Raw genomic sequence first — 67,893 nt, 5'->3', positions numbered from 1 at the left:
ATTGCTTATTTATTATTTGAGATATATCTCTAGAACTCTCTCTAGTCTCATTTACTGATTGTTAAAAGCACTTAAGTCAATCAGGGAATTTCTAATTGGAAATCTATCTTTAGATGATAACAGACAATTTCGAAACTCTTCAATTAAAAAGTGTAATATAATACCCAACAGTCTTATTAATATCATTTGTTGACAGACTGTGGTTCAGTTGGCTAGAACATTAGAATCTTCGGGTTGGCTTGAATATGTCAGAAGAATGGTGGTCATGAGTTTTTATCTTAGCCAGCAGCATGCAAAAAAAAGATCTTGCTCTTCCCTTTTTTATTCTAGTCAAACTAGTTGAAAATTTACTGAGCCAATCTTAATAATTTCATTATGGACTGATAGTTTCAACTAACCGCATCACTTTTCAAAATCAAATCAGGTGCCTGGTCCTTAACAATTAAGTGGAAAAAGGTACGGTGGATGTGAAGATAGCTCTAAACTTCCAGGATGTTTACAACCAATTTATATGACAGCATCAGTCAGAACTGCACTTTGATTATGATGACGTTCTGGACACCATGACAGCATGAATTGTATGAGTACATTTTTCTTATATTGCAGGAGAATCGTGATGTTTACATCCCATAATTCAGAAAATAATAAATTCCTTAAACAGTCACTTTAACCTGAACATGCTGCCATAAACAACATGTATTTCAAAAACAACTCTCTTAGTCATGACCTAGGCTATATAATTATTGTAAGGTAGAAAGTTGAATACAATCACATGTAGTTTAAGAAAACAATAGTTGAAGCATTTATCTAAAACACAGTGATTCTATGAATCTAAAAATGCTATCTGCTTGAAAAGATTATGTTCTATAGTTCTATTGAACCAAGTTAACAATCTTATTTGATTTTGAATGAAACTACTTTAAACATTAATCAAGTGAAACATAATAATTGCAACGTTGTTTAGCTACTTCTAGACCTATTATTGATTTCAGAAAGTATAATGGCGGCAATTGCATGTTACATAGAATAACTGCCTTCTTGACCATATGATTTATTATCATAATGGCCTAGGTGACAATTATTTAGACCTCATTATACCAGCTTTTCTTAAAAACATGACTTGTTTTCAGTCATATATAATGGTATACACATTTACATGTTTAAAGGGATTGTCAAGAGGTTTTTTGTTTTATGTGTATTGAGGACACTGACAGCAACAATTCCAATTTTCGATCAGCTGTCTATGGTTCCTGCAATTCCACTAAAAATATGATTTCTGTGGCATCACTAATTGCAAAAATGCTTTATCATATAAGGCCCATCAAGATTAGTAACATCATCAAATATCCAATTAAGAGTGAAATTGCAGGAACCAAAGATGTCTGTTTGAAAATTGGAATGGTGAAAAATTGTCCCCCCGGACACACAAAAAAGAAAAAAAACCTCTGTTACAATCTCTTTAAACTTTTATGTAACTTGTTTGTTATTTATAACTTCAAACATCAAATAAATCTTATGTAATGAATGACATTGTGTCATTTTATACAAAAAATTGACACAAAAGAAGATGTGTTTATGGTGCAAAATTTAATGCCGTAGGTAGGCACATTCAATCATAGAATCAACTAAATGATATGTAGTGATATATGAAGCAATTAAGTCCTAAGTAATTCATCTACATCTTGGAATCTTTTTTTTTTTAATAATTTTTAAGATTATTGATAAAAAAATCCTAAACTTCAAATTATAGAACTTCAAGCGTATGATGTTAAAGGGGCATTGTGTTTTTTTTTTTGGTAGCTCAGAAATTTTATTTGATCAAATTTATGAAAACTATACACAAAAATCTAGAGAAATGTGTCCCGGAACTTATCTCATAGTTTCATTCATCAAAATTTGATCAAATAGATACATAGATGTATAGCATATTTCAAAAATATTTCTAGGTAAAATTTATGGTTTTTTTTAATAAAAATTTTGCATACTGCCTGTTTTAACATTATATGACTTTAATACGTGTCACAAAATTATGAGGCCAGTAGACAGACAACAAATACAAGAAATGAAATGAAATGAATAGAGTTTTAAGTCTTACTTTTCTGCATCATATGGGCTAATGAAGACTGGCAAAGCCATGCAGGGTACAATGAGGAAAATTTTGCCAGGACAACTGCCAAGGGTCAAGGGATCTTAACATGCACAGCCTGTAGCACACGGGGCCTCGGTTTATTGTCCCATCCAGATGACTATCTAGACGCTATATTCCAATCATACTTGAATATTTCAATTATTCAATGAAACAGTTTTTGACAAAAGGTTTGTTTTTTTTCCTGTCTCACAACATTGTAACAGCAAGATTTTTTCGTGATCCGAAGTCCGAATTGATAAATGAAATAAATGGATTGAAACTTACCAAAGTAGCTGTTAAAGATGGTGCTGACTGGCCTAATATTGTATTTTTCATCCGTAATAAATTAGTTGGTTCTAAACTCAATGCACCAACAGCTGAAAATATATAACAATTGATTTTAGATAAAGTGAATAAAAAAATTGTTCTATGAATGAACTGGATTATGGTTCTAACAGATTATCAAAGATTAATTCTCCCAATAAACTTAACACTGATCCATTTATTTCTCGTTAAATACAATCTGTCAAGTCACGGTTGAATCAGTACAACATAGCTTTAAGATTATTCTTCTTTTTTTTTTGCGATTTCTATATGTCCAGGAACCTTTCGTGCGGACAACCTGTAAGACATGTGGTATTAGGCTTTGAAAAAAAAAAAACCACAATTTTGTCTGTGTCAATCCTGAGTTCAGGGAGAAAACTGGGCAAAAAATCTAATGTTACTTATATAGGACTATCTGTATCTGGGTACAACTTGTCAAACCCAAGACGGCAAAAAATTCAGATTCTATTGCAATGTTTCAGAGTTTAAGAGATCTTTCCTCTATACAAAATTATCATCATAAATTGCAGATTGAAAGAATTGTTTGTTTGCTATACATTGAAGCTGTTATTGCCAGCTCGTGGCGGTTTAATATTACAAACACTCAATTAAACTCTTGACATTTAAGAGAAAATACATGTTGATTGTTGAATTGTAGTAGTCTTTAACATGAAGATAAACTCCTATCTGACAAAGCAGGAAAAGGATGAACACTAATCTTAAAGTCTACACACACCACGGTAAATTTAGGTAAGAAAGGAAAAGAAAGATCTTTTCTACCAGTTAGTCCATGGTCAAACCCTGTGGTACTGATATTTCCTTGATTATCTGTTCTGTACCCATTTTCTAGTTCTATTGGAATTATGAGTGAAGATGACTTAATCACGGTCATCAGACTATCACACGCAGATCGGATTAGAACCCACCAACGCAACAAAGCAAATAACGCCATGTTGAAATTACGCTCTAACAGTCTGTGCTAAAGAACTCCAAATTACTCCTGATTTTTTGGGTTGATAGTATTTATCATCTATTGAAATGAAATTAAATGGAGTATTACCTCCTACTTTCTGCACCATATAGGCTAATGAAGACGGGCAACACCATGCAGGGTGCAATGCGGGAAATTTCGCAAGGACAGAGGCATTGGCCTGCTCTTTTTTATCATCTATTGAGAGATTGTAAACAACCTTACGTCACAATTGCAATTCAATGGTATATTTCAAATCTACATGTTAAGTCATAGACTTTTACGTCCTACTTCTTTGACCTCATTGGGCTAATGAATCTAGATGAAAACTAAGCAAATAGCTTTTATGCGATAATAAGACACTAAATATATTCCAATTAAGCCATTATCAAAGTCAGAATCAGTAACGTGTTATGACTGGGAGTGCATCTGACATATAAATCTATACAAGTAGGGTATAAATTATCCAGGGAATAAAATGATAATGGTGTTAGTGAAGGATAATCATGTAATCAATATTGAAGCTGGAGGCTAGTATTGTCAGCTCACTACTAGACAATCAAATTGTCCTTTCTCAATTACTATATGCAGCTTATCTAAAACATATTTTTTTGTTCAGTTGATGGTCCCTATTACTAGTGTTGGCACGATACATCGATGAATTGATGTATTGCGATACTACATGCCACTATACGTCATGAGGTCGTGTGTGGATACATAAAGATACTCTCTCATTCCATAAAGTCAGTTTTCTGGTTTCCTTTTGCGGTTCAGATTGTTAGCACTTGATTTATTTATTTGCACATAAACATAAACCAATGCAAATCAGATAATAAATTGGATGCAGAGATCTCAATGTGTAATTCAACTTACTGCTTTGTCCAGAATTAATGGAAGCTGGTTGTACAATAGCAGCTGGTGCTGGTCCAGTTGGTGTAGATGGCATACTCTCTCTACGACGTTGTTTAGCATCTTCAGATAGTGTTCTCTGTAGTCTTCGTAAACTGCTTGGTAAACCAAAGGGCAGATCATTTCCTTTTTTAATTAATGGAGATGGTAGAGGTGATATTGGTGCGAAATCACTCTGAAAAACATTAAATAAGACAAAAATTAACATCTAGATGTAAATCTGAGCCATGGATTCTTAAACATTCAAACGTAACGTAAAACCAAAACCATATTTATGTTTTGTCTGAATTGGCAAAGCAGCTGAATTTGTAATTAGGTAATAAGAAAATATTCCAGACAATAACATTTTCAATTCTAAATTATATAAAGATTATTACCATACTTAAATCTCAATCAAGAACAGGGCCAATAACACAAAGTGACATCATTATTTTCAAAGTCTAAAACCATAAAGAACTTTGAGAGATGTCACTTTTAAAACAGGCTGCATATTTTAAGAGAGTTCCAATTGAAAACCAGAGATCCAAGGAATAAAAAAAAATATAGGAAATGGAAAATATCAGCTGAGGGTCAAGGGGGCCACAGGCTCTTATGTGGAGGTTCCACTGAGAGATTTTAAGATGATTTGAAAGTCACTTTTTATATCGAAAACTTTTCATTCCTCAAACCCAATTTTAGTGGTTTTATTCAAAAAAAAAAAAAAAAAAACACTGGCCTTAAAAGTAGAGAAATCGTCTAAATGGAAGAAGTGTTGGATCCCTTGAAAGCACTATTTCAATTCAAAAATTAATTTTCTAAATTTTGTAAATCTATATCTTTTTTTTTCAAGATTATTGTGTAATTGAATTCAAAACTTAAGTTTGAACAATTATAAAGTGTAAGTTAAACAAGTAAGTTAAGAGTTGTTAATACCATTTTCAAAAAAAAAATATGAGACTGACTAATGAACATACATTCCACATAACTGTCAATAAGTAACTTTGGCAAATTTTGAATTAAGGCCAAAAAAATTGGAATGGTTTGTACTGAGAAATAAATGAATATAATATTGTACATAGTAGTTGGTATTCAAAATATTCATCAGCTGAAAGCACAGAGAAATTATTCTAAAAAAAAAGACCACCTAAGAGCAGCTAAATACTTGAAATAATTTGATAATTTAAATATGGAATGTTTCTTAAGGACTTCTTGTAAAATAGGCAATAATGGCACATATTCATTTCATTATACCATTTATTATAAAAAAACATTAGATAATTTGAAGAATGTGCATGTGGTATGTATATGGCATTTTCAAATATAATATACAGTAATTAACCCATGATTTATATACTTGTACCTACATTAACCTTGGCATAATTCTAATTCATCATGGAAAAATGTAGCTGACATGCAATATTGCAATCCATTTTATCTGTTTAAGTCAAGAAAAAAGTAAGGTAGTAATCACAAGGCAAAATTCCCGACACGAAGTTTTTATTACATGCGCTAGTGACATCTAATGGTCCTCGCATTCAGAATCTAAAGCTTAAAGATACATGTATGCAAATGTAGAAATAGGATATTTAGAAGATAAGGGAATATCAAAAGCATTTTTTGAGACAATATTTTCAGATTTTATTATAAATCTAGCGTGAGGTTTTCTATCGAAATCCAGGAAACATAATCTTCCATTTGCACTATATTTCAATTTCCTGTCTAAAACCTCTAATCTCTTGTAATTCCAGAAAAACTTGACCAGATAACAGAAAAAACTTTCAACGAAGATTGATTATGACATTCTAATCTGGTCATATTTTCTTCAGTTATGAACAGGAACTAAAAATTTATAACCATCAATAACATAAAAAAAAAAGTTGAAATTGATGAGTGGTTAATATTCCAGCTTGTACAAATTCTTATTTATACCTTACTTAGGTGCCTCCAGGAAAGCTATCAATGTCAGTATGAAAGAGTAAGCCCATACAGAGATCATCATGTAATGAGTATGAAAGAGTAGGCCTGTATACAGAGATCATTATGTATGAGTATATAAGAGTAGGCCTGTATACAGGGATCATGCATGAGTATGAAAAAGTAGGCCTATATACAGAGATCATCATGCATGAGTATGAAAGAGTAGGCCTGTATACAGAGATCATGAATGGGTATGAAAAAGTAGGCCTGTATACGGAGATCATGAATGAGTATGAAAAAGTAGGCCTGTTTACAGAGATCATCATGCATGAGTATGAATGATTTAGGCAGAGAATATCATGTATTATGCACAAGCTTGAAGACTAGGCCTATTTACAGCGATCATCATGAATGAATGTGAAGACTAGGCCTACATATCTAGAGATCATCATGCGTGAGTATGAAAGACTAGGCCTTAATACATCTTGCATAGGTTTTTAAAAGTAGGCCCAATAGAGATCATCATGCAAGAGCAAGATAGAGCAAGCCTATATACAGAGATCATCATTCACGATGCATGAGTTTAGAAAAGTAGGCCTAAAACTTCTTTGTAAGAAATACGATTTTCTAACAAGAGCTAATAAGGAGCGTTTTTCTACTAATTTGATTCTAACTGATAGATACAATTTGACCTAACTAGTCCAGACAGTAAGTAGCTCTTATAAATAAGCTCATCTGATTAGATTGGATATAGGTAAACTACTTCATCAAAGTCTTATTTCCTGGTGGAATAGACAGTTTATCTAGAATAAACTAGAAGGATTGTATTGTCATCTAGCAATAACATAAAGATAAGAGTGATTTAGAACGAATTTCTATTATCATATCAGCTATCATAATTATCAATTATCACCCATCAGTCAGTTATTATCATTTTCATTGTTATTATCATTTCAAGTCTTTAATATCAGTTTATTTTTATCATCAATTCTTAAGTTATGAGAATGACTATCTTCACAATGTCATGCTATTATGGTGTCTTGTACCTTTGACTGAAATAGCCACATTACTTGTATCACAGAAGTTTGTGAATGCAGTAATTTGGTTGGATAATATGTTAGCAATATAACCCAATCAGACAAGGCTTAAAATAAGTCAAGAAATTGGGTCGGACATTAAACTCAACCCAAACTTCTTCAGATTAACAAAAGCTTTGTGCAATGTTGGAAGCCACTCGTCTTCACCTTTATTTCAACGTCATGAGCCACTATCGCTATAAGCTATTTCTTTCAGAAGTCGGAGTAAATAGAGAAATAAAAGGAAACATTGAGTTTAACAAAAGGTCATAAGATGTAAGAAAGTCATTCCAGTATTAAAAACAGGCGTTATTCAAATTTTAAAAATTTCATGAAGTGATCAAAGATGGCAAATTTTACATTACATCTTAAAGGGATATTCTGCTTTTTTTATAGGTTGAAGAATTTTTTTGCTCGAATTTGTGAAAACTATAAACCAAAATCTATAGAAATGTATCCCATAACGTATCTGAAAGTTTAAACTAAAAAAAACAACCGTTAATTTTTCAACGCCAACATTTTACGTAAAAGGTTGAGCATCTTTTAACGTTTGTTATGCTTTTTGCCAGCTGTTAGAAAACTACTGTCAAACTGCTTAATTAGCAATTAGTAATCTCAGTTTTTAATTAACCCTTTTAAAACAATTTCAGTTTGATCAGATACATAGCATAATTTAGAAATATTTTCAGGTATAATTTACCACGTTTTTGTTAATGAAAATGATTTACAAAAAAATCAGAATGCCCCTTTAACTTACAAAAATATATTTAACAAAATTAAATCCAGTAAAAATTGGTTTCTGCTTTTCAAAATATATGAAAGGCATCATATACAGTTGAAAATACTTTTAACAATTAACCCTCTTACTATGCAGTTTTTAAAGATGATATTATAATAAGAAACAATGACCTGGAAGTTAGTAAAGAAAATATGTCTGACAGACTGACATAGGTTTAAATCTCTTTCATAATTGTATTCTTTTTAAACCTTCAAACCTTAAATCAACTATCGCAAAGGATTCATCTGTTAACCAGTGACAGTTCAAGAAAAAAAAAATAATTAAGCCACTGTGTAATACGATCTTGAATAATACATGTTAGAAGTAAACTAAAGATATGATATATATTGTGAATAAACAATACTATCAATTATCATATATATATATAATACATATAGTTAATAACTAAATAAATAATTATCATATTGATTCTTTTCAATACCTACATTATCTCACCATTTAATATCTACCAACACATGTCATTATTTTCAGACTATGTCCTGATAATGAACTACAAATGATCAATAAAATATGAGAATGGGCTCTTAATGAAGGCAAATCTAGTTCTCGCCTTTTTCTGTGGCTTACGTTCATCCTCATCTATGATCAGAAAGAATTTTTCTTTATATCGTGTTCAATCTAACTTTCACTCACCAGTTAAGTTATCAGGAACTTTAAATACAACTTTAATGTCAGTTACAATTTGCACTTTGTTCACAGGTATGTCAAGCTTATTGGCACTTAGAAATAATTAGCATGTAAGAACTTTTATCATAGTTTTTATAAAATTGCGAAATAAACAATATTCATGTAGAGCTCTTCAAGATGCATGCTGAGAAATTGATTAAAAGTGATTACTAACTGAAGTAGTTGTTTATGTAGGGAGTAGTAAAAAAATAAACTTATTTAATTCAACCGTTTCCAAAAGTTATAAATTCCTTTCTATTCAATTGTAGTCAAACCTTATGTTTAATTTTCACTTGAAAAAGCTACATGTCACATAAAGTTCAGCCCTATTTGTTATGATTGTGTTGAATAATCCTTTATATAACTACCAAAATGAAATTATGTCTGCACTAAGAAAATCAGTTATTGTGAAAATCTGACCTCAGTTCAAAGTAACACAACACATGACAAAAGAAAATAGTATCATTGAACCATGTAAGCAGTTTTGATTAGATCTTAATAATCAAGATATACTTAGACAAATATGCCCTTTGACCTCCATGTGAACTCATATTAAGCATTAAAGCAAATAAATATATTATGCTCGTTAACTATGTATTATTTCAAACTTCGTCATTCTTTAATGTCTAAACTTTATTATCAAAGAGACAGTATGTAAATATTTCAGTGTTATTAAAACCCATTTATTCTTATTGAAATTTTTGGTTTAAATGTTTGCTCTTTAATAAGAAAATCCTTAGGATCAAAGTGACAATAGTCAGAATTTTCAGGTGGCTAACAACAATTCCATGATAAGCAGTGAGTACCAATTGTAAGAAAATGTTCTGATAACAGCCAATAGTTATCCAATGTTCCTTAAGCAACAGTACGATTATTCACATCTAACAATTGCTTGAACAATCCCATATTCTTGTCATAACCTCCCTTGGCAAACCATACGTCACTATTAAGTTTATCCTATCAGGAATCTTGTAACATTTGGATGGTGATTGCAAATGGCAGACCATCTTAAGCAATTTCCCAAGTTTTCCAAGTAATAGCGAAATTGAAATTTATGGAGCTGACAATCAACACAGCGCTCCCCCCCCCCCCCTTTAAACCTTTTAAAGATAATATTTCATACTGAAATAAAACATTTGCAGCTTAAATGAGCTCTGTATTTGCAAATATTTTGAGAACTCTATCCCTGATATATGTGGATTGTTTACAGATATTATGTCTAAAATTTAGCATAATCAACACTTTCTCACATAAAATTCAAATTATTCATTGAAATTCTCACAAAAAATCAGTCACAGGTGTATGACTAAAATGCAAATTATACATTCCTACTGACTGTATATTGAAAAAATAACCTTTATAATGAGTTCTGACAATCTGTCATTAATCTATACACTATGAATGCACACAAATATTCTATTCATGCATATATATGAATTCACAAGAACTCGACTATAGATCCAAATTTAACTTCTATAAATATCAATTTGATGGTGTATACTTGTAGATAGTACTGTATTCTTAAGATCAATGGTATTTTTTGGTGTTAATTTGCAACGGAAAAATTGAAATTCAGCTTTCAATACACCATAATAATCCCTTTTAAAGACAAGACAAAATGTCAAGAGCAAAAATGTCTTGAAATTTATATCCATTGCTAAGCAACAGCAATTTTCTATGACATGAAAGGAATCACTGCACTTCATCTACAAATTAAAGAGTTTCTACAGCTTTTTGTTTTGTTATTCACAATCACTCTTATCAGGTATAAAACTCTCAATACAAATAATAGTGATGGAACATATGACCCATTTATTATTTTACAAAATTGATGAAGACCATTAAGACACCAACCTACAATAAGTTTAGGAAATTTTAAGAAATATGACCAAAAATTGGCTTCATTTGTTTACAGAAAACTAAAACCTATGAAGATTTCAAACTTTTTCATAATTTGGCTACAGCTATTTGATCTTTTCTCAGTTTGGAATATGAAAGTGTGCTTTTAGTTAAAAAAAAAAATAAAACATTCACACAATTTTCCATCCTTTTTGATATAACATTATACAATGTAAGCTTATTTAAAAAGTTTTTTATCTTAAATTTTTAGTATTATTTTCCTCTGTTTGGTTAAAAATAAACTGATTGACAAAAAAAATGAAAGTACACTACATCAAGTATATAAATATTTCAATGCAACTGATATTATCTTTCCACAATACATTTACTACTACCCAACATCATATACAAGCTTATATAGAGCTTGAAAAACACCAATAATAGCTTTTAGTAAGGTCTATTGCTCTACAATGAAAATCTACACTATTGATCTACATCATTTGTCTACCGAATTCAAACTCAAATTTCAGTCTGATATTAGAGTAAACAATATTTAAATTAACATAAGGTTTTATATATTGAAAACATAATAAAAAATTTCTCATCACAACCCATTTAATTGTTGCTATTTGTATAACATTCAATGTGTAAATAAATTTTATCAACTTCCAAAGACTTGGCAACATAAACAGATGCATATAATTGCCTTCTGTACCTAAAATATGACTGAATTTAAACACTTTCATCAAGTTATGTTCGATCAATTGCACAAATAGCTTATTTCATCATTATTCATGCAATTATGGTGGCAATGAAATATTACTGATAAAGATCTCATAAATGGTGTCAAAACTTTCCTATGAATACAAAACTTTCATCTGTTTTTCATTAGCTTACTATTTATAATGTAGCCACATCAGTTAGGGTCTAACGACAGTCCTCTTGAACATTTGTACCGTTAGACTTAAGCTGATAAACATCGCATCATCAGCCAGTGCTGGAGAGGGTAAAAATTTGATTGGTTAAATGAAAGGTCATCTAGTTTGACAAATGTTCAAGAGAACTGTCGTTAGACCTTAACTGAAGTGGCTATATTAAAAATAAAAACTATATTCAACTGGACTGAGCAATTGACCGCACTTCCAATTTATTAAGACCAGAATCTATTTTCATTTCAACAAAAATTATATAATATGGAAACCATGTGCTTAAAAGTTACATAACTAAGATACAATTCTTGCCAAATATTAATCATCATCACCATCCTGAAGTCATCATCGAAGTAGTTGTTAAAACTCTATACCTGGGACACAACATTCTACTGTTTCACTCAGTCTATGACAACTTAATATTGAATTTTACATCCTAATGTGAGACCAACATTTTAGTAACAAAAGCATCTACTCTGTTTATCTGACAGCTTTTCTAATCTGCTTGAAAATTAACGGTGACCATACTTATGTTATTTCTCTGCCCAAGGTGACATATGTAAAAAAGGGACTTCAAAAATACCTCAAAGTATTTTACTTGTATTCTATGTATAATATAGGTCTTAATGGCAAGAGATCAAACTCTGTAATTCTGAACACACATGTATTTGAAGGCCAAACTTTGACAGTGAACTGTGAACACTATTACAGATTAGCTTAGCTAAAAAAAATTCTGTTTCTGAGATTACAGTACAAATTGGTCAAACATATTGTGAATCTGTCTCTTTAAATGCACCTCTTTATATAAAACACTACTACAAAAAGAATGAATTATTAACTTACACTAGATTGACTATTTGATAGTGCTGGAATATCTCCATCTGAATCAGTATCAGTAAATGATGTTATTCTAACTCGTAGCATACACCCACGTCTTCGCACAATGACAGGTACATCTTCCTCATATACCATACATTCATTATGTTCTAATTCAAATGACTTCTGTTTGGATGGAGAGAGTTCCTGTTTATTTCCAACAGTTGAATCCGTTGGCATTGAACACTCCTCCTGGAGTATGTTATCGCATTTCAATTCTAAACTCCTATGAAGTGCTGCTATTTCTGAATCTTGTGTCACTGCTAGTGATAACTTCTTGTTAGGTTCCACTTGTAGTTTCTGATGCCTTCCATCCTGATTTCTCAAATGTAATTCTGGCACTGTCTTTTTTAATTCCTGATGAGTTTTGGAAGTCGACTCGGAGTCTTTTAAATGAGACGTCTCCTTACGCTTCAACCCAAGAAAGTTTTGTTTTAGTTCCACGTGGTCCTTTAATATCAAGCTAGCATCGGAACGTTTTAATTTGGGTTTTGGTCTTGGTGGTAGTACATTCTTCTGTTTAGGTGGCAAAGCATCTTTCCTTTTGGATGGTATGACATCCTTCTGTCTTGGTGGTGGTAAGACATCCTTCTGTTTTGGTGGTGGTGGTAAGACATCCTTCTGTTGTGGTGGTGGTAAGACATCCTTCTGTTTGGGTGGTGGTGGTAAGACATCCTTCTGTTGTGGTGGTGGTGGTAAGACATCCTTCTGTTTCTTCCATTCCTGAAAGTCTTCGTCATAAACTTTTGTTACATTATGTTTCAACTCAAATGTTTTTCTCTTGCTTTTGGCTTCAGATTTTTCAGCCATATTTGTCATTACCATACCATCGTATATGACATACTTTAATTTCACTTTATTCAAAATGAAAAACCACAGGAGACATTTTGTGGTTGAAATGAATCTAAGATAGAGATGACATACAAAACTAAACCTACCACCTACATAGATATTACTGAACTATTCAAATCAATAGAATAGAGACCAACCGATTACTATTGATAAGATCTATACGACTTTCACTCTATTGGCATGTCATCTAAACAGTTTATTATTCACTTACACACTAGCTTATAGTGGTTCCTTCTAACTTGAATACACTTTTCCAGATTATTTAACACTTTCAATAAGTCTTTTCACTGTTGATAGTTAAAACTCACGTTAAGGCACGTTAAGAAGTCATATTACTTAACAGTCTTCGTACAGCCGGCTGGAGATCGTCCTTGATTTTTCTCACCGTCAGATAAAAGTGAATGATTAATTCTAAATGGTAACTGAACAGAAGTTTATCTATGGCCAAGGTAGAAGATAAAAAAGGTTGTTGACATGTACTATAGGTTATCTGTTGAGAATAATAACCAGATATCTGTTGGAATATGTAATATAACCAAATAATGACCAGTTAATAACTTAAATGTTCATCTCCACATTGTTAATAACAGTATTGTTATTCTTCATATTATCCCTTTACCTTAACCCACAGTTTTTAATCCTGGCATTAACGTCATACTCCATTTTCACCACGTTTACCACTCATCCAATCAATTATTCACTGCCAGTACAAATTAATAACTCACTTCACTTTTTTATTTCAAAAACACAGGCATGGTGACACGAAAAACTATTCCGTATTGTTAAACAGACACTGGCAAATGTTACTTTGCCACAATCCCAGAAGGTAGAGAATTGATTTTTCCTCTACTATAACAGAATGTAAATATAGTAGAGGCCATTGATTTCATACACACCATACCCGAGGCCAGTATTCACTACTTGTACACATAGTTTAACATTCAGTCAGAGACTTGAGCTAGAGAATAGAGAAATTCTGATAAACAACTTCACTCAACTCTAGCTCATATTAACTCATCAAACCTGTCTACTGTTGACTGGTTCATATCCTTCCCAGATATATAGCAAATACAATAAGTATCTATTAAAGGTGAAGCTTCACCTACTGCCAAGAATTAATGAATAATTAGAACATGAATAGACTGAACTTGAGTGCAAACACATCTCATATTCTTCAATCATGGGTTGGTTATTTGATAGATTTGGTTATATGGAATTATTAGATTATACAAAAAACGAAAATGTATTTTTATGGCATAACTATGAGTTTCATAGACTGAATGTGATTTAAGTCAAAACTTCCTCAAAACAGCTAAATCCATTGAGAATAACTATCTACTTTTTCTCTTAAATCCCTTCCATTGTAAAATTAGAAAATTAGAATATTTTTAACACAATATATTAACACAATATTTTTAGAGTATTTTCACTTTAACACATATTTTTAGAGTATTTTTTATATATTAACACAATATATTAACACAATATTTTTAGAGTATTTTTTATATATTAACACAATATATTAACACAATATTTTTAGAGTATTTTTCCCTTTAACACATTTTTTCTCTGAAAATTCTATACTGCTAGAAAAACAAGTACCACTATATATAGCACAATCAAAAAAATTTTAGATTATTTTTTCCCTTTAACACAATAACATCGCACATGACATCTATAGTTTTAAACTCTCACAAAAAACGTTTACAAATCTGACATTTTAAACTCATTCACATCAATAACGCAATCAGAAATTTCTAACCATTTGTTAAGAAAAAAAACCTCAAAGAGAACAACCAGAACAACTTTCTTACAAAATCCTAAGCCTTAAGACTCCATTTCAATTTATTAATGAAAGATAAAATATTGATGGAAATGAATATATTTTGAAGTCAGTGACAGAAGACATTTCCGATGTCTATCTTATGATAAGAAGTAAAGTTGAAAATCAATAAGACAAACCTATAAGTTATAGACTATTAAAATGTTTTTGAGTATTTTCCACGAGTTTTTAATGTCACAAAGGCTACACTCAGTTAAGTACTACAAATCGCATAATTCCTTCAAAATATCTGAAACTGGTAGTTTCTTTTCCAATTTCTATAGATGCCTTTTCTATATATGGCAAAGTCTCAAGAAATGAAGACTTGTCTATTTAACTTTCAAACATGGATAATTCTAGACACACATGGATTTGAAGGCTCAAATTTGACAGTGAGCTGTAAACATTATTACTGAAAAAAATTTATGTTTCTGAGACTACTGTATGATTGGTCAAAAAATGGCGCATCTATCCCTTTAAACGATGTGATGAATGAGGGTCAACGGAAAAGTTTTGAGGCAACTGATTGATGAAATACTTCTTTTATGTTCTTCATACTTTATCTTATTATCTTTATATCTATCTTGGAAAACAGAGTCAATATATCAACACATTTATGCCTTTGATTATTACCACTGACATTTTATATATTTTTTTCTAGTCCCTAATTACAGGAATCATTAAAAGGTTGCAAACTAGACTTCAATCAATACCTTCATTAGACTTGATCAGATGTTTTTCTTGAAATATATCACTAATTGAAATACTGAAATAACACAATTATAGCGAAGTCTAATCTTATAGAACCTTACAAGTAAAATAATTTGTCCATACTTCTATTTGATGGATAATAAATCATTTCATTCAAAAAATGTCAGATTTAATTGTTGTCATCGAAAGTTAGTTGTTTAGCTAAAAAATTCCTATTTCTGAGACTAAGGTATAATTGGACAAAAAAAATGGCGCACCAGTATAAAGAAAAAATTTAATTTGAAACTTATACAGGACTTAATAGAAGTTCATCAAAACTTACAGTTTAAAATTTCATTTGAAAATTCTACACTAGTACATCACTTTATCAGGTGGCTCAGAAAGTATGATAATAATTTTCATTTTACAATTAGTGATAACAAAATCAAAGCAACAACCATAATAATATATTGGACCTAATAAACATAAGATATTAGACATCTTTTCACCAAATTACACCTTCTAAGGTTGAACAAATATTTTCAGGCCTTTTTAATTTATGATGGTCATGGATTCTAATCTTGTTTAGCTTACAAAAAGTCTGATGAATCATATGTAAGGCGATGAATAGCTCAATTCTGCGAAGAAAAATTCTGTTTCTTGAAGAATTTTCAATCCCATTTCCCCATTATCAATGACGTAAGTCAGAGGAGCTGACATTAAAAGTGTCTAGTTATTGGGAAGGAAGAATTCACTGTGTAATTATGCTCCAGGCTGTACACGTTGAACAGATGGCATATATCTCTTTTCTGGTAAAATTTACCTCACTGCACACTACAATTGCCTGTCTTCATTAGCCCAAATCAGGTGCAGAAAACAGAATCAAACTCCTTCTTCATTTTATTTTAAAAGATTACAAGAATTGCATGATCTCTCAAGTTCAGACAGAAGAGAATAATCATAGGAAGAGTAGAAAAGAAAAGATGAGATATTTATAGTGCTAACTCTCTACTGTAAGTAACATTTGATATAGTCAGTACCACCTTATTACAGCTGACATCAAGTGGTAGAAAAGTCAAATTGATCTGTTGATACATTTCTATTTCTTACTAATACAACTATCTCATGGTATGTGTAATTCCATCTTACATCCCACGCATCAGGCCAAGTTCAATTAGAATTTGTTGAACTCTACATTTCCATTTTAAGCTTAGCTTATAATGTACAGGCTGACATTAATGATTATTTTCAACTTTATATCATGATACATGGAGCACATTTTGAGTTTTCATGGGATAGGATGCTGTTAACAGCATCTGTTTAACTTGAAGTTGTCCTTATACTATGGATGTTATATCTTCTTTGATTCAAAGATATTGTGAGTTAACTTTAAGAGGGATAACATTCATCAGTCTAATGGATAATGTGAAAAGTTCAGCTGGGAAACCAGCCCCAGTTGATGATTCAAATATTTCATCCTTTCCGATCTAGTTCAAAAGAGTAAAGGGCAAGAACTTCAAATCAAAAATTTCAAATATACTGACAATTATTTTTCATATAACAAAATGACAAGGGGAGTTTTACATCCCTGGACTGAAATATTTTCAGCTCTTGATTCTGTTTTTGACCCTTTTTAAACTAAGAACATACCAAATTTAATTAGGACAAGAGTCATGATCCGGTCATGGTCAGCCATTTTCAAGGGTTGATTTGGGCTTTGAATTGAATATATGTACATAGTTTTCAGAAGTATTAGAAATGGACGAAACTACCATAATTAGCTTAGCTAAATAATTCCGTTTCTGCGACTAAGGTATGATTAAAATGTGGTCTATGCACTATATCAGTAATTTTTTTAGATATTATAGACACTGTCTGATCTGGTTTGGTTGCTATGTCTACAAAGCAACTACTTATGAAGAAATCACACAAAAACATGGGGGTTTTACATCTTCGGTCAAAAAAAAATATAGGGTCCTAGGAGACAATGTAACGCTATGTTCATTGACTAAAGGTCCTTATACATAATCAATGTTATTTTCAGCTTTTTCCATTCTGATTAAATTATTTGATATTGAAGGGTATGTTACACTAGCAATAGTCCTCGCTCAAGAGGATTCTCAAAAACGAAAAAAGAGGAATTATTGATCAATATATTGAGGCTTAACCCACACACAGTCACCTTAATTAATGATAAATATCCGTCAATACTTCGATGCTCTTGTCAATTGATGTCAACAAATTTATCGTGTATGGGGAACTCACAGTTTCTTTCTTAATTGTCATCCATCCATCTTTTATTATCGCCTTTGTTCTTCTTTAAACCTTTGAACTTTTCCATTTTAAAAAGTACATCATGTCTTTAAGACAAAAATAGTCTAAATCAGTTGAAAGATCAGTAAAAATAAGTAGGTGCTAATCTCAGACTGAGATAAAATGATCTTATAGGTTTAATCTTCACCTGACATTAGTTGAACTTGTTAATCCTCTTACGTAGTTGTCATATCTTGAAGCTTTTTTTACCTCGAGGACTCGTGGCGAGATTATTTACAATATCATCCTGCTGCATGTATTATTATGTCTTAAAATATCTCTTTATAACTGGTATCAATCTTAAAACCTGACACAAATGACAGTCTTTTGTCCGCAAAACAATGTAGAAAAATATTTTGGAAAATCAAATTTGTATTAATCTAGTAACAATTCATTTTCTGTCTTTCAATTCAACATCCATATTAGAGAGACCACATTATGTTATAAGTAGCCCTGATCATATGATATTTTATGCACAGGTACTGAATACAATTGTTACCATTAAAGGAACAGCTTCGCCATCCGTTTAACCACCTGGTCCCCGAAATGGGAATTTTTTTAGCTAATAGTGTTCACAGCTCACCTTCGAAATTTGAGCCTTCAAATACATGCGTGGCTAGAATTATCCATGTTTGAGACTTACCAATACAAAGAAAAGACTTATAGAGAAATAGTAAGTGAAATTCTTGAGTTTTTGAAGAAATTAAGCAATATTCGTATATTTCTAGTACTTCTGAAGATAATTTACTTATATTTAAGACCCACATTAACCCCCAAAAATGAACGTGCCCCTTTTAGATATATATTCAAATAATTAAGAATGGAGCACCAGAATTTTTATATTTTGAAATGTGTGGATATTATGAAATGCTTTCATACACCATGCTCTCATGGCCAGCCTATAGTTTTCTAAGCAATTCCATACATCTGTCAAATCTGATGAAACCAGATTCCTCTTTGTTAGTTCTAAATGGATTTGATGATGATAATGCCATGACGTCAACATTGCTTAGTTACAGTAGGAACCAATATAGAGAGATGTCTCATCAACACATTGGATGAGTTAATTTAATAGGTTTGTCGTTATAACAACATATTTCTTTCAAGGAATTGTCGCAGACATCTATGTCCTTACACATGCTTACAATACAGATTCGTCAAAATGGTAGAGGCACCAAGTTATATTGTAAGTACACTTTTTCTTTGATATAAAATCAATAAATAAAATGTTATCAAGAAAAAAAAAAACAGGAGACAAAATGTATCGGAAAAATATCAAGATAGGATTTGTTTATATCTTAACTGTCCACATATTGAACTAAAATCATTATAATTAAGAACAATTTATTCTGTTATTATTTAGTTAGCTTTTACTAATCAAGGTAAAGTTACCTTACACTTCGCAATAACAAATATACATTGTAACATATAAGCTTAATCTTCTATGACAGTTTTTCAAACCAGCAAAAGAATTCTCTTTAGTTTTCAATCAATTCGAAATATTAACTTATAAATCCAAAGAGAAGTATCATCAGGTGTTTTGAAAAATGTAAGAATGGTCTGACTTGTATGCAACACCCGCTACTACAATTATCAAAATCGCAAGATACTGTATCACAGAAGTTTGTAAATGTAGACTTTACAAACTTCCACAATACAAAAATGGTGACTATTGCAGTCAAGGTATAAGACATTGTGAAGATGCTATAACTGAAAAAAATCAATTACCGGTATATTATAATCAGTAAATAATTGACCGGTCTATATTTAACTGAAAACGGCCAAATAATATTGTAATTTAGGATTTAAATCATTGAACAGTGTTAGTGAGAAGATAAGAAACCTATACTGGAGTATTTACAGCTGTGTTGAAGGTTAAATTATTATCATTTTATACCAGTACTCCCACAACCACAGATAATAATAGACACTCACACATACCCTGATCCATTCACAACTTTCAACTTGGTCTAGCACTATCAAACTATTTTAAGCTGGACATATTTGATCTTAGAAATTGGAATTTCTTTTTTTAGCTAAGCTAATCAGTAACAGTGTTCACAGCTCACTGCTGAAATGTAAGCCTTAAAATTCATGTGTCTAGAATTATCTCAAATTAAAAAGACCGCTGATCTTTTATTGAGACACTGCCATATATAGAAAAGAAAATGCAGTACCGGTAATAAGAAGTGAAATTTTCAGTTTTATAAGGTTATTTGAAGGAATTATGCAATTTTTGTGATATTTACATCTCAACCAATGAAGCATGGCCTTTAAATTTCTCAGAAAAAATAAGACTATAGAGAAAATTTGTCTACAAGGTTTGATGGAAATCGTATAATTGTTGATATTTTTAGCTTATTACCTTTAGCTTCAAGCACATGATGTATTAAGGTCATAAAGTCATACTTAAACAGTTCTCCAGACAAATATATATATATTCATACCGTTACATAATACAGTTACATAATACATACCCGTATAGAACAAATTTGTCTACAAAAGCTTAAATACCGTACATTTCCGAATACAATGCACAGTTTTTTACCCCAAAATGATAGAAATTGCAGCAAATTTAATTACAGTACTCAATTTCTCATTACTGGTATGAAAAGGATCTGATACAAAAATGTGTCTTGATAGTTATATCAGGGTTCATACAGCACTTTTTTTTGGAGCCGCGGTGGCTCAGACGCTTGCTCGCTAACCTGAATGTCCAGGGTTCAATCTCGGCATAGGTCGAGATAATACCTTCGGATTTTTCAACCCGGTTTCCCCCTGTCAGTGATGCAGGTACGAGGGGCTGACATGGAAAAAGCATCTAGTCGTTCGGATGGGACAATAAACCGAGGCCCCGTGTGCTACAGGCTTTGTACGTTAAATCCCTCGACAGTTGGAAATCGAAAAAGAGCAGGCTAATGCCGCTGTCCTGGCAAAATTTCCCTCATTGCACCCTACATGGCGTTGCCCGTCTTCATTAGCCCACATGGTGCAGAAAAGCAGGACGTAAAACTCCATTCATTTCATTTCATTTTCATACAGCACTTTCCATCAAAAATTCAAAGACTTTTCAAGGACTCTGGGCTTTGAAATTCAAGGACTTTTCAAGGATATTAGTCTGACAGAATACACATACGTACATTACTTCTGAACTGTGAAATCAATAAAGATAGTTAATATTTGTCAATGGGGTTAATGATAAAAATATACACAATTTGACTCAACTCAAAATTCAAGGACTTTTCAAGAGAAAATGTTTTTTTTTATGGTGTTTTCAAAGACTTTTTTTGAAATCAAGGTTATTCAAGGCAATGGACGGAATTCAAAGGTTTTTCAAGACTGTGCGAACCCTGTATATGTCAAACAAGTTTGAGAATGTAATCTGCAAAACATCAGCAATTCCTGTATCGGTGTGGAAAATATCTTGATTTAAGAAATGCATATTTTCATTGTAAAGTTTGTTATTAGCTGTTGCTGTTATTACAAAGGGGTTTAATTCTGTTAACTTAGACAAAATCCATTTTTGAAGAAATCTGATTGGATAACAAAACTAAATTCAAAATCAATTTAATGATTGACCAATCAGATGACTGGAATACTAAAATCAAGTTTTGCAGGCTTACCAACCAGCCTTGAACATTATAGAACAATGAACTAATAAATCTGACACAGTTCCCCACAAAGAAATAAGACACTTGTGACTAATGTGATAAAAACTTTATAATTCCAATATAACAGAAAACAGATGCCAAATAATATGAGAGAAAATTGGCAAGAGAATCCTGTTCTTTATCTTACTAATTAACAAATATCTAGGTCTTTAAACCTTCCTAAGTACTGTAAAAAAAAATATGAATATCTTCAAATAATCATATTGTAAATTAACTAATTAAGAACATTGACGTGGAATATTTATTAGTGAAAGATATCTTTCAAAGATAAGCTTAAAAGCCAGGGACTGCTAATCCTTGGCTTAAGCTTAAGTTTGATAAGGAATGTGTCTCATCTAACATTATCATTGCAAACTAATGGATAAACCTTGGTTTAAACCTTCATTTAAAAGGGAATTCCCCGAAAATAATATCAAATAATAATATCAAATAAGAACATGAAAGACATTTAGTTGGAATAAGTGCAGTAGAAAATATGTTAGATTACAATGGAGATAAAAAATAACAGCAAAAAAAAAAATTGTTTTTGTAATTTTAATAAAACTTACAATGTGTTATTTTTTGTTTAGCATAAATTATAATGCTATTATGCAAATATCTGACATTTATAAGCCTTAGCTTAATACAACTCTCTCACTGTTAATGTATTTGTCGAAATTTTGCAGGACATCTCATTACATGTAGGTTAATGATGTGAATGCATTTGATATAAGCTTATTATTGTTAGGGGGGGAAGTGGAACCTGATTAGATTCTTCGCTAGATTGTGAAGAAATTTTAACCGGCGTTGCTCTTGGCAATTTGTTACTTTTGAAACAATATGAAATATTTTGATTAAATGTGACCTATTTACATGTCAAAATTATGTATATAGATTCCTACCTCCACATCGCTTTCTTCTTCTTCTTTAGCCTTGTCTACTGCTTTTAAGATTAATTTACGACACTGGGCATCATCTATTTTATATTGATCTTGTAAATCTTCTTCTGTTAAACATCTAAAATATAAAGGTATTATTTGATTCATAAAATCACAGAATAATTTACCATGACTATGATTCTGTTACAATTTCATATCAGCAAATTTTCTGAATACAAAAAAAAACTGTCACAAACAGTACTGTTTTGAGGCTGATATTTGAATTCTCTTGTAAAATTTTGTTAGAAAAAATCCAAAAAGACAATAGTGAAATCTGGAATCAAAATGTCAAGCTTTATCATCAGGTGACTGTATGCCTCCCTGAAAAACACGTACATAATGATCAGGAGAGAAAACCCCTATTTGGAATCCCTTTTTGATTTTGACCCTAATGATCAAGGTCAAGTATCAAAAAACCATTTGAAAACCATTGAAAAGTTGTCAGAATAAATAAGCTTATATCCAATTTCAATTGTTGATCATAAGTTGGGGAGCTTAATTTTGAATTCTGAAAATATCCCTCGCAAGAAATAAGCTTAGAGTTATTAATAGAATTATTCATTTATTATAAACAATACGGTACCTGAAGTCTTTCATGGTTAACGTTGAAGGGAAGTATTGCACAAAAGATGACAACTGAGATTTCTTCATAAATTCCAGAAATACCAAGTGATCCAAATTATCAGATGACGATCTTCCAAGAGATCGGGCCAAAGAACTCTTCCTTCTTGGATGAAGAGCTCTATCAACAGATGTAACGATACGTAATTGTTTGTTTATTGGTAGATGTGGTTCAGGAATGTGGATCTCTGTCATGTCATCACTAAACTCTATACTTTCTCGTAGTTTACTGTCACTCATACTTCCTTCATCACTTAAATCTTCCAGCCTTAAACTGGTTGAGGTACTACATGGTGAAAATTCAGATGAAGAAATAGACATGTCCTCCACTTCATCGAATGCATTCTCTCGTAGCAAACTACTTCGTCTGTTATTGGGTGTTTGTTCAGACGATGAATTTTGATCATGCTTGCTTTTAGGGGTTGAAGATGAGTATTTACGTTCAGATTCATTTCCACTTGGTGGGGAAGGAGACAAGTTTGATTCATCCAACTCACTGACTGTTTCTGAGCTTAGCTGAAATTTGACAGGTCGATCGTCATTCTTACTTTTGGTAAACTTTGTCAAAGACATATGCGAAACATCAGCTGGACGAAATTCACATATTCCCAGTTTCCTTAAAGGTGTTTGAGCTTTAACTATTCTTCGAGGTGACTTCAATTTCTCTATTGCCATTGGTTTCATATCAATCTTTGAACATTTTACTGCATGAAAATCAAAAACATTCCGTCTTGATTCAAATTCAGTAGGTGATTTGACGGTCATAGAAAACTTGGAAGCATCAATTTCTTTCTTCAGTTCAATCTTCACCTCAGACACACCAGGTTTTGGGTTTGATTCATCTTGGAATATCTTCTGTTCATCTTTCTGGCCAGCATCTGGTGGAGTATCTGGAGTTCTTAGACGTTTGCTGGAAGTTTTCTTTTTAGCTGCCTGCTGGAACTTTTCACTTAATGATTTCCTTGGAGTGGCCATGTCAAAGATGGGTACTGGTACGGTATAAATACACAAATAAACAATGTTTACATGTCCAAACACCTTTCCATTTTCACAATCATTCTAGCTAACACTCAAAAGGCATATTTTTCCATTTTCTTTATTCATCTTCAAAGACAAAGTCAACTACTAAAAGTTTAATTTTTAAGCATATTCCAATGCCTTTACTTGCCATGTCAAGGTAACCTTGATATCAATTCTACCATACCATAACTGTAATAAAGAATGAAAAAAGTTGTTAGCTCATTATACTGTATCAAAGCAAATTCTTCAAGATCTCAGCCTTTAGCTGACTATAAACCATCCCAACAACAGCTCTTTCAGGCGCTGATTGAATTTGAAACAAACTGTAAAAATGCATCAGGGCCATAGGGTTGATCAATAATATTCATGCATCAAGGTTCGAGAGACTCTCTGTAGTCTTGTAGATTGTAGTCATTAGCCTTGAACTTCATTATCTTCAGTCCAGATAACAGCATTGTAATCAAACTAAAGTTCAAGAACAGACAAATAGTCAGACAATCATGCATAATATATGACATAAACAAATAATAAATTACAACACATAAGTAAGGTTCAACTTGATGAGTTAGTACCCTACCCATTCCATGAGACGTTTGGCTACATGGATTTTTTTACATAATAGAGCTCCATATACATTCAAAGAATTTGCAAAAGATATATCCACCAAAACTGAAAAATTATAATATATCATAGTCATATCATAATCATATGGCATGGAGCCAAAACAGTATTTAGAAGCAACTTGTTTTGATTATGACATTCGCCAAAACAGCACAAGTTTGCCCAGTTTGAAATGATTGTAAATAAGTTTTGACAATAAACATGAAATTACCCTTTAGTATAATCAAAGAACTACCATTCCTTGAACAAATAATTTACGAATATATCACATTTTAATGAAAAAAAGATCACTTTTCAGGGGCTTGATTCGATCACCCAACACATTTTGTTACGGGGGAAATAAAACCGTTGGATTGTGGGACTGTATGAGGTCATTTTATCATAAACTTCCGGGTTAAAATGGAACACCTTCGATTCGACATAGTCCGAAATATACCACTGTTTGGTGGCTGAATATGACAGGGATGTCGAAAAAGCAAATTAGAAGGATGAGTTCATGATAAATGTTTGTTATTACCGGAAAGATTCATACACATTTTGGCACGTTATGATATGGGAAGAATCCTCAACCGGATGATATTATGACTTCTGTGTATTTACAGCCACAGGCGTACGTATATGACGCATGTACACAAAAAGACAAAGTCTTAGGTAGACTATACTCCATAGGCCTAGCCTACATTTGAGTAGGCTTTACATATTTGACCCGATTGTGAAAATATGAAACGTGATATTATTGACTTGATAACTATTTTAGCCTAATATGAGAACGCGAAATAAGGCCTACATATTTGTGAGGATAGGCCTATGTGTATTATAGACCCTGCATCATAGGCTAGTTCTAAACCTAAAAAGAATAATGTGGCTTTCGCGATTTTAGATGAGGATTTTTGGCTATTAATTACACTTAACTTTACATTTGTTGTAAGCGGCCTACTTTAACTTGATAATTAGAAAGTCCTAAAGGCTTTAATCATTCATCTGATTACTAGACCAAATCTATGATGTAATCTTATCAGGATGTTATAGATTTTCACCAATTTTGTGGTAAAGCAGTGTATGGGTTATTGTCCTTGATCTATATATAGCCAAAATAAATAAAAATTTACTTGTTGTCTGAAACTTTGTAAAACTAGAAGGAGTTATCTCCCAGTAATGCATGGACGAGTTTATTAAAACTACTATGTGGGACAATGTGTCATACTCTATAATTAGGCCTTGTGTATTATTATGTAAAGTATTCATTGTAAAGTTTTTCAAGCATTCAATTATAAAGATAAATATAAAAACAGAGCTTATTGTAGGCCTGCACAAATTATTCATTCTATTCTAGCCACGAGATATAAATAAAAAAAAAAACAATTGTTGTCCGTTAATTGTGGAAAAACTAGAAAAGAGTTATCTCCCAGTAATACTTCAATGAGACCTAAATTATGAGAGAAAGATTCTCTCTTTATACGCCCACACCAGTGGCGTATTTAGGTCGTAAATTTTGGGCTCCAGCAAGTGAGAATTAAGTCCCAGCAAAACTTTTTTCAGTTCATCATAGATTGATTCATTTCATTTGTACAAAATCAGATAGATATAGATTTTAATACGTTTTTTGGAACCTCAAAATTGTTGGAAATGAGTTTCTGGGCCTTTAATTCAGTACAAAATCCAGCCCCAATACCAATTAACCCTCCCAAATTGGGTTGGTGAAAACAACACAGAAGTTATATGCTTCTATAGAACCTCAGTTTTTATCACATCGACAAGAAATGTAAGCCGATGGGCCGATGAACAGATCGATGGGCGAACGGTAATTTTCAGTCCATAGTCTTGTATATTAAAAATAAAACCATCATAAAACGGTATCTTAACAAGATAAAGAACATCAACTTCAGGTCTATGTAATGAGTCTAAAATGGGAGAGGTCACCAACATGTCAAACTTCTTTGTTCATTCTGTAGGGGAAACACGGCGAAACGTTGCATAAAACTTTAACAACGTTATAACTGACCCATATAAAATAAAGAGTTTATTATTATTATTATTATTATTATTACTATTACTATTACTATTACAGTCCTTTTACTATTACTATTACTATTGTTAATATTATTATCATTATTATTAACCAGTATGGTGTTCCATAAAGATGTGTCTGTATATCGTACGTGTACTTGTTGATAAATACTGTGGCAGGGTGCATTTTTACAGAAACTGGGTTGTTTTTATTTAAATGTTGTCTTATCTTAATGCACCACTACTGTTTTAATAAGCACATAATTACTTTACACTGACCTAATACGAATGTTCTTATTATTGCCTTCTCTTATTTTCTTAACTGAACTGACCTCACTGGACCTTGTCACCTTCTGTCATTGGTCAGCTTAGTGAGTTGTCAGTGAGTTACATCACCTATCCAGTCAGAAACTTTACTTTTATCTTTGTCTTTGAAGTAGAAGGAAACTTTGTTTCATGCGTTATGAAATAATTGATCTGGCTACTTCAACTAATTTTTCATCATAGTTATTTCCTTCAAATAACTTCACAGGTATGTGTGTTTTGGGTATTTTATAGGGTTATTGTCTTTCTGGGTAACTATATTTTGTATGAGAGGTGTATAAATGTAACTATGGTATTTTAATGTTTAGAAACGGCAGACATCTTGAATTTCTATTCTTTGGTACGGTACCTTTTATATCTAAAGTAAAGCTTAGTCTTTTGCAATTATTACATATTATAATTACCTTTAATTATATTTAATTAATTCACAGGTTTAATACATTTGATAGTTAAAACAGTTTCCAACAGCTTTGTTTAAAACCCCACCTTTGGGTTAGTTTTACTTTTATTTAACATTATTCTTTGTGTCCTATCGTTTTTTCCATCGCATAATATAGCATATATTGTATTTCAAATGTATTGAAATAGTATTGTAGTGTATATAAGTATGTTATGTGAATAGATATAATTTTACTGTGATAATAATTGTATATTATTATCATTACAGGGTTTTTATTAAAGTTATAGTCTGATACTTGTGATACCGTGTTCCCCCCTGAGCTAACCCGGTTAAAATACCTTATTAAGACCATTTATTTCTGTAATGTCACCCCCATGGCTGGGCAACAGAAGTACCTCTTGTGGCCTATATTTCGGGTTTAAATTTCCTTCCGCACCCTAAGAAGTATAATTTGCATCGTAATGTTAGTGGAAATATTTTATAGATTCTCCCACTTAATAATTACCATGATAATACACTTTTAATATTGATTAAGATTAGTTTATGAACCTTTACGACTATAGGCCTATCTTCACAATGTCAAGTTCTTACGATCTGTGTCTTATGTCTTGTTGACTGCAATAGTCACCTTGCTACGATTTGATTGGATTGTACAGGCAATCAAGGCAATCGACAGAAAGACATAACATTATGGCTAATTGTTTTTATCGAGGACTATGATTGGCTGTATTCGCTAACGTACACTCAAATCATATACACATGTTGCGTACGTGACACTTGACAGGTTTCCTAATAGGAAGGGACATAACTCTAGTTATGGAATGGCATGTTTAATGATTTTCGTTAAACCGAAAGCTACAAACTTCCCTGGTACCTACATGTCCGTGGTTGTAACAGTCAACGTATAAGACGAAGTTCGTATTAGCTTGACATTGTAAAGAATGATGGTTTTACTGAAGTTCTTGTCCTCTACCTGCGGCCTTATCATATTTGTCGATAATCTTCTGGATGGCCCTATAAAATGGGTTATCTCCATGAAAGTGGCAGCTGCTACCCACAGAGCTTCCCTGGGAAAGCATGAGCGTATCTAACGTCGTACAATAAGGCATGTTTGACGCGATCGCAAAGTGTTCCAGCGGAATGAGCAAGCCATCTGTTTCAGTACTTAAATACTATTTTTTATATATTATTTAACATTTGTTTTTGCCGACCGTAACCGCATGGTTTGTCATATAATAAGTGAGATTCCAGAACTCTGCAAGAAACTAGGAAACTTTAAGTTTTTACTAGCACAACAGTTTGGTTTTATTTTTATTGTTGAAAATTTCTTAGTTGGTTCTTTGTTATGAACGCATCCTGTCTTAGTTTTATAGCACAACGATCTAACTTTTATAGCCGGTTCGAATTTTTTTTAGCACAATAGTTTTTTTTTTGATTACGTGAGAATCCATGGACTCAGTTTTTTTTTATATCCGTATCGAGAAGAGCCCCATTGGTTTTTGGTCTGTATAAGTTTTTTTTATTGATTTTGGATTACGGTAAGACTAATTAAAAGAATGACAGATAAGGAAGAAGAGGTTTACAAACCGAGAAACTTACAGCAGTTTTAGATTTATTGATATATGCACGTAAATTGTTCTGATATACGCTGGGAATTTTTTCGTGTAACAGTATTCCACCATAAAAAAAAGTATTTCCTCATAGACTATGATTCATATTTTAACTGACCTTCTTGACACAATTAAATATAATTACAGAAGAAAACTCCTTAACACCGATCATGTTTTATTTCCGTTTTTTTTCTTTGAAAGGGTAAACAATATGTACGCCAATTTCCTGTAAAAAATGAGGCTAGTAAATGTCCTGCGATAATTAGAATAGCCAATTTACATATTGAATGTCTCGCCAGTTTATGATGTGAATTGACATTTGGACATGTTATTTAAAATATATATTTTAATCTTATCTAACACAATTATCTTAATTCTCCAGTCAGCTTAAAGCACATATGCTATATCTAGGATTATTGTTCTTACAATTTTTTTTGTAAATGATGTGTTTTTTAAAATTCTATGGGTAAGTAACTTCTGTAATATTAGGTTATCATTGTTAATATATTTTTTAAAAAAACGTAGAAGTGAATTGCTACTTTGTTAACCACATAATTATGTTCGAGACTTTTACTATATTCAATATAAAAAGATACTTTTATCCCAGGATTTGTAGAGTACCAAATCTAGGACCATAATATATTGTATTTACAGCTCTATAGGTTGAACTAATTTGAAATGGTATATTACTTGTAAAAAAATATAATGCCAAAAGTATTAATATAATTATTCACTGATATCTTTAGTTGAACTAATGGTCAATGTGGCAAAAGTTTCAGCGCAGACTAGTCTGTAAACTTTTCCATGTTTTCCCAATTCTAGAAAAAAAAGTATTTCATATAAAAAAAAAAGTATATCTCCTGATACAGAGGGGCTCTCAAATCGAAAAAGTTTACAGTTGTCTGCCATTAAGAGGAACTGAAGTGCAAAATGAGAACGAAATGGAATGACAAATCTCTTGATTTTCAGCGCAGACTTTCTGATCTTTTCCATGCTTTCCCAATTCTAGAAAAAAAGAGTATTTCATATAAAAAAGGATATCTCCTGTTACAGTGGAGCTCTCAAGTTGAAAAAGTTTACACTTGTCTTCCATTAAGAGGAACCGGAGGGCTAAATGAGAAAGAAATGGAATGATAAATCTCTTGACGAAATCGGATGGAAAAGCAATGACGACTTTATTTTCAGAAAGAGTTTATTTTATTCTTTAAGAATATGGTTGAATATAATATGGTTGATGTTAGTCAATGGTGCTGTAGTAGATCTTTCAACATTGAAATCGTATATAGTTAATCAACACAACTCATACAGAAAATCTGAATATGCTTCTAATATGATCAAATTGGTAAGATATTTGGGAAGTAAAAGTTATGACTGATTTGCTATCAATTTTTGTCAAGTACTTTTCAGTTAGGACTGATTTGCTATCAATACCAAGGTTTGTTAAAACTGAATTGCTATCAATTGTTTCAAGTAGACTAGTTACGACTGATTTGCTATCAATTGTTTTAAGTAGAGCATTTACGACTGATTTACTATGAATTGCTTCAAGTAGGCCTTATACGACTGATTTGCTATCAATTTGTTTTACGTAGGACTAATACGACTGATTTGCTATAGATTATGTCAAGTAGACCAGTTACGACTGATTTGCTATCAATTATTTCAAGTAGATCAGTTAAGACTGAATTGCTATCAATTGCCACACGTAGGCCTTATGCGACTGATTTGCTATCAATTTGTTTTACGTAGGACTTAGACGACTGATTTGCCATAAATTTGTTTTACGTTTTACGCTATAAATTGTTTTCAGGAAATCCAGAAAAAATTCATTCACATTGTCATATTCTGTAGAATGACACACGTAATTGTATTATATTAGATCAACTTAAATCATTTAACTTCACACATTAATCTTTCAGACATGGGATGAAGCCTTATCCCGAGAATCGTCGTACTGGGTAGAAAAATGTCGATTTGAACATAAAGGAAGTGGTCTAGGTGAAAATCTATATTTTGACGATTACAAGAAATCTGTTAAAGACTTTGTAACAGATGCTCTCAATAGTTGGTATGAGGAAAGAAGGCATTGGCAGGTATCAAAAGGAAACTGTGGACTAGCTTGTCATTACACTCAGGTAGTTTTGTTATATTTGATTCTTGCGTCTGGAAACTGAAACTTCCCAATTTCTAATTCAATCCATTGTATACAACTTCATGCAATCTGAACTCGTCGACCAAAACATCACGAATTATCATTTGGAGTGTTCGGGTGATCTCATAAAAGATACTAACAACGACTAGGACGAGTAAGCTAAATATCGCCATCTGAAGACAAAACTATTCAGTGTTTTTACCTTAAACGATATTTGATACTTTGATAACGCCACAAAATGTTATCCGTCCAGTATTTTGATGCATTTTATTTTCCCTTCTATATAGTTGACTGATATCAACACATTGGGAGTATATTGACGTGGTAATTCATCTAAGTGTCATGTGTCATTATATCTTAGAATTATGTTAAGTAGCAATGGCTGAATTTGAGATATAAACATTATTCACGAGAGAAAATATTGGTTTCTCAACCGTACTTATATATGGTGACATGATTGTCTGCTTCGTATTTTCATCAATATAAAAAAAAATGTAACTTTGTTGAAAAAGATAGGCGCATTGTTTTCCTGCACACTATCGATTTCTTTTTGACTGCATTCCACATATTGCGCCATTATTATCTAGAGGCGAAAATCCGACTGTCAATAAGTCAGTTTTGAATGAGTATTATCTAGGGCTATCTTGTGGACAAAATACTTGGTATCTAAGGTTATTGTCTGTGGCTAGTTATACATCTATTGTATATGCCGAGGGTTTTCCTATGTTATATGTGGTGCTTTAACAGAGTGAAATTTTGAATTAAAAATATCAACACCAGATAGATCTAGTATACACACCAGGCCCGAAGCTGACAACCAAGCAATTCCATTATTGCACCATTGCCTCAGATATATTACTTGCACCTTAGAACAATCTCGATCTCGATCTCACTCGCAAATTGTCAGGCGAGTGGGATCAAAATTAAAGATCTGAGGCACCAGTTTGGGTAATTTTTTTAAGGTCTTAACGCAAATTCTTATTCTTGTACGCGCGAGGTCGGGGCATATATCTGGGCTATTATGTACGATGGTTTTGTACTATTGGCAATATCGCAGAAAAGATGATGTACAGTTGAGGTGGTCAAGATTTCAATGTGTTCTTTGTATTGCAGATGGTTTGGGCCAACACTACGACAGTAGGATGTGGTATTAAGAAATGTCCAGTGATGAATGATAATGGCAGAACGATTAAAGACACCACATTGTTCGCCTGTTTTTATTATCCCAAGTAAGGAGTAAGTTCACGTGGATTTTCATTCCTTTCAGCGAAATAACCCTTCAGCTAATAGCGTTTAGGAAAGTCTCGTGAATTGAGCATTAGCGACCATAAGATGAGTTGCTATAATAATAGCCTTGGCTATTCGTTGGAACAATTCTACCTCAATCTTGCCATGCGGTGAAGAAAACAGTATTTCACTGAATATTTACATAAAAATAATAATGCAGTTAAAAATATGGTGTTTTTCCCACTTGTTTCACTATCACGTTCTTGAACCATAATGTATTCAAATATTGCATCAATTATGCACGAAAACAGTGTGACATTTCGAATATTTAACAGCGCCTGATCGATACAGCATTTTTAAAGGTAACCAATCTCTAAAACAGACATATAACCGTTTAATCCTAGATAGGATAGCTTTTGACATTTTGTATTGCATTTAGGTATGTTACCTCCTTCTAGAAGGTTTTTTGATGTCATCGCAAAATTGTTGGGCGTTAACTCGCATGGTGTTGGATATTGTTTCCAAAGCTAAAGCTTTATCTTTACATGAATGAATACATTTTTACAGGGGCAATATGTACGGGTCATATCCATTTACAATCGGACCAATATGCAGTAAATGTCCAAAAAATAGCCACTGTGAAAACCAAATGTGCGTTAGACAGTTTGCAATCCAGAATTCAACCCATCCTGTAGTTAGAAGAACATCATTACAACCCACAACAACTACGATGAAAACAACCACCGTAGATTCAACATGTGTAGATAGATTGAGAGGTTGCGAACACTGGAAAGCAGATTGTGCCTCTAACCATGCTGTGAGAATATCCTGTCCAAAAACCTGTGACAGATGTAATCCTCCTGCATTTTTGGTAGTATCACCACCAACAGGTAAGATAAGTTCTCTTTTACATCTATTGTCCACGAAAAGAGGCACTGAACACAAAATCAATAAGGTCATCGAAATTCGAAATATTTCTCTGTCAGGTGAATCAATATCCGTCTTTCGGCTGCATTCAAATATACAGAAAATGGAAGATAGACTAAGTCTGCCAAGTTAAAAAAAATTGCATGTATTGCTGATTTATATGACTTAAGGAAACCATCGCTTCCACCGTTAAGTATTTTTTTTCGTAAACGAACCAGGCATCGGAATAACGGCAATGCCTCTTCAAGTCATATCACCTTCTTCCGGTTAGATGTAGTTTCTAAAATATTTATGACGAACAATATTGACGCGATCATTAGTAATTATTGACGATAAAATGACATGATGTTCTTGTCGACGGGGTCTCAGTTGTCAATTCAGATATCTCAGAAGATTGTCATTATCTGCGATACTTCGGAGATGGTGTTATGAATTTCCTTTTTACGAACATATGGATAACTTATTACATGTACATAATTTATCATTTATGATAAAGTACCCCTACGACTTACGCAATGAAGATGAAAAAATTCGGTCGAAGACTTTGTTTTTTTATGTAAAAACGGTTGAAAATGATCAATTGTTTTCAATCACTGTCATTTATTAATCAAATAATTTGTTATGAACATGTTGTTATTTTGAACAATCGACAAGGCAAACAATGATTGAATTGTGTGGAACAACATTAACATCCATTAAGACAAATGGTTTTGATTTTGTCGTCAATTTCATCTCTATTTCCTTCTATAGTACGTTTCCACCCATGTACTTCAAGTCAGATCTTTAGCAATTTATGTTGGATATTTCACAGGAAAATGCTACTTGAGCATACAAAATTACATAGAGGCATATTCTACCATAATTTTAAACTTTTGGCCTATATACACAAATAAACCCACCAAATTCGAAAGGAATATAACAGAGAGACAGGCATAAATCCTTGTCCGACAGATACCTTCCTATTTTTCCTGACAATAGCAGTAATGTCGGGACATGAGACGACTCTAGAAAACTTGATGACCGATCAAACTCATTTAAAATCGGTCCTGAATCACAAGAAAAAGCCGGGATATCCAGACCAAATCTAAATCCCGGATTCCTGCCGTGCACGCAAGAAGCTAGGTCTTGCACTTGACGTTACCAAATGGTCGAGTTGAGATAGTCCCACTCAGGTATTACTGTTGGACATTAGTGTTCAAAACTTGCTTTTGTTAAAACGCATAACCTTTTGTTTTAGAGTATAGATTAAATATTCCAACAAGTACATGTTTTTCTATTACAGTTGCATGTGAAGATGAAACTAAATTTCAAAGAAGTTGTAACTATTGGGCTAGTTTAGGTTATTGTTCCAAGAATCAGTTGATGAGAGAAGTTTATTGCCAAAAAACTTGTAAAACCTGTAAATAAATTAGTTTTAAAAAATCGAATTTTGGTTCTTTTATATGTTTGAGATAAGACTCATATCGACAGGCGATTCAAAACATCTCATCGGGTCAGCCACCATCGAATAATTGACTGGCAACTGCGATTATTTCGACCACTCACATAGTATGCAAGATTTTCCAATTTGTACTAAATAGTTGAGATAGATGAGTCATGTGACTCAGGGATGCCAAGTTGTCAAACTCTGAGTGACATGGAATTGTGATGCATAGGTAAATGACCACGAAAATCACTCCTTTAAAATTTCATTGCGGAAGCGGAGTCACGTTACACCTGCCACCTGTTCGTCTCTTTGAGTCAGACTTCTCGAAAGGAAACTGACTGGCTATAAACTCCCCCGATTCCCCACATTAAAAATAAGATATGAAAGGTTATAAATTTTCTCTATGACTCAATTTTCAGAATTGCACTGTCAATGGTGTTATTAAAACTGAGCAAGAACTGTTCCTGAAAGTCCAGGAATTCCATTAACAATGGCACTATTGCATAAATGTTCTCTAATAATATTAATATAAATAATATTTCCGCAAAATATATTCAATTCATCATATTCATTACGACCAATAGTCAAAAACATATGACATCAAAATGACGGAAACCCTTTACTGCAATGACGTGTTTCAAATGTCCGAACACAATCTAAGTCAAGGTCCTGAACTGTTATAGATCTGTTTACTTTTGAGTGTAAAGGTGGGGTCAAAATCCCAAAATGAATTCATTTTAAACGTAATATGACAAAAGAAATCAATCAAAATCCATGAATACTATGTACTGTAACAACGTAATTTGCCCTCCGGCTAAATGATTCAAGGTGTCTAGTGGCCTTTAATTAGCAATCTGTTTCACATTTCTTACCAGTTTAACGTCTTCTAATCAACAATCAAAATGGAGAGAGTTTTATGCCAGCTTGTGTTAATACTATGTACCTGTGTATATGTGAATTCACAGAGATATTCTTTTACTATTCAAACATCTGATCCGAACTTACTGTCTCAGGTGCAATCTATGGTTTCCAATCTCGGTAGTGGACCAGTACAAAACATCAGGAGATTACCAAATGCAGGACAACGTATACAAAATATTAGGACATTTCAAAATGTAGCTCAACCAACTCAGATGATTAGGACACTTGAAAATACAGGGTTCAGCCCTGGTGTTCAGTCCATAATATCTTTAAGACGAAGTGGATCGAGTCCAGCAGGCAGTAGGTTTGTACAAACTATACAACCATTAGAAAATGGTGGACAAAGGCGATTTCAACAGAGAATCATAACTCAATCAAACCAACGACGTCCATTAATAGAAACGCTCAGCAGTCCCATGGGTAATGATGCATTTAGAAGATTCTTCTTGAGCAATGGAGACCAACCACAAACAGATACCCAAGTGATAACTTCACCGAATTCCAGAGTGTTCCGTAAAACCATGTTCTGGATCCAACCACAACCAAATAGCAATCAAGGACCACCACAGTCCATAACACCGTCAGATACCAGAGCAGAAGAAATGGCAGGAGAATTCGGAATTCCGACATATTACCAGAAATTTATTTTAGATTTCCACAATATTAAGAGATCAGCAAGTAATGCAGCAGATATGTATGCTTTGGTAAGTGTGTACCAATAATTTTTGCAATATAATTTATTTGTTTCCGGTGTGTTTGTCCCCATTGGTTGAATGTTAGACATTGTCATATTAGTTTGATATAATTCCGACTCATGTGTCATATTAGTTATATCGTCGGTCAATCAAATTTAATGGCGGGAAAAACGATCGGCTGCCTCAAGGTTTAATATTAAAACTAGCTCGTGGAAATAGAGTACTGAATACTGAAACTTACCATTGGAATGGAGTTTTGCATTTTAATTTTCTGCTCTTTTTTGAAACTTAATTAAGACAGGCAACATAGTGCAGTGAGCACGACTTTTTGTCTGATTAAAATTTTAAGAATCTTCAAGGTCCTTCTGCATATTTACATGCATACAAAACTCTAGTCTATGTATAATGTTGATGAAGCTATTTGTGGGTATTTTGGGTTATCAAGGGAAAGAACTCAAAACTAAATCTCGAAACATATCCAATTTTCAAAAATCACAATGTTATATACATATCCTAAGAATACAGATCAAAACTAAAGCTAATATCTCGCTCAAAAGCCAAACTATTTTAACCTTTGTCATACAGTAAACCGTTCCTCTGCGGACAGTGTCCGTATTGACCGTGCACGTCAGGCTACACATAAAAATAATACTTTCGTGATCGTTGTATTGGGTTTTGGAAAACATGGCAATACATCAACCCAAATATTTGTAATTGTTCATCCTTATTTGCTTAACCTTGGAGTGATGTCGTCAACCTTTTTCCACCATAAACCTAGAAATATAAATCTATGCCATTATCAAAGTCATATTTGATCGAGAGGTTAAACTAAATTAGATTGACAAACAGACATTTGTCTATAATAAGACTATTGGAGACATCTGAATTGAGCTCGTCAACATAGTCTATATAAAGATATGTATATAAAGTGATATTACGTCTTGGAATTAACATAAAAATTGAAGCATTTTAAACTTGGCGAATAAGATATACCTGGTGTCATAAATAACATAACAGGATCCTTATATATTCCGATAAATCCAAAAAACTTAATGATTATTCATAAATATGCAATTAACTATTGAAAAACGCTTTATATCAAGATTAAGCGTTTTTCAATAATTACTTAGTTTTAAGAATTTTCCAATTTTCCAGATTTAAAGGGATTCTGTTGTAACTTTATGACACCAGGTAAGTTAACTGATGAAGATATACTCATATTGACCATTTCGAGAACTTAAATTTTATGTTCATTGTAAGATGTAGTATCACTTTAAGATAAAATTTTCTATCGAAGAATGGTATTTTAATACTAATAACATTAAGATGTACTTATATTTCAAAGATCATCAGCATAAATATGCTACCCAATTTCAATGTGTTACCCATTTTTATAGACCATGTTATATAAGATCCAAACTACAGCCCGTGAAATAATAAAAATATTTTGATAAGTGCATGTCTAACCCGTCATAACCCGTTTTACTGGTTTAAAAAATTTAAAAGATGAAAATGTGTTACAAGTTGTCACATGTGGTTTTCTCGTTACACCGTAAGTGATACTGACATGGCCAACATACCAGTGCTATCTTACAAGGATGATACATACATATTAATACTAGTCATACTTACGAACACCTGTTGGATACAACATACATATCATTTAAATTTTGGGAGGGTTTATTTCTAACAAATGTACAGGTATGTATGGATCATCTGCGCAGTTCCAGTGCAGTTTTTAAACTTAATTAAGACAAGCAACATACATATTAATACTAGTCATACGTACGAACACCTGTTGGACACAACATACATATCATTAAAATTTTGGGAGGGTTTAATTCTAACAAATGTACAGGTATGTATGGATCATTTGCGCTTCCAGTGCAATTCATAAAAAAACATTCGTTTCCTTTACTAATATGCAGATAACTGAGCTTAATCAAAAGGCAAATGGTGCAGAAAAGTAGGACGTAAAACTCCATTCATTTCATAAGGCAAGGAAATTGTTCAGACGACTTTATCCCAAGAGGTGACACTTCTGCTGAGAAGACAATGTCCGTTGGTTTATATAAGTATTTTTGTATTAAGTATACAATATTTTATCTCACAGAAATGGAACAACCAGTTAGCAAAAGAGTCTGATGATTGGGCTAAACAATGTAAATGGGGACATCAGCAAGCTGGTCGTGGTGAAAATTTAGCCTATGTTACTGGCGGTGGCATCAAGTTGTTATTAGATTATGGTTTAAATGGATGGTATGATGAGATTAAACAATATGATGGCAAGAATTGTATGGATACTGGTAGCTGTCATTATACACAGGTAATATTTTGGTATAGGGCCTTCCACAAGCATGAACAATCTGTGCTCCTTTTACGACACCAGGTAAAAAATATTAAAATGTCAATAGCAACCCTGGTCTGCAGATCTGCAGCAGTTTAATTTCATTATATTACCGTTTGATAACATCATTTTGCCCTCTTTTCAGATGGTTTGGTCATCATCAACAGAAGTTGGTTGTGCTGCTCACAGATGCCCGGACATGCATTATCTAGTTTGTTTTTATTCTCCACAGTAAGTTTTTCATTGAATCTGATTATCTTATCTCGATCGAAACGATCCACTATTTTATTCAGACTTACTATTTATACTAAACAATGTTTAAATTTGAAAGACATTGGACCTCGTAAGTGCTGCTCTGGCAGTTTCTTTCAATACCTTCGTTATGAAGGGTTTAAACAAATATCTTCATATTCAAAGGCATGGTACAGAGAGGTTTCTTGGTGCTGCATTTAATATGAGGAGTGAAAATAGTGACTATGGCTAAATTATCCTTGAGGAGATGCGTAAAGATATCCAGATGTACTTTATAGTGTACAACAGTTCTGCTTATAATAATCTATTCTTTTGATTAATTTCAGGGGTAATATCATTGGTATTCCACCATTTCAACAAGGTACACCGTGTTCTGCTTGCTCTGGTACATGTCGAGAGAATCTTTGCCACTGGTAAGTATTTGAACGGGACTAGCCCTATTAAAATTCATATAATCTGGATCGATCTTGAGTGAGATGACCTTAGTCTTGGTCAGTTATTCCATTCTCGTATCATTTATTCCAACGACACTCCACAAAAGATAATCATTTGTCTTAAGTCTCAGCACTATTGTACTGACGAAATATTATTCCAGCTTGCCTCATTATAATGTTCTTGCGATCTGATGAAAAAAGATTTTTAGAACTTTCGTTTTGTGAGTGTCTGTTGATAACCCAATTTGCATTTCTTGCTCGGATAAAATTGTTATGCAGAACATGTTCACCCTATAAAATTATTTTTTTAATACGATTTTTATATCTGAATATTTCTAAGATATTTATAGACTGGCGGTCCTATTTTAACTGTGCTTTTGATTTGTTAGCATAAAGTAGGACTTTTAGTGCCATTTGTCCAAGAAAACGATTTAGTTACAATTTTGTCAAATCGATGAACGTCAAAACAGGAAACGAACCATCTAGCTCTATATTTTAAACAGATTGTCGTTCTTGAACGCATTGCTTCTATTTAATGATGACAGATGATTCCTTCATCAGGACACAAATAGTCAATAAAAAATGTTTACCACCACTAAAATAATATACACTTAAAAATCGTGCAGTGCATGAAAACTAGAAAAAAAAAGGTTAATACTTTGTGATCGATTCACTGATCGTTTGGGTGTGTTTTTTTCGTTTTAGGTAAAAGACATGATAGTTCTGGAATTAGTCGTCAATCCATCAACATTTTATAACCTCATCATAACATCATTACAGACAGACCCATTGTTGTCTACAATTATATATATATATACCTATTTATCTTTTGTTCTGTAAATAATGTAAATTATGTTAAGAAAAAAATATTTTGAAAGTACGTTTTTTTTTTTAAATTCTTGAACATAGTTTATGGCACTCATAACGGCTATTGTGCACGGTATGCTTTTGTGCCAGGGTCTTCTATTTGCATCATTAAAACTCTGTTTTCTGTGGTAATATGGTGGTCTCTTATTTGGCTTAAAAATATTCATATACCTGGTGATGTCACTAACATACCAAAATGAATAATGATTACATCCAGATTTTTAATGCAGTATATCTTTCTCAGTATCAGTGCTCATTGAATTGGGTGGCCAAATGAAGTCACCTAAATTTGATAAAAGCAATCCATTTATTGGATGGAGACTATGCGAATTTATGTCGCTAGCCTTACAAAATGGGGCTTGGTAATTTTACCATAGTAAATCGGCAATTCGGTCACAGGCAAATTTGTCACTACCTTATCCACCTGGCAATTAGTTTCACTAATTTGATCATTTGATCATAGCAATGAAAGCAATTATACCATATTTCCCCTCGACCAATATTCCTGTGACCAAAGTACTACGACCAATTTCTTTGTGAACAATCAACCTTTTGACTAATTTTATTGCATATTTTTACCGTTGCTAAATTACATAGACTACTGTCTTCTTCATTTCTTACATACAATCTGTAAAATTTGCATTAATGCACACTTAAGAATGCTTCTTTTTTACCTATATTCTGCAAAGATTACATCAATGCACATTAAACATTCTACATTTTCCAACGACGCACACTAAATAATTCTTCAATCCTGACCTACATTCTGCAAAATTTCCATCAATGCATACTAAAGAATTCTTCATTTCTGGCCTACGTTCTGCAAAATTTCTATCGCTGCATCAATGCAGAATTCTTCAGTTCCCTCCTCACCTTACTGCAGTTCACATACATACAGAAGTACACAATATTGTTACAACCACGATTCTTTCGACGCAAATCTTTGCAGTGGTCAAGATAAAGTTGAAGTGGAATGAAACGCAAAGAGCGATAACAGGAACATCGTGTCAAAACCACACCCATTCGTGATACTTCAATAAGATTATGTTAAAACCCGTATTCGTGATACCATGTTCATCACATTAGCTTCAGAATGGCGTTTGTCCTGCAAATGCAAAATAAGAGTATATATTCCTATTAATCAATAATATAATTTGCAATGGGAAATTTTCAGTAAAAAATATGACATTTTAGAATTATTATTCCATTTCAATAGTGCAGAATACAGTTATTTCCCTTGAAATAGGTAACTTTTAAAGAAATGATATAAACAATATATGTATTTGGTAAAATGCATGGAACTTTTTTTGGTCAAAACCATACAACATGCAAAACAGACACTAAAAGTAATCCGTCAAGCTATAAATTGATCGCATGCGTAATTAAAGCAATAACTGATACTACCAAAGACAGACGAAAGGAAATTTTGCATCATGGTATGATTTCCAATCACATCTCTCGAATATTGACACATCTTCTGAAAGATTGTACGTTGAGACCCATACAGACGTATATAAAAATTGGCAATTCCCACCAGGACATCAGGTGTTAATTTTCCAGTCATAGGACATGAAGTGTATGACAGTGGCTTAACTATCATAGGGTCTGGTTTAACTAACTCTATGGGCCTCTATCCCTAAGAGGTTCCTCATCCCCATAAAAAATAAGAATAACACATATTAAAAAATATTTCCGGGGGAGGGAGCCAAACCTTCTTGAGACCACGGTCCCCCCTCTCATCTAGTTGAGCAACTAGTGCATGAATAAAGTAAGAAATCACACTGGTGAATCATCACACGTTTCTGATACTTTTATTAAGATAAAGTGGCTGTGCATGATCTTTAGCATGGAGGTCTGGCTCAGGTCGAGCAGAAAAGTTCTCATTGATATACATGCAACGTTTAATTAAGAATGTTGTCGGAGTGGCATACCAAGTTAACGCCCATCCGATTTTCGAATTTATGCTCCAGTTGAGAATAGCTTGGTAATAAGGAAATAATTTTTTGTGGGTATATAGGAGCCACCAGCAATAGCTATAAATACCAAACTCTCATAACAGAAGACTAATAAATTATGCCAGTTATAAGATATTTACTAATCAATTAAAAGAATATAAATGACACACTGTTTTTCATGTCCTTGTTTAAAGCTATAATCAATCATAATTAAACTATGAATAATTATACTTGTAATAGACGATCACCAATTCACGGCGTAAAAGAGAAGTTCAAAGAAATTTTTCCACAACTTGGAAACCAATACATCGAAGCGCAGCTTTCTCCTTTGAAATCTGTGAGAATGTGGTCGGTTTATATGTTCAGCTTAGTGTTTGTGTTAACTTTGGTATATGTCTCAAATGGACAGTCATTGTCCGGCATGTCTTGGGGAAATTGGAACAGTCGTTCTGGAAGAAATAACGTCAGATCAAATCCGAACCAAATTTCAATAGATAGGTTTTCTTCAAACAGGAACATCAGGAACAATCGTATTCTGACCAACAATAACAGATTATCTAGGAATAACAACCAATTTTCTAGAAACAACCAATTTAGGAATAACCAATTTTCTAGGAATAACCAATTTTCTAGGAATAATCAATTTTCTAGGAATAATCAATTTTCTCGAAATAACCAATTTTTCAGCAATAATCAATTTTCTGGGAATAACCAATTTTCTAGGTTCAACGCATTTCCTAACTCTAACCAATTATCAAACCAATTTTCTAACAACGTCAACAACTTTAATACATTCAATGGCGCTTCTAATTCTCGACACAATCAGTTATCAGCATCATCTATGAATTTATTACTGAAATTTATTAATATGCATAGGATGAGTGTTGATGCTCAAGACATGTACGTTATGGTAAGTTTTTACTCTATTTTTACGATACTACATCTTAGCCCTGTAAAATAGCTTGTCGTTCAGCCCCTGTTAAATTGGTTAAGGTTCTGTATAAGCTATCATCATAAGGTCCTCCGAACACAAATAATTGACTAACCCCAAGCAGGCCTATCCAGACCACTTTTCGGCCAGTTCAGGACACACAACGTCTACATACCGACCTCATTAGGAAATCGATCGACCAAACGCTGGTTAAACTTGATAACACCCTTAGAACTATGTCGATGTCATTTTATTTCTAGAAATGGAGTAACAGCTTAGCCAGAGAAGCCGGCACAAGATCACAAACATGTCAATTGTTACACAGGAACAGCACTAGTGGTGAATCTTTAATCGTGGTCCCTCAACAAAGTACTGGTGATAAAGTAGCAGAATACATCAACAAACACTGGATTGCCGAGAAGAATGATTTCCGTTTGGGTACAGATTGTAGGGTTACTACACCCAATACTTGTGCATATTCTCAGGTATTTTTTCTTTATGTTTGTTCTCTTCATCCAAAGATCTGGTTCTTAACGAAGGGCTCTAGTAATACATGGGGTTATTATCGAACAGCACAAAGTGACAGGAAAGTTTCATACGTTCTTTTCAAAAAGGAATGTCATATGATTATCAGTTATAAGGTATCATCTCGGTGTTTTTGTTATTGGACCCTGTTCACCCGAAGACTTTCGTTGATCTATTGGAATCTTCATTTCGCACCCGTAAAGGATGTTGCATACCAGGGCTCTTGGAGTTCAAAAGTTTGGGAACCATTGTTTCATCAGGATTTTAAGCCAAAGTCAGTGGATCTTTTACAAAATATGTCCTGACTTTATCTCTATAACGGTAATTGTTATGCAGACTTTTATAAAATGACATTTTATATCTAAAGGGTATGTAAATTGCTTTTTGGTTGCATAAAACCTATGTAAAAAAAAAAGACTAGTTCTGGTTGACCAAGGTTACCCAAAAATACAAATTGCAAATTTGTATTTCTTTCCAGATGATCTGGGCCCAATCTAAAACCATGGGCTGTGCTTCACATTGGTGTGCCAGTAGTCAGTTTGTAGTGTGTTTGTTTGACCCACCGTAAGTCATGAACATTTTTAAATTGTGTCGAGAATTCTACGTGGCAAAGTCATGTACTCCATTTTTAGTTTGAAGCAGATGGTATAGGGGAACATCACAGAGCACAGATCATTGCCTGAAGACTTCTTCATCAATGGCACTTGCAGATGACAACCCAACTAGATCTAGATGGACACACCTTACGGTGCCACCATTCTTTCAAATAATACCAAGTGTCATTTACGTTTAATTTGAGTCTAGTTATATCTTCCTATTGGATGTATATCATATTAATATCATCTGACTATCTTTGTATTTCTAGAGGAAATGGTATTGGTATGTTACCATATATTCAAGGTAACCATTGTCAACAGTGTCCTAGAGATACCATTCGATGTGAAAACCAGCTATGTGATTGGAGAATTATGAAAAGAAAGTAAGTTTAACTGATCGATTTGCACCATTCCACTTTTTAGTCAGACCTCTGCGTGGGTCATGCAATTCCTAAGCGTTTTATGGCGTAGTTATCGCAAAAGTCCTTATTAGCAACTTTTGCGATAGTCATGTCATATAGCAGCTATAGCGGATACAACCCCTTTGCCGCCCTGTAAATAAGAACTAGGGAGTCGGGCATCTGAAAAGTGACGTCGAAACTTTTCTTGAAGATAAGGCATACATTTTGATTTATATACCTTATTATTATTATTATTCTATGAAACAAATGACCACAAAAATATATTTCACAATGTTTTTTATTTCTATGTTTATTTCTTGCAGATAATTTTTAACCATATACTTCCAAGTTGGCGTATTATTTGTAAATTTAATAACAGCAAGCGGCCAAGGGGTTATAATAAACACAGAACTCGTTTACTTTTGTTCATTTCGTTCTTTTATTGTCTGAAGCGCAATTTGGTAATCCAGAAGGGTGAGAATCCTGACCAAGGTGCGAAAGAAACCCCAGTCCCACTATGGATCCATCTTTTACAAGGTTGTTCATATCATGATGAAATTATTAGGAATTGGGGTGTGGTTTGGATGCTAAACACCCGCGCGAAATTGGTCGGATTGCCACCGTTCTGAACACATTGGAATGAAAATATAAAGAGGAAATATCCTTGTAGTAAACAAGTAGAAATCTTAAAAGGGACATTTAACTTTATTTTATAAGAAAGCTGTAATGTGCAGTAATGCGTTCCGTTCTTCTACATGTGGTGACTTATCGGGCAAAGCACACGCAACAAACCAAAAAAAGCGTCTTTGACGTACGACTAACTAATATATCCGTTCAATTTTTTATGCGAGGCAATCAAAGAGTGTACTTTGGTTAATGTGTCTTTGAGCTAGTATGTCTTAGAGCACATTAATCAATCTTTATTATTGTACTGTTAGTTCTATTCGCACATATCATACAAAATACATAATAATATATCATAAAAAAATATTTACCAAATATCAACAACATTCCTGTAGTCGGACTTGATTGTTCGTAAGGGCAAGTAATATATCCGGAGGGGCATTGGTGTATGGTGTTTAGTTGCAGTAATAGAATTGGTTGGTTGGTTGTCAGAATTTTTTCAAACTCATTGACATTATTCATTCATATTCATGGGATCCGACAAAAAGACTTTAAAATTTCAAGAAGTATACAATGTATCAAAATGCTGACAGATTGTTGTATTAGTAGTTTGCTGGTTTGTTCCATAAATCTTGAAAATGTACGTCTCAATCACGTTAAATGTTGACAACTCTTAAGTCATGTCAACATGATCTGATTGACAATATCAAAGTTGATTTACTTTCTGTTTGTTATCTTTAAACAGCGTCGTAGAAGGGCATAATTTGGAACACCGTGACCCATTGAATTTATAAAAGTATATGGAGTATAGGAGTATTTGCATATGCACAACTAACAATAGTTAAATAAATTTTTCCCCATTGGAATTCTCCAATATTTTGTACAATATCTAAAATCATGAAATAGAGAGGGATGTTGGCACCATGCAGGGTCGCTTGTTTTCGAGAATTTTCACCATGACAAAAGCCAATTCATAAGCAAAATGATGTTATATATACAATCTGAACTGTTAATGTGTCCATCAAGACATTAACAGATATTCTACATTTTATCATTATTGAGCTTAACAGCCCAAATGTTAAGTATACGAATTATTGGCTGATAAACTTAATTGCCAATACAAAAATTCGGTCACGAAACTGCAGCATGCGCATAGATCCATAAATTCAATGAAATACATGTAACCCTTTGATGTATTAAAATATTTTAAGCTTACTATATTTTCAAGTATGATATCACGACATGTGTTTGAGTGATGTTTAAGAATATTTAAAAATGACAACAACAAAAAAATATGCGCCTATATCAAGCGGATAAATATAGAATTTTAGCTATTGCGAAACTTTACTAGGCAGAATGAATTTCCGTGTTGTGTTTCTTACGGTGTTTCTCAGTGTACCATTTTGTTGTTGTCAAAACGTCACAGAATTATCGGGAACATCTCCAAATGGAAGCTCACTGTCTGGTACAAATCAAAATTCTGAACCACAAAAGGGGGTGATCAATGCTGGAAGCACGCCATCATCTGGAACATTATCAATAGCGTCTTTGCAAGCTATGCTTGCTACACTAATGATGACCAACAAACAAACTGTTGCTGCCGCAAGTAAGCCGACTGTGACAAATACTGGTAGTAAACAACCAACTGCTACTGGACAACCAACTCTTTCTCAACCCAGAAAACAACTCATTCTGACAAATAGACGAAGAAATCCTAGAAGATGGGGACGTGTTTTTATAGACAACAAGAGCAATTTATGTGCATTCGAGAGACAAAATTTCTTAAACTCATTCGGACTTCATGACAAATTAAAAAAGGACATTGTTGAAAACTTGAATAAAATCAGAAAAGACGTTAAAGCTCAAAACATGAATTGTCTGGTAAGTTCAATCATTTCAATATTATTCAAACCCTCCAATGAAACCCAGGAATACAGAGACATTTAGCAGTCTGGCAATACATTTAGACAGAATATCGCCGATAGCAACATTATTGTGTCCTGCGTGGTAACTAACCACTAGGCTAGTTAACAAAACTTGAGCAATTTAGATTGAAACCACTACGCTGCGGTAAATTCAAATCTGGGGTCAATATATATTTATTTGTTACAGCTATGGAGTGAAAAACTTGCAGCTAAAGCGGCCAAACTAGTAAAGGAATGCACCTATCAAAATACTAATAAAGCAGCTATTACATCCATGGTATATGAAAAAGAAATCGGTGATCAATTGGTTGGGAGATCTCTCAGTAGATGGATGGACAATAAAAAATATTTTTCATATGGTAACGATTGTCGAGATACTGGTGGTTGTCAATTCTCTCAGGTTAGTCTTTAGTATCAATAATACTTATCCAATGCATCAATATTAGACTTCTATTTCCACCAGTTCATATACGAGTGACCTATCCCGGCACTGTACGAGTAGGTCTTATACGAGTGTTTCATCCCGGCAAGGTACAGATACGTATAAAACGTTGCTATCCTGTTGGCTTTGAGGGCTAGAACTGTTCCGAATGTGTACAAAATATGTAATTTTTGGACAGGTGTAAAAATAAAAGAAGATACGTCGTAAGAGACCAATTCTTTCAGTCCTCAATTTTACACTACGTTGTCCGTATACACATTTCAATATCCTGCTGTTTTAGATTGTTTGGGCAAGGTCTAAAATAATTGGTTGTGCCGCTGAAAGATGTAGTGATATGACGAACATGGTCTGTTTGTTTGAGCCAAAGTAAGTATATGTAATGGTGAAGAGTTATTGCAGCTTTTTCTTATTGCATCATTCAAGGGAGGTAATGTGCAATGAAATGTTAATTTGATTGAGTGGTAAATTGCAATTGTTTTTCGTCTTATCCCGTTTTAACTGGTCCGCTCTGCATCACTGGCATTGGTTAAGTGTGGAAAAAACCCAAAAAGCACCATAACAATAACGGTATCAAATTATCTAAGATGTCTTCAAAAATGGCATAATATGCATGTAAATGCAATTAACTTTGCTACCAATAACTTCTCATATTTATAGAGGCAACGTTAGAAATGAACTACCCTATCTTACTGGTAATCAATGTGCACAATGTTCAGCATCCCGAGGTTCAACTCCAACATGTAATAAGGACAAACTCTGTGAATGGTAAGTATTTATGGTAGAATGTTAAGATTGGTAGACTACCAGGGTTGTACTATTCAACCTTTTTTGTTAGTTGTATATTTCAAACTGTTTTTAGTAATAGTAATTGTAATATAGAACCTATTAATGATAGAACTTTAATACGGTAGATGTAGAATTCAACCTTTATATTGTTTTGATAGTTAATATAAAATAGAATCTAGGAATGATAGAACTTTATTACGGTAGCTGTAGAATTTAACTTTTATTTTGGTAGTTGTAGATTTCAAACTGTTTTGATGGTAATTGTAGAATAGAATCTGTTAATGATAGAACTTTATTGTGGTAGCTGTAGAATTCAATCATTAATTTGATAGTTGTAGATTGCAAACTGTTTTGATGGTAATTGTAGAATATAATCTGTTAAGGATGGAACTTTATTTCGGTAGCTGTAGAATTCAACTCATTTTGGTAGTTGTAGAATTCAAACTGTTTTGGTGGTAGTTGTAAAATATAATCTGTTAATTTTATTGTGATAGCTGTAGAATTCAACTTTTATTTTGGTAGTTGTAGATTTCAAACAGTTTTGATAGTAATTGTAAAATATAATCTGTTAATGATATAACTAATTGTGATGGCTGTAGAATTCAACTTTTATTTTGGTAGTTGTAGATTTCAAACAGTTTTGATAGTAATTGTAAAATATAATCTGTTAATGATATAACTAATTGTGATGGCTGTAGAATTCAACTTTTATTTTGGTAGTTGTAGATTTCAAACAGTTTTGATAGTAATTGTAAAATATAATCTGTTAATGATATAACTAATTGTGATGGCTGTAGAATTCAACATTTATTTTGGTAGTTGTAGATTTCAAACAGTTTTGATAGTAATTGTAAAATATAATCTGTTAATGATAGAACTTTATTACGGTAGCTGTAGAATTTAACTTTTATTTTGGTAGTTGTAGATTTCAAACTGTTTTGATGGTAATTGTAGAATAGAATCTGTTAATGATAGAACTTTATTGTGGTAGTTGTAGAATCCAATATTTGTTGTTAAATGTAGATATATTTTGTGTAGTTGTAGAACACGGAACATTTTAATAGATATGTAGATTTAAACCATATCAATAGTTGTAGATTGCAATCATTCCGATGCTTGTGGATTTCAATAAATGTCTTCGAATTGTAGTTGTAGAATTCCTTGAAATTGTAACCGGCGTATTAATGTCAAGTTTCGCTTTGGAATTCGGAATAACTTGTATGTTATTTTGTATGAATTTTTATTTCAGGTATTTTCCTAGGCCGAAGTTCTGAAGAAGTCTAAGTATGGGAATATAATTCTTTATGTATATTACTGTAGTATGTGATTATACAGACTTTACAACGCTATTTTTATGTAAACACAAACCATTCTGCTATGGAAATAAAACACGTTTTGAAAATGCTATTCAATATCCTTGCAGGGATATTCTTTATTTTTACTGTTGAATACTTTAACAATGTATATGAGATGGCAATTTAGAAACAATAAAGATAGTGGACCACAGCCATATACGCCCTTCACGGCATGCGGATGGTAAAAACGAAACATCCATTTTAAGTTTCATCAAAATCGGTTAAAAACTAAGAGAGTAATAGCATATTCAAGATTTTGGGGCAAGGGCAATAACTCTGCTTTTAACGGTCGAAAATAGCTCAAATTCGAACTTGATCTTCGTTTTATGAATATGTATACACATACCGAATTTCATTTGATTCCATCAAAAAATCTAGTTTTTAGAGCGTTTACACGCAAATGTTGACGGACCGACGGACGGACGGACAGATTGTATAAGAGCAATTGATGTTGATAGAAGCACTTACTGCATAGAGGTTAAAGGGCGATTACTCCTCAAAACTGACGTAAGAGGCCTAAATATTGAAAACGCTTTAAATTTAATCAGAAGTAAACTAAACTTTCTTAAACCTTTCGATTTAGGTCCAATAACATTCATTTTAAGTTTCATCAAAATCAGTAGAAAACTAAGAGAGTAATAGCATATTCAAAATTATGGGGCAAGGGCAATAACTCTGCTTCTAACGGTCGAAAATAGCCCAAATTCGAACTTGATCTTCGTTTTATGAATATGTATACACATATCCAATTTCATTTGATTTCATTGGTGCCGACAATATACGTCCACGTAGAGAGATGTGCGTGTATAAAAAGGGGCCCTCATTCTCTCGAACTCACACACTTTCCTTTGATCAAACGGCTGACGAATATTTGAAGGAGGGAACATTTTTTGAAATTACCTTTATATACTTTTAAAATGCTAATATACAAGATCAGACATAACGATCTGAAGGAGCACTCCCAAACCGATACTGCACACAACAACTCTTGTATTATTCGTGACAGTAGGGATTACTAAAATGATATATATCCTTGACTAGTGTAATAAATTCAAAATGTCTCAATCATAAGAATGATATATCACATCGCCATAATAAACTGTCGAATATAATATTTGTGGTTCATTTTTATTGCCTCTCTCTCTCTCGTCAATACAAACACTGAAAAACATGTTGAAACGGAATGGGTTATTAAGAATATACATGTATTAACCATCAAAGACCACAAATATGGTTATCCTTTAGATAGATTACCGGTGCTTTAATATGTCCGACTTGATCCCACTTGTTTGAAATCCTTCCTAAGAGATCTTGATGGAAGGTCCATGTACTTGATTTTGATATCTTCAATTCAACTTCCTCTGTATCATGTTTGCTAAATTGGCTGAACAACCAACTGAAGATGGAAAGAGTAACATCAAGATGCATCTATACATGATTCATTTTCAAAATACAAATTTTAATTACTGAAGTAATCATATGATATGATGGCATGCCAATATACGCCCACAAGCAGCTTTAATTTGATTTATTTTTCTTTTGATTTATGTACTATCTATTTACGATGATTTTCAAAAACAAAATTCCAATGACATGCCAATAGTTCAAAACAATATTGAACGGTTCACATACCACGAATTTCAAAGTGGAAAATCCTCACGTACTCTCTTTTGAGTGATGTTTATAAAATTGATAAAAATATAAAATGATGTGAAGAACGGGCGATGGGAAATAAAAATAAGTCATTCTTGCAATAAAACCAAGCGGGTCAGGATGTATTTACATCTGGTGATTTCCATATTGTACATCAGCGCTCCATATCATAAATGTCAAAATGCTACAAAAGCCAAACACACGGTGCAAATTGGAGGATCACTTCCAGATGCATCTAACAATACTTTAACGACCAACAACCAGGCCAATTCTGGAAGTGTAACTATTCCTGGATTGGTCTCAATCGCATCACTGAAAACCATCATTGCTGGAATAATGACAGAAACACGCCGACCTGTGGTGGTTAATAACATAAAAGATTATGTTACTGTTGATAACAGTGATAGGCTTTGTGCATTTGAGAAGCACAATTTCAGATCTGAATTTGGACTTGGACGTAAGCTGAAAAATGAGATCGTTGGAGCATTGAATAAATTTAGAAAAGAAGCCAAAGGTGGAAATATGAATTGTCTGGTAAGTTAATTGGAATTGGCTAATCGAATTAAATGCTTAGAAAATACTAAAGTCGGAGTGGCCAGTCACTGTCGACTTTGTGCATTTGAGAAACACTATTTTGGATCTACATTTGGACTTGAAAGCTGAAAAATTAGCTCGTCATTAATGACTTGTGCAATCGAATACGTTACTGTAGTATCCTGTTAAATTCGCACTGGTTGATTATATAACTACTATCTATATTCCAACAATAACGGTACATCTAAATTGTAATTAATATCTCTTTGAATTTTCAACGTTTCAGCTCAGCCGCACTTCTGGGGCTTATATTTTGCTTAGTAATCGGAATTACAAAAACACAATAATTTAATATTTAAAAAAAAAATGTTTTGAAATATTTTCGGATATCATTACAGTTATGGAGTGAAAAACTTGCCTCTAAAGCTTCTATTAAAGCTAAGACCTGTACTTATGATCATAAAAATAAAGCTTCTGTTATGGCCATGGTTTTTGAAAAAGAACTAGGTGATAGTTTGGCAGAGTTGGCTGTGAGACGATGGAGAGAGGAAAAAACCATCTTCTCCTATGGAATAGAATGCCGTGATATCGGGGGCTGTCAATTCCAACAGGTCAGTTAATAATATATCACATATTGGTGGTTATCAAGGCAGTTTTAAGACCTGCTTCTTCAACTTGGCATGGCGACCGAGGAGATTTCAATTTTTAATTTTCTTTGTCGCCCGCCCATGGAGCTTACGTGTTTCGAATGATTTGTTATGCTCGAGCATATGAAGATTATACTGTTAAATCTTTATGTTCCTTCTCTTTTAGAAAAGTTCCATGGTTGGCATCACGAAATTATTGATAATTATCATAAATTTATGATTAACTCTGCACTAAAGCAACATCAGATATTAAGTCATCACTTGAACCTATTTTGGAATATGTTTATAAAAATTCTTGTATGAGTTATCTCCCTTGAGGTAAAAATTTATGTAAAAGACTAAATAAAAGAAATTTTCTTTTTCGAGCGACTTGTTTCGTCCTATCAATAGATTAGGTGGCCGAATTTTTTTAGCCAATTTTATTTGCAAAAGAGTTCATTTAAAAAATTCAACGACAGGCGTCTAATCTTTTCTTTATTTACATTTCCGAAATTCAAATCATTTTTACCACTAGTTACTTCCCTTCAGACACCAAATTTGTTCAGTTAACATATGTATATTATATCGTACAATAGCACGAATGCATCTTGCTGGGCAATATTGTTTTATAATTTGCCTTTGATAAAAAGTAAGTACAGCAAAATGCTAAACCAGCGGAATTATGATAGAAAAAGTTAAGTTCGGATTGTCATTCTGCAAAACAATACGGGTAGCTATAAATATAACCGCTTTATCAGCTATATAAGTAACCAAATAGTAATATGCTCATTCTCCTAAAAGTTTTCTCTACGTTACTTCAACCTACTGCTGAAACAATCAAGAAAAATATTTGTTTGTTTGAGATACATGTTAATGGTGTTACATACTATTGATTTTAGATTGTTTGGGCAAATTCTAAAGAAGTTGGATGTGCTGCTGAAAGATGTGCCGATATGACGTATTTGGTGTGTTTTTTTGATCCTCCGTAAGTATTGCGATATTTCTAAAACTTCAATCGTTCTTTTAGATCTGTTGGAAATCATATTAAATGTTCTTGTACAAAACCGCAAAAAATCAAATGACGTATTCAACTCAAAGCAACCCCAAGTCGTATGTGCGAATACTTTCACAATGACAGTGGACTTCACCGTTGGCTAAACAGATCCTTGTCTTCCTTCAAGAGATAATCTCTTCTCTCATGCATTTGGAATACAGTGGATCCGCGTTTATCCGGTTGCCGATAATCCGGAAACCCCGATATCCGCACGCCTTCTACTGGGAAGGAATTTTTTACTATGAAAGTTAACCCTTAATCCGTTGTATACTGGGAACTATTAACAGTATTCTACAAAGAGCGTCCACTTAAACTACCAATAGAGTCTTCCCGCATTCGGCAAATCTGGAAGTTTGATTAAACAGTATATTTTAGAAAACTTATATATTGCCAATCATTGAATTTGCATTATAGAGGAAATGTAAGAGATGAACTACCCTATCTTACTGGTGAACCATGTACAAAATGTTCAGCACCCCAAGGTTCAACTCCAAGATGTAATAAAGATAAACTCTGTGAATGGTAAGTATCCGTCAAGAATTAAACGACCCACCAATGTACAAATGTTTTTCCATACCCGACTTGTCCGTCTTACTATATTATACGCTGGAATATCTTATACTTATTTTTCATCACAGTCCTCTCATTGCTTACACTCTTCTGCTCCATCGAGGTAATTATTTTAAACCGACAAAGTCCTTAGTGCATTATCACTGTGCTTGCCAACTTTTCAGGCGAACGGTCTCTTGGAATCCAAGAGAGGATTACTATACTGCATAAAACAGTAAGTTGAATAGACTTAGTTTGGGACCATAATATCAATCGATAATATATAATTTCAGGTATTTTTCAAGACCAACATAACGTGAATGTTTACGAAGGGTACAATTTATTCTGTGGTCAAAGAAGCTTGATTTGTCAATAATATTGCTTATAAGTTTCTTTCCAAATTTTTTATATTTTTTTTATTTTATAGAGATAAGGGAAATTGAATTGTAATGGTTATTAAATATCTCGATAAAACGCCGATTGTTTTTGAATTATCTCATTTTCTGGGTACATTTTCATCATACAGTCAGTCCAATAAGTCGCTACATTTACAACCTTCAGTAATTCAAGGAGAATGCCTTTTGATGTTTTTTTGACGCATTTGGCAACATATTGACATGGTGAAGATGTCAATTCATTGTGCATAACCGAAAATGTCTCTAGTGTGTCGTCATCAGACTCTCTGTGCTTGTCAGCTTTCCAGATAAATGGTATCTTCGTGTTATCCAAAGAAGATAACTATGCTACAAAAAAAAGGAGTGGTGCATGGTGAAGATGTCACTTCATTATACTTCCTGTCTGTGCTTTGACTTTTAAGTAAAGTATGTAGGTTTATACATCATACAGTGGGTGGATGAGGTCGAAACAATGAAAATATAAACTTCCTGTCAATTATCAAACAAACGTAGTATGTCATAATCCGAACAATATTGACTCGGTGGCAGTAAATGTCCTACAGACCAAGACTTCGTATGCTGCAGCTTTTCATGTCAAAGATGCCTTGATTGTATGAGAGTTTGCAAATGCCGCTTTATCGGCAAAGGACATACATACCCCCCCACCCACAAACATTTTCCTTACTATACATGTATGTTTGCAGTCCTTGGATATTTATAGCTAAACTTTGAAATGTGTTATGTAACCATTTTAAACATGTACATTTTGATCAGATTGATTTTATCGTGTGACGACATCATCTTAATAGCCAAAAAAATAAAGGAAATTGGCTATAATTATATGACCAAAAATGGTTATCTATTCGCGCGAATATTACTGATAACGAGAATCAATGAAGGTTTTAAATTTTGTCATTTTTAGGTACATCTAGGTGGCAATTATTCTCATCAGGTTTTAGTTAATAAATCTTTGGAACATTGACAAATGCAGAAAGAACTTGTTTTATGGGTGAAAGAATGTTTGGAAAACCCAAACAGCGATAACTATTGCAAATATCCAACAGAAACTGATAAGAGTCGAAAAGTTTCGGACTAAAATTGTCATTGGACTTATAAAGTTCATCTCTAAAAAAAAGAAAAAAATGCTCTTGATTTTGTTCTTACGTCAATTTCAAGAATATACAAAACGTGACATTTACTGTGTAAAAATAAGTATGTACATCAAATAAATTTCGTATTTAGACATTTTTATTTCTTATCATATTTGCCTATTATAGAGGGGTAATTTAAGTTAAAGGGATTGTAAAGAGATACTGATAACATCAATCTTAGTCATAACAATTTTTTGTCAGATGTCTCTGGTTCTTGCAATTCTACCAAAAGTAGGGGTTTTATGCCGTCACTATTGCAAAACATTGTCAGCGTATGCGATAGTGACGTCATAAAACGCTTAGTCTTAGAACTATTGCGAGAACTGCAGACGTTTCATTGAAAATTGGAATGGTGCATTCTTTGCTATCAGTGTGGCCAATACACATAAAGTTTTCAAAAACCTCTTTGCAATCCCTTTAACGGATTCAATAATTTATTAAACATTGAAGAAGCTAAGTCTGTGTTAAAATATTAAGTGCCAAGGTAAAACAGTTTTTGACATGAACCAATCACTGATCTCTTTAAATTGGGGAATAGAGCAATCTGAATGTTGCGTTCGTGCGTTATTTTACTCTTATTTTGAGCTGATTACATCTCCTGTTCAATGTATTTCTCCATAAATCCAATTTTAGAAAGTTTAAGCTTTTGTCTTGATGAGGATTGTGTATCCGAAACACTTGCCGACGGTATGAAATGAACATTAAGTCAATTGCAAAAGACGTATTATTGGAGTAGAACCCAAGATGTTTAAGTAACTTGCAAACATTTAAATGGATCGGCTCTGAATGTAGATCAAGCCATGAAAGTTGAAATTTGTTCGGATGGCCACCTTTAACGTTACTATTCATAGTGTCAAGGAATATTCATGAAGTTTGTCACGATTAAGTGGCAAATTTTGAATTAATTAAATGGAAAACAAAGACTTCGTTAAAGAATAAATAGGTGTGCATCCATCAATAACATTAAATCATTAAAAATGAATAAAACTGTTGTTAAATCAATCATTTTTATAAAAAAGAGGAAAACTTCTTTGATTCCATCAATCAACGGACGTCATAGTATCAATAAAAAACACACTTATGTATATATTAACCATTTAAATCAGAATTAGACAACTTTGTGTTCAGAAATTAAGTTGAAAGTACTAGTGTTCACTGACAATCATGGAGTTTAAACTACTTCTAGTTCTCTGTTTCAATATTGGACTTATATGTTCTCAAAAGACAAAACCGATTGGAAGTAAACCAATCACTGTTACCACAGCAGCAAAAACTCCAGCAACATCGACATCACCAGTAACAAATGGTACAGGTGGTCCTAAATTTGATCTTGCTGCTCTTCAGAAGCTATTGGCCACGTTTCAGATGATGCAGGGAGCTCAAGGAGGAAATACTGCACCATCGTCAAGTCTTCCTGGAGTATCCAGCATGCCTATGCCTAGCGCCAACCAAATATCAAGAAAAAGCAACATTAATGCGAATTCCCTCTACCAACCAGAGCTTATGAACACTAACGTTCCTTACATGGGAAACTCACTACAACAGAGCCGATTTCAGAATCAATTTCTAGGAGGACAGTTTGCACCCAATGTAAATGTATACAGAACCAACAACCATATTTCAAGTTTCGAACAGATGCGTCTGACAAGATCCTATAATTTGGATGAAGAGCAGAAATTTAAAATCCTTGAAGAACACAATAAATTTAGATCAGATGTGGTACAAAAGAGAGGAACAGGAGCAATGAATGTTCTGGTGAGTACCCAGTAAATTCCACACCATTGTGCTTTGCAATTAGTAATTACCATAATTATGTCGCATTTATCAGCTTGTCTGGTTTATGATGATATGATTTTTAGTAACTCTCAAAATATACACTATTTTTTGGGATGCCACAATGTAATCTAGCTTGTAAAATGTTTGAGTCATTCCAAATTTCCGATTTTGTCCTGTTTTGAAAATATGTGTACGTTATACGACAATGGTAGTAGATATACATTTGTATGATTTTTGTAGAGATGGAGCGAAAAACTGGCTGCCCAGGCTTCTTTGGAAGTAATGAATTGTTCATATGTAAATCAAGGTCGGGGAGCGAGCTTGGCTTCAGTATATGAAAAATATACCGGATCAAGTTTAGTCAGCGAATTTATGAGTCGATGGTCAGATGAAAAGAATCGATTTTCTTTGGGTGAAAACTGTTCAATTCAGCAAACTTGTAGATATTCACAGGTAAGTCTATTTTACCTAATCCATTGAAAATTTCATTACTATTTCGTTTGTTTTAACCCGCTCCATTGTAATCAAACAGTTGCGTTCTTTTGACGTTATTTTAAACGCAACCCCACAATTCATCAATGGCAAAAACCTTTCAGCGATTGTGCAGATTGCTGCTAGTTGTTACCTGTCGTTGAAAATCCGGTCGCTATTAAGATCTGCCAATCGAAATCGAAATCTAAATGTAATCCTTATCTAATTCGTTCCAGGCAGTATGGGCTAATACCAAACAAGTCGGTTGTGCTGTCCAATATTGTGGTGATATGTCATTTATTGCTTGTTCTTATTCTCCAGTGTAAGTATTATTATTTAAATTTATGTATTCTATAACATGGCATGTCGTATATGTAACTGCTGAGCACAAATAGTCGGTTGGTTAAGCTGTGCATTCCGACGTTTAATTCTTGGACGTTATATTAGCTGTCTAAATATTTGATCTACGTGGTCAATATCATAAAGCTGTAGGCTAATACTTCATAGAAGTCCTTTTTAGGAATTCGGGAAGACAAAAGTAATTTGTCCGACACCTGGAATGAAATATCGAAGCTCTGGCAGATGATCCGGGTCTTTTTCCAGCCCTGATTATCAAATCATTTCATGTTCTCAACGCCAATCCAAGAGACTGGTGTATTAGGCTACTGGTAGCCGGGATCGTTTTATAGCTAAGAATTAGGTGAAAATTAGCTTTGTTGGTGTATATCTAAGTTTATGTTTGTTCTATTATTATTTTTAGTGGAAACACGGTAAACCAAATCGCCTTCAGTCCAAGTCGAGGAGGTATTTGCAGTGCATGCACTACTCCACCTAATATGCCTGTCAGGTGTAATTCAGATCATTTATGTGAATGGTAAGTAACGCCTTTGGTTAAAAGCACCAAGCCCAATTTAGACTGACTTGCGAAGCGCTAAACTCATTATATATTAGAAAGGCATGGTATGAGCGTTTTACCATGAATAACGATAAATCAAAACTAAATGTTATCGGTAAAGACAGGACGAGCAGACAAGTTTATAACGCAAATACCCACGAAAATAAACGACAAAAATGACGATGGCCAAAGCTTCTACTGAAGCTATAAGTTATTGTTGAATTGCAGGAGAACTGGACTTCAGATTTTAACAATGAAATGTGATACAGTTAAAGTTCGTGTTGTCAGCTGATTTGAAATTCAGACGACTGTTTCCCGGTCTCAACTATGCTCATATAACATTTTTCTTATTTTTAGGTACTGAAAGAACTGAAGATACTGCCCGCCCCTACCGATATATTATTATTTTACACCGTGTTAAACACTAGATACTTTAATGTTACAAATAAATCAATAAATTTTATATAGTTTTACCTATCCAACTTTTTTTTTAATTCTGTATGCTACAGCTATATGCTACCAGCACCCCTCTTCCTCGCTAACCTGAAGGACCCGGTTTCGCTTACGGCAGAGACGTTAATTTGAGTTAAAAGATAACATTTAAAAGGGTTTTTAAAAGCGTGAAATAGGCCTACATAAAATTGTATGCAAACATTGAGGCCTAGAGGATGATGCCCCTTACCGTTCGTGCAAGTTTTCTGTTTGAAATGGTATACTATACATTGGACATATAATATCGCACACTAATAAGCCCAGTTCTGCATGTTGGAATTAAATCCAAATATCCCTTTACGTAAATAGATCTACCAGCATAATTTAAGCAATACATCCATATTACTTCTTGGTTCATGTTCAGATGAACAAATGAACATAAATCGTGATATAGAAAATCAAAAGTGGTCTGGATATACAAGAGTTATTTCCCTTTTATTTTTATACAGTGCACGTGGGGCTACTTGACTGGCACTGGCAGGCCCTACTTTCATTTTAATGTTTACATTCTTAACACACGAAAACAGTTTGTGGTTATAGATCCCGTGAAGAAAATTATAAAAACGAACAGAATATGGTTGTAGTAAAGGTATAAACTGATGAATTAATAATAAATGTCATTCTGTCACGAATGTCAGTGAGACAAGACGATAAGGCGGTCAAATGCCAATGGGCATTCATGTTTTGTGGCCTGGCTTGAAGCTAGACAAAGCTAACTTTTTAGGTAACCTTGAAATGGAGGGTAAGTGGAGAAAGGTAATTGCGAAGAATTGATTAAAAGGCTTCTTTCTCTTTGTTGATACCGCTTTTTAATTCCTGTTTTTAAAAATCTGACAGAGGGTTGCACGCCTGTGTCTGTGCTTTCGTAACCACAATGTTACAACCTAAAATACCTAATCCACTTAGATTTTGTTTTATATCACAGGTTGGAATAATTGGAGGTTCTGGATTAGATGATCCTAATATACTAGAAAACAGACAAGAAAAGTCTGTAGATACTCCATATGGGAAGGTTAGTTTCTGGTTATCGAAAAGATCATATCACTAAATTTTCAGCCATCTATATCACTTTTCATAATGAAAATCTGACCTTCAATATGTCCACCATTGAATAGTGATAAAATGATGACATTATAAAGTTTACAAGCTATTTTTCATTCTCTTATGTGAGTAATACCCGAGACATAAAAAAATGACCATTTCTTCAGATCAAACTTTGTTAGTTTGTACTTCTTTCAGCCATCAGACGTTCTGATCACTGGTTCAGTAAAAGGTATTCAGTGTGTTCTTCTAGCAAGGTATGTAATCTATAAAATCTATTCATTAACATCAACTGGGCATGTTTGCAGAATTCCACAATTTAAGATGACAAAATTATTTAGAAAAACTGTACTGTGAATTATATTTCTTTTTCACTTTTAGACATGGTAGAAAACACACTATAGGTCCATCATACATCAACTATCAAGCTAATATTCATGCCTTAAAATCAGAAGGTTGTACTCATATTATAGTAACTACGGCTTGTGGGTCATTACAAGAACACATTCATCCTGGTGATTTTGTTTTACTTGAATCATTTATAGATAGGTTAGTAGAATTTTTCAGATGAAATCTTAAAGGGGTTGTAAAGAGCATTTCTGAACTTTGTATACAAGTGTATCAGGGCCATTTATGGTTATATTTGCATTTTTCCAATTATTTGCTGGGACAAATATCTGTGGTTCATGTAATTATTTGTAATTTATTTTATGCAGATTTGCACAATATTTATATAGTATTTACATGTATGCATTATATAGAGTGATAAGTGGACTTGTTTTTGTTACAGAACTCATAAAAGAACTCAAACCTTTTATGATGGCTCACCTAATGCTCCTCCAGGAATTTGCCACATTCCAATGAATGAACCTTTTTGTGCTCAGACCAGAAAGGTAACATATTGTATTAGTAATAATATAATAATACAAATATGTAATAACTATTGTAATGATGTAATTATAACTATTGTAATATTTAAATGATGACTGTAATAATAATGCGATAATTATTGAAATTTTCAAAAAAAAAACATCATAACACTATCATAACTAGTGTAATAACGTAATAATAACCAATTTGATTCTATAATAACTATTGTTATAGATTGTGAGAGAAACATGTAAAGAACTAGGATATAGTCACCATGATAATGGAGTAATGATAACTATTGAGGGACCAAGATTCTCAACTAAAGCTGAGAGTAAATTATGGAGATTACAAGGAGCTGATGTAGTGAATATGAGTACTGTACCAGAGGTAAGAGATGGAATTATTTTTCATAATTTCATTTTGATGCTATAAGGATTTCCGTATATGTTGGTTTTCACAGAGTAGAGTCAAGTTTGACCTTTTTTGTGTGTGTTTGGTATTATCTTTTATAACAAATTCAACATAGATTTAATGTCATTTCAGGTAGTATTGGCTAATGAGGCTGGATTATGCTATAGTTCTATAGCTCTAGTAACAGATTATGATTGTTGGAAAGATAGCCATGAAGCAGTAAGTATTGTATTGAGCACATCTGTTCAAATGTTTTTTTTCTGGAGGCAAATATTCCTATAAATTATGTCCGACAGTTGAAATCTTATCCAATAGACTAATAGAATTCATTTCAATTGTGTAGCCAGCATTGATACAACACCAAATAATATTGTATTTTTAAATGAAACACCTATGGCATTTTACTAAACATTTTTGCAGAAATAAATTGTGGGAGGAAGTCTTATTATCTTTTATTTGATAGGTTAGTGTTGATTTAGCACTGAAGACATTTAAAGCTAATGCCAATAAAGCAATTAATTTACTATTACACGTTATACCTAAAATAGCCTCTGAAGACTGGACAGATATTCTACACAAAAATGAGGTAAGTGATCATTTGAATACCAGAAGCAGCCAACCTATCTGACATGAACATCCAATGATGATCTCGCAAATTTAATGCTTACACTACAAGTTGAAAGGATTCCATCCAGTTTAAAGGCTCCACTGACAGTTTTTGGTAATTTTATTAATGGTAATTGCATGGTAGTTGTTTGGTTTAGTTTAGTCTGCTTAGAATATCTGCTATCAATTGCAAAAATGGAAACCCCATTAGTTTGTTGTATTTGTCATATTTTGGATCGTATTTTGATAAATATATGTATTTTTCAGGAAACAGCAAAGAATTCAGTAATGGGAGCTCACTAGAAATAAGAAATACTCCATGGGTAGCTTGTATCTTCCGGTGCTTTTGAGTGCTTCGTGGTTTTGAAAATGAAATTGAAAAAATTCATGAATATGCTTTTGAGGACGATTAACTTCATTTCGTGCCAATTTGTGAAAAAAATTATCTGATTAAATTCATATTTTTTGTTATTTGTTTGATGGGTAAGCCAATCGAAAGATATAATAATGTGCTGAAGAAATGTAGAAGATATCTGTTTTATTGTCTGACTCGCATTCTCCCTGGTTTCAGCATGGCTGATTTCCTTTTGTAGCTGAAAATGAAGCTTGTCAAATCTTAGTTTATTTTTATTATTCTTTAACAAATAATTTGATTTTTATACAGAAAGTGTTATGTATCAGTATATAATAATAAATAACATTTGTATTTTTGTTTGACTTTGCTTTTTAAACTCACCCTAAGGTTGACTTCTGTGATGTTTGGGTGTCAAAATATTCCAGTTCATTATCTTTACTATCTCTTGGTCCATCATAAACCACAAGCCAAATTTGCCAAACTAATTAGAGTTAATAAGAATATGTCAAAACCCATACCCTGGATACAATGGACTTGATCTAGCTCATGTTTGTTCCTGCCTTAATCTGGGAAATTTAACTCCATATTTAGAGAGCTGCCCCATAGGATTCATAAGACCTCAAAGACAAATTGACAGCATAATAAATACAAAATACAATGTAATACTGTAGAGGCCGGCCTACATACCAGTCACTTGTAAAATGAGCTTTGTTTTGACGCTCTTAAATAAAGAAATTATTATTTAAAACAACTAGGTATTTAATAATTTACAGAAACTGAACCGAATTGCGGAAGTATGATTAATATAACTGTTGTCTGTTTTTTTTTTCAATTACTGTCCTTGGTAAAGGTTTTCTTTGATGAAGGTTCAAAAGGTATTATAAATATAGTCGTGAATATCCAGCAATTATACTCAGTAAGGATTATCAATGGCGCTTTAAGACTGGATAACGTTGAACAGACGGAAGTAAACAATTGATAAAAATGAAAGTACAATGGACGAAAGTTCGAGGGGTGTTGCCGTATTCTATTGTTGCGATGACATTGGCAGACTTAATTACCTTTCTGAAACTAAAATGCAACATTTAAGAATTGAAAATGAGGAAGAAAAAGCGTCAAATGACAATGACGTTGGAGGAAGTAAAAATGACAGTTCCCCTGCTTCACAAACAGGAATGGAGTCGGTCGAAGAAGAGCTTGACAGCAGTACCACAGAGTCTAGGCCTGTTGCTGAAAATAAAATGGATGTGACAGGCCAGTCAATACGTTTGTGTGGGTGGTTGACAAAAGTTGGAAAGATGGGATTTGTGAAGACAAACAAAGTAATGTGGTTTATCTTCAGTGAAGACACTTGCAAATTGTATTATTACAGAAATCCAAATGATTTGCTGCCTCAAGGAGAAATTGACATATCTAATGCATCATTTCAATATAATGTAGATCAAGATAAACTTCAGAGTGGAGTGTTAGAAATAAGGTAAGTAGGTCTGGTATTACATAATAAGTTATCCGTTACAGTTTGAGAGTAGCCTATGACTCATAAGCATTCGTTAGACTTTGTCCCAATTTATTTATAAAGCTAATTGTTCCCTCTATTATATTAACCTACCAAAACTATATTTCGGTTAAATGTGGAAATCCCAAAATTAGAGACACAATAAGATGATCAAATTTAAAGATCTGTAGCACAGTACAACTTTCATCCAATGTAAGTCATCTAGAAACTAATGAAGACGACAGACGGAAAGAGTAATATTATATTGATTCATAATAAAGACCTTGTTGATCATAGCATTGAACGATTATATTATTACCGATAGGCCTAGTGGTATTTTAATCTCATTGACAAAACGTTTAAAACAAATGACAAAGTTTATCGAAATTTAGAATTGACACTGTTAAAAGTTTTTTTTAAAAACAACTCTTGAATATTTTAAGAGTTTTAATGAGTGTATAAGTAGGATGTATTTTAAAGTAAGTGGACACATCCTGGTTACCTACTACAGTCTACACTGTAAGGATTATTCTCTGAAAGCTGTATACTTCAAGAGAGTGTATTGCCCACATAGGCTACAATTCATAGCATTTTAGGAATTCATGAGAGATTGCCTTGGTCTACCATGGACACATGGGGTACGGTACCAACAGTTGCCTAGTGAACAGTTGCTCACCAAAGAAATGAGAAATAGGACAATTGCTCACCAAAAATGTACATATTCAATAGAGCAACACTTGGACACATACAGTAGCATCTTTCTTATCGAACATCTGTGATGTTTGTAGCTCTAGAAAAGCTTGACCTGATTATTATGTCACTTTAGCACTGGTACAATTTGAGACATTTTTTGCAATAGTGGAGTAACAATCTGTTAAAGTTTGGAATTACGAGAACCACAGACAACAAATCAAAATTTTCCTTTGGCATCTGCTAGCCTACAGGACGGCACAAAAATCTCATTGCTATATTCATATAAAACCTAATATAGTACTTTTTACACACACACACTTGTAGGAATTGTAGACATTTCTTTCTTTCATGATAGATCTGAAGGGAAGACTCATTATTTAGATGCACAAAGTCAACATCAGATGCATTATTGGTTACAAGAACTTCAAACTAAAAGAAGAGAATATAGTAAGAAAAGAACAACATTATCCTCTGAACGTCTGCAACTTACTATCAAGGTATTATATCTTTTAAAGATAAGATCTTTCCAGAAGTGACTTCGATAGAATAATGAAGTCCTTGAAGAACCAAAATTGAATAATATTGTATGATAATATTAGTAATGATGGGACAATAAACTAAGCCCCTGTGTGCTACAGGCTGTACTCACTTTATTTCAAGAAATGACAATTGTCTCATGGCTTGTTAGCAGCTAATAATGATCTTTTTTTAAGAAGAGACAATGTCAGTCTCATAGCTTGTTAGCAGCTGTTAATGATGTTAAAATTTTATTCTAAGAAGAGACAAAGTCTTGCTTGTTAGCAGCTGATAATTATGTTTGAACTTTTATTTTAAGAAGAGACAACAGTCTCATGGCTTGATAGCAGCTTTAAATGAACCAGAAAAGGTAGAAGAGGCTGTATTGGATGGTCCCATGCCTTCTTTGATATTGCCACTACCTAATACTTCATCAAATTCTAGTCGAACGACATTAACGGCACCAAACAAACCAAAAAGTTTACCTTCAATGTTAAAATCTGATATTCAAAATGCTTTTTCTACTTTAAAAACACAGATTCAGTCTCCTACAGGTAATTCTAGAGAATTTTTTTGATATATTCTGTTCATTGTTACTTCATCTGCAAGTGCACATGTCCCCTGCTTCATTATAATTTCTCTTGACTCTAATGATCTGATGGTAATTCAGGTTTTTCAATGATTTTTTCCAGATAAGCAATCAACTACATCATCTCCTAATACCTCAATATCTAATCTTGAAGAGTGGACTCTTTTAGGATCAGACAATTCCCTTGATTCAAGCAACATGGCTACAGAAACAGTGCCTATTACTAGTAAATACCAACCTAAATTCTTCTCTAATTTAAAGAAGATTAAAATCGGTAAGAGAACTTCAAGTGAGAGCAGTATTAAGACATCCACAACATTATCATGTGTTAGGTGTAAACATGTAAGTAGGCCTGCTTTGATTTTTTGTCAAATGGAGTTTTCTAGCCTTCGTATTTGACACTCATAGTTTCCATTCAACATTAGAATCTGCTTAATTCTATCTGAATTTACTTTTTTTGAAAGCACATTATATTAAATTAATATCAAATCCTACTGCTGATCAAGTAGTTTATTTTTTCTAAAAGGGTAGAACATGATATGATGCAAATGCAAGTAGTTTGGTTTCAAAGGTATACTCAATGTCTGTAGCCTTTTTCAGAAGGGAAATCAGATGTCTGGTTGGTGACATTTCAAAATACTTCGTATATTATTTTTTATACTAATTGTTAATTTTCAAAATCCAGTTATATGAAGAAAATGTATCCTTAAAAGTTGATTTACAATATGCTGGGGATGAATTACATGCTCATAGAGAGATAGTGAAATTATTACAGAAAGAACTTGATAATCAAATGACCACCAGTAATACTCAGTAGGTTACAGTTATATTTTCAAACATATACATGATATTGGTTTTTATTCATTCTCACATGTGTCTGAGGGTGATAACGGACCACTAGTTACAGACAGGCCATGATTCACCATTTTTGGGGATTGATTTGGGTCTTGACTATATGTAAATAGTCTTCAGAATTTCTTGCACGAAAATTGCATAATCTCTTTAAATATACTTCAAACTAGAAATTTCACTTATATGGAAGAGTATCAAGAAAAAAAAAGGCGTCATTTTAACTTTTAAACTCAAATAATTCGGCACACACATGGATTTGAAGGCTCAAATTTCTAAGCTGTGAACACTATTACTTATTAGTTTAGCTGGAAATTCTGTTTTCAGGGACTAAGGTACTCTTTGTCAAATGGTGGCGAATCTGTCCCTATAACCAATCCAAAATGTAATACCAGCATGTTGCAAATACACTCTGATGTAAATATGTGATTCCACCTGCCATCTATGATCAAGTATGATAAAACAGAATGAACATAGTGTAATATAAATAAATGGTGTAATTTCGTACAGCCTTGATTAAAATCTCTGTTAATTTAAAAAACAGTAGGAAAAGAGTTTATAAATTTTGTAGGAAGGAATGTGAAGATAAGGATAAAGAAGAGTTATTAGAATTGATCAAAACTAAAGATAAATACATCATAGAATTACAACATACATTATCTTTATTACAAGAAGATAAATCAACTTGTATTCAACAGGCCAGGTAATAGGACTGCTTTCTATGCATCAAAATTCATCAGGTTTATTGAAGATTAGCATAAAAATCTAAATTCCCCTCTTATGACTTGGTGATAAAATAACTTG

General features: G+C 33.0%; 7 protein-coding genes across 7 annotated transcripts; 6 read left to right on the top strand and 1 right to left on the bottom strand.

Moving 5' to 3' along the window:
• Positions 1-21,890: 21,890 nt before the first annotated feature.
• On the bottom strand, positions 21,891-24,273 carry LOTGIDRAFT_162771 (hypothetical protein; the record flags this gene model as incomplete). The annotated part of the gene is made up of 3 exons (XM_009058766.1): positions 21,891-21,926; positions 22,642-22,756; positions 23,261-24,273. The coding sequence occupies 3 exons, from the start codon at positions 24,271-24,273 to the stop codon at positions 21,891-21,893; spliced, it is 1,164 nt and encodes a 387-aa protein (XP_009057014.1).
• A 5,313-nt stretch (positions 24,274-29,586) lies between these two features.
• On the top strand, positions 29,587-35,002 carry LOTGIDRAFT_233202 (hypothetical protein). Its single transcript, XM_009058765.1, has 6 exons — positions 29,587-29,746; positions 30,490-30,622; positions 31,200-31,415; positions 32,546-32,661; positions 33,227-33,549; positions 34,869-35,002. Exons 1-6 carry the CDS (start codon positions 29,721-29,723, stop codon positions 34,991-34,993), a joined length of 939 nt encoding a protein of 312 aa, XP_009057013.1. The 5' UTR covers positions 29,587-29,720; the 3' UTR covers positions 34,994-35,002.
• A 908-nt stretch (positions 35,003-35,910) lies between these two features.
• LOTGIDRAFT_233201 (hypothetical protein) lies at positions 35,911-45,263 on the top strand (the record flags this gene model as incomplete). The annotated part of the gene is made up of 9 exons (XM_009058764.1): positions 35,911-36,637; positions 38,742-38,954; positions 39,121-39,206; positions 39,554-39,640; positions 43,207-43,393; positions 43,675-43,899; positions 44,418-44,503; positions 44,805-44,918; positions 45,260-45,263. Exons 1-9 carry the CDS (start codon positions 35,915-35,917, stop codon positions 45,261-45,263), a joined length of 1,725 nt encoding a protein of 574 aa, XP_009057012.1. The 5' UTR covers positions 35,911-35,914.
• Positions 45,264-46,916: 1,653 nt separating this feature from the next.
• Positions 46,917-50,119, top strand: LOTGIDRAFT_233200 (hypothetical protein; the record flags this gene model as incomplete). Its single annotated transcript, XM_009058763.1, has 5 exons — positions 46,917-47,441; positions 47,673-47,885; positions 48,208-48,293; positions 48,585-48,692; positions 49,963-50,119. The coding sequence occupies 5 exons, from the start codon at positions 46,917-46,919 to the stop codon at positions 49,985-49,987; spliced, it is 957 nt and encodes a 318-aa protein (XP_009057011.1). The 3' UTR covers positions 49,988-50,119.
• A 1,722-nt stretch (positions 50,120-51,841) lies between these two features.
• LOTGIDRAFT_162767 (hypothetical protein) lies at positions 51,842-54,461 on the top strand (the record flags this gene model as incomplete). Its single annotated transcript, XM_009058762.1, has 4 exons — positions 51,842-52,255; positions 52,654-52,866; positions 53,781-53,866; positions 54,350-54,461. The coding sequence occupies 4 exons, from the start codon at positions 51,842-51,844 to the stop codon at positions 54,459-54,461; spliced, it is 825 nt and encodes a 274-aa protein (XP_009057010.1).
• Positions 54,462-57,155: 2,694 nt separating this feature from the next.
• Positions 57,156-59,464, top strand: LOTGIDRAFT_233199 (hypothetical protein; the record flags this gene model as incomplete). The annotated part of the gene is made up of 5 exons (XM_009058761.1): positions 57,156-57,785; positions 58,047-58,259; positions 58,514-58,599; positions 59,038-59,151; positions 59,401-59,464. Exons 1-5 carry the CDS (start codon positions 57,195-57,197, stop codon positions 59,462-59,464), a joined length of 1,068 nt encoding a protein of 355 aa, XP_009057009.1. The 5' UTR covers positions 57,156-57,194.
• A 663-nt stretch (positions 59,465-60,127) lies between these two features.
• LOTGIDRAFT_216998 (hypothetical protein) lies at positions 60,128-63,302 on the top strand. The gene is made up of 9 exons (XM_009058760.1): positions 60,128-60,253; positions 60,590-60,676; positions 60,904-60,962; positions 61,087-61,254; positions 61,496-61,598; positions 61,810-61,962; positions 62,119-62,205; positions 62,450-62,572; positions 62,860-63,302. The coding sequence occupies exons 1-9, from the start codon at positions 60,239-60,241 to the stop codon at positions 62,893-62,895; spliced, it is 831 nt and encodes a 276-aa protein (XP_009057008.1). The 5' UTR covers positions 60,128-60,238; the 3' UTR covers positions 62,896-63,302.
• The last annotated feature ends 4,591 nt before the right edge of the window (positions 63,303-67,893 follow it).

Source organism: Lottia gigantea (assembly GCF_000327385.1).
Source record: "Lottia gigantea unplaced genomic scaffold LOTGIsca_35, whole genome shotgun sequence".
In the NCBI taxonomy this organism is placed as follows: Eukaryota; Metazoa; Mollusca; class Gastropoda; family Lottiidae; genus Lottia; species Lottia gigantea.
The sequence above is the reverse complement of the archived record's forward strand: the minus strand, read 5'-3'. Positions and strand labels throughout refer to the sequence as shown.

Coding starts and splice junctions, on each gene's coding strand:
- LOTGIDRAFT_233202 (XM_009058765.1), top strand. CDS start 29,721: ATGATGTGTTTTTTAAAATTCTATGG. Junction 29,747..30,489: donor TGTTTTTTAAAATTCTATGG/GTAAGTAACTTC, acceptor TTATTCTTTAAG/AATATGGTTGAATATAATAT. Junction 32,662..33,226: donor GCCTGTTTTTATTATCCCAA/GTAAGGAGTAAG, acceptor ACATTTTTACAG/GGGCAATATGTACGGGTCAT.
- LOTGIDRAFT_216998 (XM_009058760.1), top strand. Junction 61,599..61,809: donor TTTGTGCTCAGACCAGAAAG/GTAACATATTGT, acceptor CTATTGTTATAG/ATTGTGAGAGAAACATGTAA. Junction 62,206..62,449: donor GGAAAGATAGCCATGAAGCA/GTAAGTATTGTA, acceptor TTTATTTGATAG/GTTAGTGTTGATTTAGCACT.